Source organism: Mustela nivalis (assembly GCF_964662115.1).
Source record: "Mustela nivalis genome assembly, chromosome: 3".
Taxonomy (NCBI): Eukaryota; Metazoa; Chordata; class Mammalia; order Carnivora; family Mustelidae; genus Mustela; species Mustela nivalis.
In genome coordinates, this window is record NC_139022.1 from 30,812,645 (window position 1) to 30,882,191 (window position 69,547).

General features: G+C 47.1%; 4 protein-coding genes and 1 long non-coding RNA gene across 15 annotated transcripts; 2 read left to right on the forward strand and 3 right to left on the reverse strand.

Moving 5' to 3' along the window:
• Positions 1–662: 662 nt before the first annotated feature.
• Positions 663–5,480, reverse strand: RACK1 (receptor for activated C kinase 1). 2 transcript variants are annotated; one of them, XM_082723672.1, is made up of 8 exons: positions 4,932–5,480; positions 3,761–3,932; positions 3,102–3,249; positions 2,770–2,865; positions 2,254–2,364; positions 1,700–1,840; positions 1,190–1,300; positions 663–779 (listed from the first exon to the last, which is right to left on the reverse strand). In XM_082723672.1, exons 1-8 carry the CDS (start codon positions 5,038–5,040, stop codon positions 714–716), a joined length of 954 nt encoding a protein of 317 aa, XP_082579798.1. In that variant the 5' UTR covers positions 5,041–5,480; the 3' UTR covers positions 663–713. The 2 variants fall into 2 exon arrangements, with proteins under 2 accessions (XP_082579798.1, XP_082579799.1); XM_082723673.1 differs by having other exon boundaries at positions 3,757–3,932.
• LOC309861109 (uncharacterized protein) lies at positions 5,359–31,165 on the forward strand (the record flags this gene model as incomplete). Its single annotated transcript, XM_082723684.1, has 3 exons — positions 5,359–5,489; positions 21,960–22,005; positions 30,335–31,165. 3 exons carry the CDS (start codon positions 5,359–5,361, stop codon positions 30,764–30,766), a joined length of 609 nt encoding a protein of 202 aa, XP_082579810.1. The 3' UTR covers positions 30,767–31,165.
• Positions 17,911–19,425, reverse strand: TRIM52 (tripartite motif containing 52). Its single transcript, XM_082723675.1, has one exon. It carries the CDS (start codon positions 19,306–19,308, stop codon positions 18,484–18,486), a length of 825 nt encoding a protein of 274 aa, XP_082579801.1. The 5' UTR covers positions 19,309–19,425; the 3' UTR covers positions 17,911–18,483.
• A 4,128-nt stretch (positions 31,166–35,293) lies between the features above and the next one.
• LOC309861090 (H-2 class I histocompatibility antigen, Q10 alpha chain-like) lies at positions 35,294–51,433 on the reverse strand. Of its 8 annotated transcripts, XM_082723642.1 has the most exons (10): positions 51,055–51,357; positions 50,373–50,493; positions 47,992–48,099; positions 41,678–41,938; positions 40,432–40,707; positions 39,295–39,486; positions 38,270–38,545; positions 38,052–38,156; positions 37,671–37,703; positions 35,294–37,429 (listed from the first exon to the last, which is right to left on the reverse strand). In XM_082723642.1, exons 3-10 carry the CDS (start codon positions 48,044–48,046, stop codon positions 37,371–37,373), a joined length of 1,257 nt encoding a protein of 418 aa, XP_082579768.1. In that variant the 5' UTR covers positions 48,047–48,099; positions 50,373–50,493; positions 51,055–51,357; the 3' UTR covers positions 35,294–37,370. The 8 variants fall into 8 exon arrangements, with proteins under 8 accessions (XP_082579768.1, XP_082579766.1, XP_082579769.1 ...); XM_082723640.1 differs by lacking the exon at positions 50,373–50,493 and having other exon boundaries at positions 51,055–51,433; XM_082723643.1 differs by lacking the exon at positions 37,671–37,703 and having other exon boundaries at positions 51,055–51,358.
• Positions 39,850–47,983, forward strand: LOC309861120. 3 transcript variants are annotated; one of them, XR_014309765.1, is made up of 4 exons: positions 40,729–40,805; positions 40,899–40,980; positions 44,114–46,829; positions 46,872–47,983. It is a non-coding gene; the product is annotated as an uncharacterized lncRNA (long non-coding RNA). The 3 variants fall into 3 exon arrangements; XR_014309763.1 differs by having other exon boundaries at positions 39,850–40,980; positions 43,352–46,829; XR_014309764.1 differs by having other exon boundaries at positions 40,722–40,980.
• Positions 51,434–69,547: the final 18,114 nt, after the last annotated feature.

Below are 69,547 nucleotides of genomic sequence, written 5' to 3' on the forward strand. Positions count from 1 at the left end.
TTGAAACTCTTTTTAGAATGTACTTGAGATTGTTTCCTGCTTTATGTAGATCACTGCTTTGAGGCTTTAAGACTATGGTTTTTCCAAGAATCTTCACATTTTCATAATCTGTGTCATTTTATCTAGTTGAAATACCATAAAAGCGGGAGAGGTCTCATTACCATTATGAGTTGATAGAAAAGGAAATTGAAAATCTGTACAGGTTACATCAACATGTTCCATGTTACTCCTCCACCATTTGAGAAAAAAGCCTTCTGTGACTCTTATTTACAAATACCTGCAGACCACTCTACAATTTTTAATGTCCAACAATGGAAGGAGTAAAAAGTAATGATTAAGCAGCAGTTCTTCTCGTGAGTTGTTTCATCACAGATGAAGGATTCAAAAATCTCCAACAAAAAGACTCAACCTCACTGCCCACCCTAAAACCTGGGGCATTTCAGAATATCTTCTTTTATAATACTGCTTTGAGCAATGACAATACCTATTTGTTCAATTATTTCTTATGTGTTAGAAGCTAGAACTGAGGTTTTACTAATCCTGAAGAACATTTTCTCCAGACTTAATAAGGGAGGCCTAGAGGATATATAGCTAAGACACAGGATATTGTGATACAGCATAGCATTACAAAGTAGCTTTTTTTGCTTATCAGAGAAAGACAATTTCTACAAGTCAGAAAACCAATGTTTTATTCCTAAAGCTCTGCCATATTTCTAACGGGTACCGATGGTCACCTGCCACACACGCACCAGGTTGTCTGTGTAGCCAGCAAACAGAGTCTGCAAGGGAGAAAGGATAGCAACAGGTCATGTCAGATGTCAGAGCCACAGAACTCTACATTTCTAATAAGGATGGCCTTTCTTTTAAGATTCCTAGTCTTCTAACCACCAGGTTGTAGGTGGTATGTATTCCAGAGAAGACAATGGCTGGTATATTAAGGAGTCATACTTTTATAAAATGGTTAAGTCATCTAAGGTGTCAACTGAAGGCAGGTAATCACTGACTGCTATATCAATTTACCTTCTGATGTGGGAACATGTACTCTATTCACTGACACAGCTAATCTGGTCTTCCCAAATCACCCTGGCAAATTTCGTCATTTTTTTAACTTCATGTCAAAGATACACCAAGGACATAAAGGGGGAGAGAAAGGGTAGAAGCCAGGTCACTTAGGGAGAGACCTACTTACCTGGCCATCAGCAGACCAGGCCAGAGAGGTACACTGAGGTGGCTCTGCCTTGCTGCTCGTACTGATAACTTCTTGCTTTAGTTCATCTACAATGATCTTGCCTTCCAAGTCCTGAGGAAGAGGAAAATAATCCAGATAAGGATAGACCCTACTACAGGCATCTCTGGGTGCAGGGCAGGGGGAAAGAGGCTGAGGATGTTGCTGAGCAGCCTAAAAATGCACAGGACTGCCTCTCTTCCTCCCCTCCAGAATAACCTAGACCAACATGTCATTTATGCTGAGACTGAGTACGCTGTAATTTGCCATCCCCTTTAGCAGGTAAGTATCTGCCACCACTGTAAATTCCAATCATGGGAAGCTGTTAACTTGCTCTTCCTGGATCTCCACTGATAGCCCCACGGTTCAAGAAGCTTGAATCCCATCCATGACAAATCAGGAACTCACAACACTGCTAGCTAGGCTCAGAGAATACAGCCAGGTGCCTCAGCCTGAACTGTAGCCCACACTCACCCAGATCTTGATGCTGGGGCCTGTGGCAGCACAGAGCCAGTATCGGTTAGGACTGAAGCACAGAGCATTGATGATGTCCCCACCATCGAGTGTATAGAGGTGTTTGCCTTCGTTGAGATCCCACAGCATGGCCTGGCCATCCTGGGAAGAGAAGGGAGTGACCAAAGCAGTATGCAACCTATTCAGATGTTAATGTTTGCAAAATTCCGTCCCTCCCCCGCAACAAATATCCCCAAAGCTAATGATTCAAATACCAGTATTTACTTGAGTGCCTTTCCTTTAATCCAGGAAACCTCACCAACCCTGCAACATCCTGACAACTTCTAAGTAAATCGCTACAATTAGTTCTGAAAACTGAAACCTCCTAATCAATAGCTTCAAGAAATCAGCTTTACTGAAAACAATCTTTTTGTTTCAAAGAATATGCCTTATTTATGTCATTTCTAGAAAGCAATCTTAAGAAAGACTTATTCGTGGATAACTATCTCATTATTCTAAGTATTCTTTCTAAAACACTGTCCCCCACTGAGTAGGAACTCCCAGTTCCTGAATACCTTCCCTCCAGAAGCGCAGAGGGATCCATCTGGAGAGACAGTTACAGTGTTCAGGTAGCCCGTGTGGCCGATGTGATTGGTTTTCAGCTTGCAGTTTGCCAAGTTCCACACCTAGGTTTGGGACATTGGGGAGTAACAGGTGAAAATACTGGCTCTGAATCCACTGGCGTCAGGAGGGCTCAAGGCAGACAAAAAGGCACGGCACCTTATTTAAAAGCGCTCAAGGACAGGTGGCCATTTTTTATTCTATCAGTAACAAAAAGGTTCAAAGAATCTGGGACACCCAAGGACAATTAAGATTAAAAAGGATTAACAAATGTTCTGTGTTGCTTTATGAGGGACACTGGGCTTAATTAGCTACCTCAGAGCAAGTTCTCAAAAACTAATGACCTGTACTTAGAAGACAGCAATATGAAAGGCCAACTGAAGGACAAAGCTTTCAAAGTTAGAACCACCTGGGAGGCAGTGGGAGCACCCTGTGGCTGGTAAAGGCCCTACACCTGGTTCCACGCTCACCTTGACCAGCTTGTCCCAGCCACAGGAGACAATAATGGGATTGCTGCTATTGGGTGAGAATCGGACACAAGATACCCACTCCGAATGGCTTTCATCCTGCAAAGGACAGAAAAGCAATCAGGAGAAACTATCCTGTCCCTATGAAACCAGAACCCCACCACACCCCCTTCCCTCACTTACATGGAAAATATTCATACCCCCAGAACCCAAACCTTAATATTAACAAAACCCCTTTAGAGTCCAGGCCAGGCCTGAAATCACCACATACTGCAAAGGTTAAGAAGAGGAGAGAATCTTGAACATGTGCTCTCTGCATGTGCCTTCACAGTTACCTGGACAGTATATTTGCATACACCCAGAGTATTCCACAGCTTGATAGTTTTATCTCGGGAGCCAGAAACAATCTGCCGGTTGTCAGAGGAGAAGGCCACACTCAGCACGTCCTTGGTATGTCCTACAAATCTGCGTGTGGTGGTACCCCTGAGAAGGAAGACTTGGTCAGTCTCTAAATGCCACAAACCTCCTTCCACGTCACACTGTTTCCCTGGCCTTGCTCCTGTCTCACTGCAGCTGCCATTAATCACATGATCCTGGAAATGGGTCTGATCACAACAGGCATCCCTTCAGAATTGCAGGACATGTCCTCACTCCCACGTGGGGATTGGCTGACAATGTCGTTCTGTCATCACTGGGATCCTCCATTATGCCTGAGGATCCAAAGCCCGAGCTCCCAAGCTAACCAGCTTCAAACACTCGCCTACTCCCAACCACAGTGTGTGGCAAAACTGCTCAACCAGCCCACTCCTAACAATTCTGCTTAACTAATTAAAAGTAGCAAGGATGGAAATCTAACAACCCCAACCAGCTGCTCTACGTACTCAGTTCCCACAGTGAACCTCACTGTCCCTTGGAAACCGCGTCCCAACAGCATCTACCTCATTTCTGCTCAGCTTTTCCCCACTGCCCCGGAGTTAAATGAGCAGCTACTTGCGTTGTGAGATCCCAGAGACGAAGGGTTCCATCCCAGGAGCCGGAGAGGGCAAACTGGCCATCTGAGGAGATGACCACGTCACTGACAAAGTGGGAATGACCCCGAAGAGCACGCTGAGGGATGCCATAGTTAGTCTCATCCCTTGTCAGCTTCCACATGATGATGGTCTTATCTAGGGGAAGTTAAGAGAGAAACCCAGTGAGGAATCCCATAGCCACTTGCTGATAATCCAGGATCCCTCAAGGTCATTGCTGGATTCAAAAAAACAAATTAAAGACACTGAAGGGCAGAGGAGAACCACAGGCTGAGAGCTGTTATTAGTCAAGGGAAGCGATTGGCTATTTAGAAACGAGTCAAGTAGAACTAAGTAATGCCACAAAAACTCAGGGGTGCAGAATTTGATTAGACTACGTATGTCCTCTTCTAATATTCGGATCAACTCACCATCTCTTTTATGTCTACTCTGAGGTCTAAACCATGAACACTGCCGCTTGGGTATGGGAAGACGAGCTAGCTATGGGATTCCTACAACTGCTGCTGGAAAGCTGCCTTACACGCTATGGGACTGGTTGCTTTCACGGAAACGTGTTAGGCTCAGCAAGCTTTCCAATTAAGCGCCAAACATTATCCTGGCCCCAGACTATTTTTAATAGTGGGCGGCGGGAGACACGAGAAGCCTCCAAATGCTGCCAAATTTGGAGAATGAAAAAACCGAGAGCGCGGGGTGGGGGGGATGGAAGGCACGGGCCAGCAAGGAGATTGGAGTCACAACGTTCCCTTGGAGTCCATCCACTACCCACTACGAACAGGGCCGGGCGGAAGCTCAGAAACAGCCTCTGGATCTCAGCACAGGCACTCAGATGGCATGTTGGGGTCATCACAGCCCCGCCCGACCCCGTAGGCTCCTGGGCACGCTCAGCCACACCTGCGAGAAGATGGGCAAGAAATAAAACCCAACCCTGCAATCCTCCTGCCAGCCACGAGCTGACAGATCTCCATCTCCGCCAAGTGGGATGTCTCACGGGCTTGTCCTGGCTGAGGCCTAGGGCCGGGGCCGCATACCGCAACCCACACCCGGACCGAGTTTTCCAAGCAGCCAACTCGCGCTCCACTGACAACGCCAGGCGACCCCCCTATTCCTCAATCCTCTGCCCCGCACCTTAGCTCGTACCTCGAGAGGCGGACAGTATCATGTCCGGGAACTGGGGAGTCGTGGCGATCTGAGTCACCCAGCCGTTGTGGCCCTTGAGGGTGCCACGAAGTGTCATCTGCTCAGTCATGGTGGCGGCGAGTGCGGGTGTCACCGAGGCGACAAGGATGGAGCTGGATAGTTCAGAGAGACTACCAGCACAGCCGCACCCGCCACGGCCCCGCAGAGGAAAAGAGAGAAAAGGCCCCCGCCGGAACCGGAAATACCCGCCCGTTGGAACAAAAATGGCGGCCTCCGTCGTTCACTTCTGCTTAAGATGGCGGTGCCACGTAGGTTAAAGGGCGAGTTGAAATGACAAAACTTCATGGTCCTCTCTCCGACGCAACATAGTTTGGCTGAAACCAACTCCACCAAGTGTTTGAAAAGGCCCTAAAACGTCCACTGGGGTATGGTGTGTAAGAAGCGGAAGAGCAAAAGTGTACGGCACGTTTCCGGAAGGATCGCCCGGCGCCTTCACTGCCCCCATGTGGCGCAGCGCGAGCGCCGCCCTTTCCGCTTGCTGCTCGGCTTCGTTTCGAGGTGAGAACTGCGAGCAAGGATAAGCAATATGAAAAATGTGGTCCTTGGTTTTTAAAGTGTACTGCTCAGGTGAACTGTTAAACCCTGACGGGTTTCCATCGCAGAGGGCGGCTGCTCCCTCAGGAGGTTTTTGCTCCGAGGAAATTGGCTAAGCCACTCTCTGTACGGAAGGAGTTAGTGCAGGCGGAGGTTCAAGCATGAATGAGTTACGGAGCGGAAAACCGGGGAGGAACGAAAAACTGGCCTGTGGGCTCCTTGTCGGCCACCCAGCTCTCGCCGGGGCAGGAGTGCGGAGGGCCGTCGCAGAAACAAAAAGGAGAGGAAAGGCCTCCGGGCTCTGACTTCTGGGGACTCGGGTGGAAAGCCGGCTTTGAGCCTCACCACCTCACAGAAAGGTCGGCGGATCTGGGGGTCTAGGCGTATCCCCTCAGACTGGGAAGCAGTGGAACACGGCTCCCAGGCTGCTTAACGGCCTCCCGTATAACCGCATGGTACGTGAATATGTGATGCCTCCCACTACCGCACATCCTTGCTGTTAAGAGACGATGCTGGCAGACGGCGCCGTTGTCACAAATTTTCCTTAAGGGGAAGATGCATAACCAGAATGATAGCAGTCGCTGTCATCTATGCAAAATAAGGGGGGGGGGATTATACGTAAGTGTTTATTTTCTGTTTGTAACACGTGTTAAGTTTCACATTTGTGAAAGAGGTTGGAAATAATATTACCCACCAAAAATGGTGTTGAGAGTAAATGAGTTCAGATAGGTAAAGTGCCCAGAACAATGCCTGGCAGAATGAATGCAGGCAAACTTAAACTCCCTAACACCTTTTGGATACCAGGTTTTGTTTTAAGTCTTGTGGGATACAGCTGTGATAAAGATGGTGAAGAGCTGGTTTTCTTGGCGTTTACATTTGCTGGGGTGATGGGATAGGAGACTGAGAGAAAGGAGAAGTAGGAGACAGCCCTGTGGATATATGGGAAGATAAGATTTCATAGGAGAACTCGTATGGCGGGGGGGGGGGGAGAAGGATTCAGTGCCAAAAGTCCTGAGCTGGAGTGTGGGGGCTTCGGAAAACCAAACAGTGAGATGGAGGTGAGGAGCAGTTGACAGAGGGGGCCAGCAGGCTTGGCAAAGGGCCATGGCTTCTCAGGGTGGGGTCCTATGTTTCAGGGGTCCCTGTTACCTGTCTCCATAACACCCCCAGTTAGCTACCTTTTCTCTTTTCCAACACTGAACTCGAACTGGACCCCAACTCATACCCATGATTTGTTTGTCCTGTGGTCATGGGAGACCCACACCGATATCCAGCTTGCTGTTCATAGCTCAGGTCATGCCAAGTACTCTGGACGGTTGGGACAAATGGAGGGGTGAGAGATTTCATGCATCTTCCAGTGCAGATGCACAGTGCAAACACTCCCCTGGTTGTTGGCCTATATATGCAGAGGATTGGCTCTCCGTTCAAGAACACATACATGTTCATCTCCTACCCACACTCTAAAGAGATCATTGCTTAGTCATATCATCTCTCCCCCCCCCCCCCCCGGAGAAATCTTTTTGGCTCTCTGTTTTCTTGAATTTTGCGAGGGAGCCCCTGTGGAGTCAACGTCCCTGAGGTAGGGTCACTAGTACAGGTTTATTTTGCTTTTGTATGTCTGTCTGTCTACCTATCACAGAGAGAGCACAAGCAGGGGGAATGGCAGGCAGAGAGAGAAGCAGGCTCTGTGCTGAGAAAGAGCTCATGTGGGATCATGACCTGAGCCGAAGGCCAATGCTTAACCAACTGAGCCACCCAGGCATCCGCTGGAGTACAGGTTTAACATGAGCTTCCAGGTTTCTCAGGCTTGCTTAAAAACACCACATCTCGGCACTGGTCGGTTCCCAGGCTAGCCCTGCCCTCTCCAGGCCCCTTCTGTGGGTGTGAGGGGTCGGGGAGGCCCTTCCCCAAGTCCTCCCTCAGGCTACCAACACCAGACCAAGATTTCTGTAGCTGTCTTTGGCCTCCAGCAATTCCGCGGGCCCCTCCCTACACTGGCCCCTTACTCTTTGAGACAGTTCTGGCAGCTCCCCCTCCTGCTGGGCCAAGGGAGGAATTAGGGTTTTGCCTTGGAGCCCACCAGCACCGATCTGGCAATGCCAGCGGAGGAGAGGGAGAAATGGAATATAGTAGACTCCCTGAACAACCAGGCCACAGGATTGGGCTTTCTACCTCGAAGTTTCTCTCCAGTCACTGCCTGGCTTCTTTTCTCTTGGAGAGGATGTTGGCAAGCCTTAAAACCACTGAGGGGCACTCCTGAATGGAGGGAGGCCTGGCCCTGACTCTCAGGACACTTTGGTGTAGCTAGGTGTAGAGATGGGGTGCAGCGGCAGCCTTCCCCTCTCAGCCCAAGTTGGAGTTGAGCCCCACACATGCCTGCTTCCCTCTCAGCCCGCTGACTTCCTGCTAGGCATATGGGCCCACCTGGACTACTCTCTCCTCAAGCCTGGTCCCTTCCAGAGGGAGGACTAATCTCAGCTGCTGGATGCATCTTAGGAATAAGCTTCACACTTCCCACAACAGTCGGCTGCCTCTGTAGGCATCGGTGGGGGCCTCAGGGCCTTTTCTTTCCAGGTGTTTTTGATCTGGCCTCTCAAAGGTAGAAACCTGCTGGAGGGCCCCACCTGACCTTGGGAGAAATTGGGGAAAGTTACTCTGCCTAGTTGTTCTGCTTCTCAGGCCACCCCTCTGGTAAGTTCCCCAACCACTTCTGGTTCCGTCTCCTGAGCTGCCTGTTTTCTCCCATGCCCCGATTGGCACCACCTTCATTCGCCAGACAAGGTAAACAAAGGAGAAATTTGTAAGGATGTCTGTCTCACCATTTCTTTTCTGGTGGCAATCCCTAAGATCACACAGCTGGAAGAAGTCCTTCTGGTTTCCCTGCTAGAGGCCCATGACCTCTCTTCTAGGAACAGAAGCCTCTATTCCCTCCTGCCAGCGTTCAGGAGGTGAAACAGGTCTTCCCTTCAATGAGGTGGTGAGGACTATTGTGGGAGATAGTTGAGGGGCTTGGGAAAGGGGTGTGGCCAAGACCAGAGGGCTTCTGTCAGCTAAAGCAAGTGACTTCCCTTCATTTTGCTGTTCATGCACAGATTGTGTGGTTGGCATTGGCTTGCACCATATTCCTTTTGTGGGTACACTGGCCCTCCACTTCTGCATCTGTCAGTTCTCTCAGAACGCACACATTGTTCTGCCTGGAAGCCCACCATATCCCACCCTCACTTTTCTTCGTTAATCTAAGCTTCCTTGAAATCGCTGCCTTAAGGAAACCCTCTGTGACCTTCAAGTCTAAGTTAGGCTCCTTGTTTCCTGCCCTCATAGTGATGGTGTTTGGGGCCTTCCTAGCTCTTAGCTCAGTTTGCCCTTAATTGAATTCCTCAGGGCTTTTCCTCGGTGCCCTGAGGTCAGGGACTGATGGCCTGTTTGGGCTGTTACATCCTCTGGTAGACGGTTTGGTTGTAGAAGATTCTAATCTTGGTGACTAGCCTCATAGGCTATGTAGTTAAGGGTAGATAGTTAAAAGGTGTTCCAGGCAGAGGGATCACCATGGGGAAGAGGTGTTAGAGTGGTTTGCATGCAGAGGTTTGGGAGATGGTTTCAAATGGAAAGGTAGGAGAGAGTGAAACCCAAGGTGGTCGGGGAGCCCCTATCAGGAAGGAGTTGACTAGAAAGGAATTTTGTCCTGAAGCCTCTAATTGTCTCTTTAGGATTGTCTAATCCCTCTCCTGCCTAGACTTGATTTTGCTGCCAGTTATTTGTTGTCAGAATGGAGGGTAGGTTGGAAGAGTGAGACTAGAAACAAGAATTTAGAAGCTGGACAGGAGGGTCTGTAAGGAGGGTCATGAGAGTCCTATAAAAGGAGGTACTGAGGAGTTTCCATTGGCCATATGAGTGATCAAGTCAACATCTCTAATCCATCTCTCTCCTCCCTCTCCTACCTTTTTCACTCCAATATTTAGAATTGGGCTGTGATTATAGAAACTGTTTCATGATTGAGGCCTAAAGAATTAAGCTCAAAAAGGTTGGAAGGCAACATGGGAGGTTCTGTTCTTATTGTAGGTTCTATTCCATACCTGGTGAGAGGTAGGGATGTGACAATAAATCACTGCCAGGAACGGATATTACAAAAAATCACATATAATTTCTTTATGTGTCTTGATAAATATTTAGTGTCCACTTTAGGCAGGAATCTGAGGTCTAACAGTCCCCTAGAAAGCATCTAAGGCATTCTGTTGGTATTTTCCCTGGGAGATGGGACTGTGGCATTCCCCAGGCCCTAGGTGCTTCAGCAGATATGCAGAATTATAAACAAGCTAGGAGAAGGCAGGCCTCTGGCTTGTTAAAGGATTTAAAACACCATTAGGTGGTAGGGAGAAATAGAAGGTGACCCAAGGTGTCTTTTTTCAGATTTTTACCTGGAAGAGAATTTGGTAAGAAGTAGGGTTGGGAGAATATGTTGAAATGGAACTTTGAGGCTGGCTAGCTTACCACAAAAGGGCTAAAGAGAAAATAGTCCTTCATGCTCATACTTGGGTTAAAACGCCAGAGCTTGCTGAGAAATTCCATCCTTTGCGGGTGGGGTGGGTAGAGAGAAATCTTTGTGCTTAGGGAATGGCAGACAAAAAGGGGGTGTGACCTCCAGGGATCCTCTTGTAGGTGGCCTTGGTCTTTCATTTTTGTGGAGCCCTGCTTTGGTACCAAGTGGAATTGTCAATCAAGTCTCTGATGAACTCTGCATCTGAGTCCTTTAGGATGGGGTAAAATATTAGGAAGGTCTAAGCTATGGAAGAATAAGAAAAAGCCCCTCCCTGTTTTTTTAAGGCTGTTTTTAACTCAAATCTACTTAAGGCCATTTTCCTCCTTTTGGAGGGATAGAGGTGGGGAGAAGAGTAGTAACTTAGAGGGCCATTTCCTTCCTTCTTTGCTGGTCTGCTGTCACATCTTCAACTTCTCACGTGCCAAGATAAGCTATTTCCCCCTGCCCAGGATACTCACACTGCGCTAAGGACTCTGGTTTGTAGGCAAAGACTATGATTAAAAGTTAAATTTGTCACCACTTTTGGCTCTCACAGTCTCCTCCTTTTCAGCCCTGTTATTCCTAAAACCTCTCACTTCCTTTTTTCTCATTATCACTGCCAGTACACTACTTTTCCTTCTAGGACTCCTTGATCTCTTTACCACCCTCTGTCAGGATCTGGGTGTGAGAGGAGAAAGGGAAGAACCCACTTACCTCCTTTAATGCTAGGTTTTGCCCCACATCCCATTGTCAGAAAGTCAGGCACCAAATAAAACCTTATTTATTCTCATATTCCTCCTATTTTGAGGCCCCAGTCCTGGCTTTTTTTTGGGGAAGAGGGTAATGCAGTTTGTATTTTACCTACTTCCTATTAGAGTTCTCCCCTATCACATTTCTCACATGTGATCCACATGAATCACAAGTGGAACTGTTCAAGACTGTTTTAGTTAGGGGCACCTGGGTGGCTCAGTGGGTTAAGTGTCTGCTTTTGGCTCAGGTCATGATCCCAGGGGCCTGGGATCGAGACCCTCTTCAAGCTGTCTGCTCAGCTGGAAGCCTGTTTCTCCCTCCCTCTCTCCCTCTTTGCCTGCTTGTGATCTCTTTCTGTCAGAGATCTTACTTGACAGAGATTAAATAAAATCTTAAAAAAAAAAAAACTGTTTTAGTCAGATTTTTAGAAAATACAAGAAGGCCTTTTAAATATTTTCTTCCATGCCCCAAAATACCTTTGAGCCTACATCTCTTGATTGGGAAAAGAGTTGTCTCACTTCTTTTTCATCATCCCTTTGGACTTGCTTCTACTCCTGAGAGTCCTAAAAGGATCAGAATTCAACCTGCTTTCTTTCTGTGGAACTATACAATTCATTGTGATTTGACAGCTGCTAGCCATGTATGGCTATTTCAAATTAATTAAAACTAAATGGAATTAAAAATTCAGTTCCTTAGGGGGCGCCTGGGTGGCTCAGTGGGTTAAGCTGCTGCCTTCGGCTCAGGTCATGATCTCGGGGTCCTGGGATCGAGTCCCGCATCAGGCTCTCTGTTCGGCAGGGAGCCTGCTTCCTCCTCTCTCTCTCTGCCTGCCTCTCTGCCTACTTGTGATCTCTCTCTGTCAAATAAATAAATAAAATCTTAAAAAAAAAAAAATTCAGGGGCGCCTGGGTGGCTCAGTGGGTTAAGCCGCTGCCTTCGGCTCAGGTCATGATCTCGGGGTCCTGGGATCGAGTCCCGCATCGGGCTCTCTGCTCAGCAGGGAGCCTGCTTCCCTATCTCTCTCTCTCTGGCTGCCTCTCCATCTACTTGTGATTTCTCTCTGTCAAATTAATAAATTAAAAAAAAATCTTAAAAAAAAAATTCAGTTCCTTAGTTGGACTAGACACATTTCAAGAGCTTAAGCTCAAGGTAGCTGTCGATACCTACTAGGTCAAACAGCACAGATTCAGAACACTTCCACTGTTGCAAAGTCCTTTTAGACCTGATATAGTAGGTGGTCTCGTGTCCCCCTTTTTGTTACCCTGTTTTATCAGTTGATAAATATTTGTAATAACTTCATTGTTACAGGATAATTTTCTGGGTTGGGGGGTCAGGGATTGAGGTTGGGGAATAGCATAGAATCTTCAGGTCCTATAAAGATTTCTGGAGGCATGGCATAGGGGCCAGAGGTTGATGGCCCGTGGCAGAGAAGAGACTAGGTTTTAAGGAAGTGCTTTAGGAGCTGATGTTATATTGTATTACTCCAGGGCCACACACTGCCAATAGGAGCAGACAGGTTCTGGTTTTATAAGTTCTGCATAGTACTTAAAAACCAAAGCAAAAATGGGGCGCCTGGGTTGCTCAGTGGGTTAAGTCTCTGCCTTGTGCTCAGGTCATCTCAGAGTCCTGGGATACAGCAGTCAACAGCTAACCTAGTAGGGAAAACATTCAATAAACAGATGGGTATTTGGTAAATATGGATATACCCATTTTTCTCAACGTTTTTGTAACCCATAGCTCTACTTTTCATATACCTAAAAATCTCATACTCCCCCTCTTTCCGAGCTCCCCTCTACTCAGTGGGGAGCCTGCTTTCCCCTCTCTTTTTCTACCTGCCTCCCTGCCTACTTGTGATCTCTGTCAAATAAATTAAAAAAAAAAAAAAGGCAAAAAACCCCCAAACCAACAATCTGTCCTATGGCCATGCTGCAACTGATGTTTGCTGAAGTGACTGCCTTATTAATCATTTCTAGATCTTCATTTCATATACTGCTTTATCTGCCATAGCCCTTGTTCTCCCAAATGGCAGTGACAGAGGCAGCTCTGGTTTAAAAAAAGGTTTGCTGACTCTGCCATCTGCTTGCCAAGAGCTGGAAGAAGTAGGAGTCATATCAGTTAATCTGCTAAGACTATGTTTAGTAATGTTCTAGCTAGGTGGAGCTGTTCTTCCACTGAACACTTAAACACCTGGGTCAGTCACAGGCTATAGGGCATAAGTAAATCTGGTAATAGCACATCTGTGATTTGATCACTTTCCCTGAGTAGAGACTATTAGTTCTCAACCACGGATGATTCTGCTTCTCTCCCCTCTCCGTAAGACATTTGGAAATGTTGGGAGACATTTGTGGTTTTCACAACTGGTGGAGGGGTGCTACTTACATCTGGTGGATAGAGTCCAGGGATGCTGCCAGCCATCCTGCAGTGCCCAGGACAGCCTCTCTCCCCCCAAAATAATGATCTTACTCAAAATGTCAGTAGTGCTGAAGTTGAGAAACACTGGTCTAGACTATAGTGTGGATCAGTTCTTAAAGTCATGACTATTCATGAGGTCCAGACTCAGTGGGTAATAATTAAGGCTGGCAAGTGTCTATTAAATTGGGAAGGAAAAAAATAAGGAGTCAGTGGAACTGTGGTCTCCATGAAACTGAAGGGCAGGTATAACTGGAGTGTGTTTGACTGCACTAGAAGGCTAAGAGCTAAGGTCATAGTGCAACTGGAGATGAGGATTTCAGATGTGTAGCAAGTCTGTATAAAGATGAGGTCCCAGGTACAGCCACAGGAGTAGCGAGGAGCAAGTTTAAACAGTCTGACTTGTGATACAGCAGTCAACAGCTAACCTAGTAGGGAAAACATTCAATAAACAGATGGGTATTTGGTAAATATGGATATACCCATTTTTCTCAACGTTTTTGTAACCCATAGCTCTACTTTTCATATACCTAAAAATCTCATACTCCCCCTCTTTCCGTGTTGTTTAAAATTTCACAATTAAGTATCGTGACTAAAAATCAAAGCAACGGTAATTTTGGAAGCCAGGATTTATTCAGATGATGTGATAACATCATTGTTAAGCCTTAACTTTTCTTTCCTGGGTGGTGTAGAAGATGTAACAAAACACAGGCTGTTTTAACAGTACTCTGGTGCTGTTTTTTCTCCAGAGCTAGATATACCCCCTCCCCCCAGAAAGCTTTTAAGATGTAAAGAGAAAATGGAATAAATTCTTTTAATCTGTTTAGACATTTTACATCTCAGTTTCTCTAGAGTATTTATCTGGAAGTTTCTAGTCAAAGCAATCAGTCTTTGAGTTCCACATAATCCTCTTGCAGTGCTGTCAGTGAGGACCAAATATCAGTGAAAACATTCTTTCCAAAAGTCCAACAGGTAGGTTTTAAGAAAAACGTCAAGAACAATCACCCAAAATAGTTCTGGACATTTCATGCTTTTTTCTTGAAATAACATGAATCTAGTCCTTCAAATGGCCAAGCAAATTAGACATTTTTAGTACGAGTTTGCTATGTGTAGCTGAGTTTTTGGTAAGTTTTGCTTCAGGTATTTCAAAACAAGCAGGGATTGTTGGTGCTCGCCTTCGACATTTCACAGTCAGTGTATTTTAGGCTTCAGTGCATTAAATTCTGCTGAAAGTTTTAATTTTTGAAATTTTAAAAGTACAGATTCTCTTAAGGTGGTATTCCAAAATCAGAGGTGGTGTTTTGCATTGGTGTTCCAAAATCATTCTGTCCAAAAATTCAGCTGAATACAGTTCTTTGACAACCAAGGAACCTCAGTATGTAACAGAAAATACTCTTCAACAGGATTCTCAACAGATCTTCAAAAATCAAGGCAAACTGGGACCAAATCTACTATTTTTCACAAAGGTTACACTGACAGCAAGGTGAAGATTTCCAGTAGATTATGTGCCAGCTGATGGAAGTTGATGCTTGGTGGTGATTGCTATAATACATCTTAAACACGGTTTTCTTCAGTTTTGCCAAAAACCCAGATCTAAAACACTACTGTAATATATACCCTTATAATATTAAGATTTTCTTCCAACTCAGTTCATTTTGTACAGCTTCAAAAATACTGTCTTTAGTGGTCAAGTATTAGGCTTGTGAAACCAGCACACTCACAGTTTTTAAAGCCTATTTTAAACATAAGCAAAGCACATTTTTATCAGTAGATTCTTCTCAACTAAGCGAAGAAGGATGAGCTGAAGTTTTTAAAACTTGAAGTTTGATATATTCAGTCATCAATCCAGAGTTAAGCCTGCAGGAGGTAGATGAAGAAAGTCTGGAATTCCTCAATTTCCTTTTAAAGTTGCGGCAGCACTTGGAATGCAAGGCTTCAAAAGTTTCTCCATTTTTTTCTCCTTTGCAATTAAAAGGGCTATTTAATATTATGCTTTCATAGCCTTTGAAGATTGATGTTAATATTCCAATACTGTCCAATCTTAAAGCTGCAGAGAATTGTGCTTTGCAGAATACTCCAGTGTTTTTATAGCATAAATTTAACAGTGTTTGGCATGGTGTCACTGGCCAACATTTTCAGGTAACTCAACTGAAGAAGTTGACCCTATCTTCTGTGTCATAATGTGAATATATACTTCATAAAAGCCTCAAAAAAGGGGCGCCTGGGTGGCTCAGTGGGTTAAAGCCTCTGCCTTCAGCTCAGGTCATGATCCCAGGGTCTTGGGATCAAGCCCCGCATCGGGCTCTCTGCTTGGCAGGGGGCCTGCTTCTCTTCCTCTCTCTCTGCCTGCCTCTCTGCCTACTTGTGATCTCTCTGTCGAATAAATAAATAAAATATTAAAAAAAAAAGCCTCAAAAACATTTTTGGCTACCATCTTTAGCTACCTCAAAGGAGAAAACAGAAAAAGGAGTACTGATGATGAAAGCATCTGGTCCCTCTTGGAGAACCATGAGTGATTTTATTGGCGGCAGCTGGGTGGCAGAGCAATATAGGTAGGCATCCAGTTATGCCTGAACCCCAAAAAGTGAAATCTTTGTTCATTTCCTTTTTATACACCCATCTGCCACCTAAAACCTGCATTTAATGGTGCCCTTGGTCAAATCTAAATGATCTTACTTTTCATAATCCTCTGATTCTAGCTTGAAGAGTCAAGATGAACTCTAACTTAAGGGATGGACAAAATGGAAGATGTAAATAAGTAAGCTTTCAGAGCTAAAAAGCCTCTTTTTATACAAATTAAACTTTAAAAGAACACTGACCTCAAAACAATATAACTGTCTTTTTATGTTATAAAAATAGCAGTATACATAGCACCATCCCCACAGTGGACATATGTAGTTACCCAATCTGTCCAACTTCATTAATTATAGGCCTTACTCTGAACGCTTCTTGTTCTGTCTTTGTACTCCCACCAGCCAAGGAGTTCTTTCCAACTTTATTTCTTAAGAAATATTTTTTCTTTTTAACATTACAACACTAATATTATAAACTATACAATTTTATAAACTGCATCTGCAGTGCTAATAAAATTTGTGGAGGGAGAGAATGCCTTTCTCTCCTATTCCTAAAAGTCACGGACTAGTCCTTGAGTCTATGAGTGACAACACCCTACTCAGTTCCTAAAACTAAAAAGCTTGCTTACCTCCAAAGTAGATAAAAAATGTGTTGAATTAGTAGCTGTCAAGAATACACTCTAACCAGAACTGTGAGAAGGGTGATGCATAATATTAAATAAACCATATACAAAAAGAGTTTATTATGTTAAGTATTATTATGAGAGTTTATTCGGTAAAATTCTAAGTCATGCTCCTGTAATGTATATGTTGACCAATGAAAGGCAGTAACAAAACAATGTCATCAATTACTAAAAGTTTATACATACATAAAAAAATTTTTACCTCTTTGGTGTAATTCTATGTGTGGCAATACCACCTACCTAAATTCTGGTATGTGTTTGAAAATAAAAGTTAAATTTCCTTTTAAATACTCTGTATTTTTGAACGGGATTATCTCCAATTTGTTTTACTTGGTTTTGGTGTTTATATTTACTGGTATGCTTTATAAGTAACTCCTCAAGTTTCAAATGAGTATTCTCTGGCTTCCCAGGTTGAAAAGACCATCTCTCCTGTTTAACTTGGCTTTCAGTTAAAATTTTGGTTTCAGAATCCTTACAGAAAATTCTAACAGAGGACTGAAAGGTTACCTCCTTACATAAGTGGCAATGTGCTAAAACCCAGAAGTATAGGACATAGTTTCTCCTGGCGGCAACTTCTGTTACCCTGGGGAAATTATCCGTAAAGTCAAGTTCCTATGAGGAAATTAGCAGTGATTTGTAGTTAAGATTTCTGTCTTATGTGTCCATTTACCAGTAACTGTAAGTTGAAGGGTAATGATAATAGCAAATATATGATGTCTTAGGACAGTGTTCTGATTATGTTTTGACTGCAATCCAGAGTAAGCAATACGTTTTACTCTCAGACTAAGTATACACACGTGTACATATAAAAGTTTCAAAAGACCGTGTTTTCCTTAGTGTGTTCCATGCACTCTGATATTCTCTGTTTAATATTAAAGTAATGCTGGTCATGACCCATTTACTTTAAGACCCACTAATTGGTCAGTCCCCATATTTTGAAAACCACTACTCTAGGATAACATGAGGAGATATTTTATAAACTATAAAGCACACCAAGATGTGAGCAGCTGCTAATATTCAGGACAAAACTTTTATGGGCCTGAGACATCCTCTCCTTCCTTCGGTACTGCTACGAGTCACATTCACCTAGGCTTTTGGTAAGAAAGACAATATTCCAGCTGTCATTGAGACAACCCTGTAATACTCAGATCAGGAAAGCAATGTATTAATCAAATCAGAACCCGAAGAAAAGAAGACAAGCTAGAGGAAAATTTAAAAAAAAGCAGACATTTGTTCAGTGCTTTATGGTTTATAAAATACTTTCACATACATGCTCTCTTAATCTTAAGCCTAGGGAAAAATAAACTAAGAGGTAGAGACCTGCCCAAGATTAGACAGTAAGTGGCAGAGCCAGGTCATCTAATTCTAAATCCCTCACTGCTTTTACTGTGATAAAATACCAGGAAAGGAGAGTGATCAGGGCATGAAGCTTCTTCTGATCCATTAAAAAGATGTATCTGATCCATTAAAAAGATGTAAAAACATTTTTATATCCTCTGCCTTCCTCTGTAGGGAAACTGTTTTCCCTATATCCATTGTTACAGAGGATGAGGAAGCAACCTCAGACTTTGGGAAGGGGTATGGCCAGTTCCACTTAATTAGACCAGGACTCAAACCTGGCATTTCAGCCTACCAATACCAGTTATGTTTTTTCTGTATGTGTGTTTCTTCTCCAGTCATCTGTTTTGACATTGTGCTCTGAGGTCCCAAATGTCTATCTACAAGCTTTCTGTTCCTATTTGTTAAGGGTCCTGTAGTCTTAGTCAGGTACAGACTCAAGACTCAACAGAGGGAAATCAAGAACTAGGGATATGTGGCCTATACTGAGATTGAAAGGGAATAACAGTAGTAAGTTTCTGGTGACTGTTGTCTTTGCTCAGCTTCCTCAGGGGAAGCCAATCAGCCTCAACCAATTTGCCTACCTATGCCAATCTTCACTACTGTGCCCTCATCTCTCACAGAAAGGTTCAACTAGCAAGTACCCATCTCTCCCAGTTCCCCTTGTTTTCTCCACTCCCTTCAAGCCCTCACCCCTTTTCCCTCCTTGTGCCTCTCACCTTATACTCCTGCACCACCTCCTCCAGTGGCACCACGCTGTGCTGTTTGTGGCTCCTGGATTCTCCGCACACCACACAGATGGCCTCTTTGCCCACCTCACGAAAGAGCTTCAGGGCTTCCTGGTGTTTGGAGCAGATACCCTGATCATTCCCCCAGCTTCCTTGATAAGGAGTGGGGCACATCTGTTGAATTATCTGGACCATGTTGGCTAGCTGCAGGTTGGGACGAAAGTTGTGACGGGTAAAGCTCTTTCGGCACTGGGGGCAGGTGAACTGACGTGGAGAGGCCAGAGGATGCAGGTGGGTGTCAGGATGCAGCTCTTGGTCGTTCTTGTCGTATTCTTCCAGTATCTCCTCTTCTGGGTAGACATCAATTCTCAGGTCATGTCTCATGCCTCCCAGGTAATAGTTCTGGTCCTCCTCCTCTTCCTCCTGGTCCCACACATAGTCCATGTTGTCCCTGACGCCGACGTCACCAACCCAGAGTTCATCATCATCTTGGTCTTGGAACAACTCCTCATCGGCATTGCCCTGGTACAAAACCTGTTGAATGGAGGTCTCCCATCCACCGATGGCCCCCTCCACGTCGTCGTCCTCGTCCTCCTCCCATTCATCTACCTCCACTTCCCTGTCTTCCTCATCATCCTTGCCCCATAGCTGGGTCACACACCCGCGGCAGAAGTTGTGCCCGCAGCCTATGGATACAGGATCCTTGAAGTAATCCAGGCAGATGGCACACACCGCTTCCTCCTGAAGATCCTGCACGGGGTTAGGAGTAGTGGCATAGCCAGCCATTTTAGTGTGCAGCCTGTGGGTGTGGATGCCTCGGCTCGGAGCTGAGGAGCTGGCGGACTGCTTGCGGCCCTGCCCCCAAGCTATGCTTGTGACCCCAGGCTGTTACCAACTCTGCTTTTCCTCCTCAGGCCCGAAAAGATGCCTGGCTCCCCTCCCGCAGGCTTTTCCCAGCTCAAGGGACGGAAGCCCTCGGTCCAGGATGCAGCCTCCACTTCTCTGAGGCTCAGAATGTACACCCAAATCCTGACGTTTCTCGCTTCCCTCCGGGTTTGCCCGACCCAGGGGCGTCCTCCTCAAGTGTCGACACTCCTCACCCAGCCCGAGGCGACAGAGAATGACGTAGGCGCTCTACTCCCACTTGGAAAGGGGTAGACTGAGCCTACGGAGGACCACATTCTCTATGATGCCACAGGGGACGCCACAGCTGGGAGCGCTGCCGGCCATGTAGCCGGACCGAAGAAGAAAAGACTGGCGAGAATAGGCACAGGTGAGAAGAGAATCTATTTACGCCCCCGAGTCGCATTAGCGCCGCTACGATTGGTATGATTGGGAAGGCCTGACTGTCTCTCAGCGGAGCCCAGGAACCGACCGAAAGGAGAGTGCGGCGGCCAAGCTCGCGCTCTTGTGCACTTCCCGCCCTTCTAGCCAGAGATCTTGGTGGTAGTGAGAACGCCCTCCTCTCGGAGGTCGCGCTCGGGGGCGTGGCCTGTGGAATCGCCGCGGGGTGAGGCTTGCTGCCGCCTGCGGTTACTCTGAGGTCAGGTGGACTCGTGTGGGGGCTCGAGTGCCTCCCTTTTCTCAAAACTAGTTAACCCTTTTACTGCTGCCTGAGGAGCCTCGGCCTCCTAGCCGGTTTTCTCCCGCGACTTTTACTCTGACCACTCAGTTACCTCAGACTCCGCATGCCCTGCACTGACTCTGTAGACGGTTTCACCTTCATCAATAATGCTTCTCTTCCCCGTCCACTCGCCATCTACCCACGCTTGCGTGAATCCGTTCATCCATCCGCTCGGCTGCCCATTTATTTCATTTTTAAAAAAGATTCTATTTATTTATTTGACAGAGAGAGATCACAAGAAGGCAGAGAGGCAGGCAGAGGGAGAGGGGAAAGCAGGCTCCCTGCTGAGCAGGGAGTCTAATGTGGGGAATCAATCCCAGGACCCTGAGATCAAAACCGGAGAACAGGCTTAACCCACTGAGCCACCCAAGCGCCCCTGCCCATTCATTTTAATTCTGTTCATCATACACACGCATAACCCATCCATTTACCATATACTTTATAGGAACAAAAATGTGAGCAGGGCATGATCAATCCCTTCAAGGAGTTCAGGTATAAGCATGTGGTTATCTGTAACTCAAGGTTTCACAAGGGCTGTTTTTTCTGTTTTTACTTGACCCTCACTAAGAAATGCACTGCACACGTTAATCCAATACAGACTTGCACATGTATAACAGAAACAGAATTTCTGGATATTGTCCTTTCCCTTACGGCATTTAATGCACCCTGATATGTTCTATTTTGCTTAAGTAAAATGTTGTTCAAGACCACTGGTATGATTAGGACCCCTCATTAATTCATCACTGTTTGGTTTGAGGAGCACCACCTGCACTACTGGAATCCCTCCTCTCCCTCTGGGCCCAGACTTGAACAGTAGGTTCTAGAGAGCAAGAATGGTAAATGGGCTGTTAACATTGTACATGCAGCTCCTCGATCATTGTGCCAAACATACAGCAAGTACTTACATAGCTGCTGGGTAAATAATGAACCAATCCAACAAATTGCAACCATCAAGCCCTGCTGATTTTTATCTCCTCAAACCTAGGCAGCCTTCTCTCTCTCTCTGTTCCGGTCATCCTAGACCTGACCGCATCAGCTTCCGGCTGGATGGATGGAGTTTCTTAACATTTCAGTCCATCCTGCAGCCAGCAGAACCATCTGCCTGAAATGGAAATCCGACACACTCATCCCAGGCTGTTGCCTCTGTCTTTGGGCATATTCTCCCACCTAGAAGGCTTTTGTCTCACTGCTCCCCCCAGATATAGCTCCCTAATTATCCTTCAGGTCTCTGTCCAGGCACAATGTGAAGATTCTTCCACAAGGCTCCTTCCAGGCTGTGTTAGCACTCCACCTGTCACTTTGTGTGATCTTGGGTTTTCTTAATAACTGTGCTGCCATATCCCCATATGGAAAGTAAAGAGCGTTGTTGTGAAGTTGGTATTCCAATTATTATTGACATCTGTAATTAGATCAGCGCCCACTGGTGTTCTCTTTGTATCCCCATTACCTACAGTTATATTCCTTTCCTATAGTAGATGAGCCATAGAAGAAACTCACCCCATTTCCTGTCCTCTTCCTCTTTGAATAGGATCAAGAGATTGGGACCTTGTGATGAAAAGTAGCCCATCTCTCATTTAGTGGTTCTCAGAACTGTATGTTTGGAGAGGGAGGGATTTGAAACCTAGGCCTGACATGTCTCCAGTAGGGCATCTATTGGGAGTGTTTGTTATGAAACTAACAAATTCCCGTTGTGTAGTCTGGGAGACTTCCTAGAGGTCTTAAATGAGCCTGAGGAGCCATGAGGGAGAATCTTGAGCAACAAGAACTGGAACTGTGTTTCAGGGTTGGAATACTTACCCATCTCTGAATGCAGGTTTTACCTTACACATGAAATGGCAGAAACAGCTGGGGAGAACAAGGTAAGAGGGGGCTGCTCAAAAGCAAATTCTTGCCTGCCCTGGAGGGGGGTGGGGTGCACTGAACCCAGGCAGGAAGGAGGGCTGAAGGAAAAGAGCAAGGGGTAACATGTACAGGGAAAAGATGGTGGGAGGCTAGAGGGAGCATCTTGGAGGAACTGGTAAAACTCAAAAGGCATATAGCAGATACCCATTCTAAAGAATACCTAGATGTATAAGAATCTTTAATACCGGGGGAGGGGGCGTAGGGAGAGGGTGGTTGGCTTATGGACATTGGGGAAGGTATGTGTGTCAGTGCTGTGAAATGTAAACCTGGCGATTCACAGACCTGTACCCCTGGGGCTAATAATACATTATATGTTAGTAAAAAATTAAAAAAAAAATTGTATATGCCGTTGTCACCTGCCCTCCCCATCTTTAATACCTATTTCTTTTATCTTCTCTAAATTACCCTTCCTGAAGTTCAAGTGCCAGCTGGAAGGGGCTTCTTTCATTCATATTCCCTCAGATTGTTGTAAAGCTTATCTGATCTTTACCAGAAGAGAAGTGAGGCTTGGTTTTAAGCCCCTTTGCAACCCTGGCATCCCTGCAACAAAGCATACTTCTATCTGCAGGAGGACTGCTTGCCATCTCCTGAACCCAACCTGGAGCTGTGGGTTATCAGAGCAGGTGACCTGGCACACCCATGGCATCAGGCCATTTTCTCAGGGCATTGGCAAAATGGCAGCAGTGGGGGTACTCGGGGGCTGGAGCTTAGCAATGGTGGTAGCTGCCAGTGTGTTTTTCACAGGATGTTCAGAAAATGTATCATGGAAACTCACCTCAGCTTCTTTGGTTTTTTAAGATTTTATTTTATTTTTAAAAATTTTATTTATTTATTTGACAGAGAGAGAGAGATCACAAGCAGGCAGAGAGAGAGAGGGGGAAGCAGGCTCCCTGCTGAGCAGAGAGCCTGATGCAGGACTCGATCCCAGGACCCTGGCATCATGACCTGAACCGAAGGCAGCGGCTTAACCCACTGAGCCACCCAGGCACCCCTAAGATTTTATTTTTAAGCAATCTCTGTACTCAAGGTGGGGCTTGAATTCATAACCCCAAGATCAAGAGTTGCATGTTCTTCCCACCAAGCCAGCCAGGTGCCACTCACATCAGCTTTATTAGGCTGGAGAAGCCCACTTAAGAGTTCAGTGGCAGATAATTTTTTTTCACTTTTTAAAATTATATTCGGTTAGCCACTGTATAGTAGTACATCATTAGTTTTTGATGTAGTGTCCAATGATTCACCAGTTGCATGTAACACCCAGTGTTCATCACAAAATGTGCCCTCCTTAGTGCCTGTCACCCAGTGACCTTATCCCCGCACCCACCTCCCCTCTGAAACCTTCAGTTTGTTTCCCAGAGTCCATAGTCTCTCATGGTTTATCTCTCTCCCCAATTTCTCCTCCTTCAGTTTTCCATCCCTTCCCCTATGGTTCTTTGCACTATTCCTTCTAGTCCACATGAGTGAAACCATATAATTGTTTCTCTGCTTGACTTAGCATAATCCTCTCCAGTTCCAACCATGTTGATTTAAATGGTAGATATTCATTCTTTCTAATGGCTGAGTAATATTCCATTGTATGCATGAATCACATCTTTTTTAATCCATTCGTCTGTTGAAGGGCCTCTCAGTTCCTTCCGCAGTTTGGCTATTGTGGACACTGCTGCTATGAACACACTGCTATGAACACTGCATGTGCCCCTTCTCACTACACCTGTATCTTTGGGGTAAATACCTAGTGCTGCAATTGCTGGGTCATAAGGTAGCTCTCTTTTTAATGTCTTGAGGAACCTCCGTCCTGTTTTCCAGAGTGGCTGTACCAGCTTGCATTCCCACCAACAGTGTAAGAGGGCTCCCCTTTCTCCACATCCTTGCCAACACTTGTTTCCTGTCTTGTTAATTTTTGCTATTTTAATTGGTGTAAGGTGATATCTCATTGTGGTTTTGATTTGTATCCTGCCGGTCCAGCCAGAGAAAGACACCTGAAAGTAGGGCTGGGAGATTTAAGGAAAAGAGAGAGAGAGAGACAGCGGGCTCAGGAGGAATACTCCATCTCAGGCAAGTAGCAATTTATTTCTTCATGTAATCACTTTCATACAGCTTCAGCACAATGCTGGTATCAATACTCAATCATATATGTCAGTGAAAAATGAGTCAGGCAGGATGTTAACAGGCTATTAACCTCCAGACTTTTGTAATAATCTTAAGGTTCCAAGAATGTGTTTTTCTTAAGATAAGTCATAAGTGAATCACATAAAACTATGCAGATGTTATTTTCACCCTGAATAGCCTTTCAGAGTCAAGCCATGCGAGTGTCCCCGCTGGACTTGCTCCAGGTTCCCTTGGCACACAAGGGCGTCCCCAAGTGTGTCTAAGTTCACTTCTTATCCAGGCTTCCAGAGTCATAACAATGCAAACAGTTCCCAACAGTATCCTGCCACATTGTTGAAAGGATAGCCTCTGCAGTATCCCATAGGTTCTGGACTGATGTGTTTTCATTCTCATTAGTTTCCATGACTTGTTTAAGTTCTTCCTTAATTTCCTGGTTGACCAGTCATTCTTTAGTAGGATGTTCTTTAACTTCCACATTTCAATTCCTTCCAAATTTTTTCTTTGAGTTCCAGTTCCAAGGCACTGTGGTCGATAACATGCAGGGAATAATCTCAATCTTTAGGTATTGGTTGAAATCTGATTTGTGACCAATATGTTATCTATTCTGGAGGAAGTTCCATGTGCATTCAAGAATGAGTATTATGTTATTTTAGGGTAGAATGTTCTGTATGTATCTACACAGTCCATCTAGTGCACTGTGCCATTCAAAGCTCTTGTTTCTTTGTTAATCTCCTGCTTAGATGACCTGTTTATTGCTGAGAGGTCTACTACTATTAATATATTATTATCAGTATGATTCTTTATTTTGGTTAACAGTTGCCTGCTCTCATCTTGGGGACAGAGATACTTAAAATTGTTGGATTTTTCTGTGGGATAGACCCTGTAGGTATGATAATAGTGTTCCTTTATATCTCTTACTACAGTCTTTGGTTTAAAACTCCAATTTGTCTTGTATGAGAGTAGCTACCCAGCTTTCTTTTGAGGTCCATTTGCATGATAAATGGTTCTCCATCCCCTTACTTTCAATCTGGAGGTGTCTTTAGGTTCAGAATGAGTCTCTTGTAGGCAGCATATGGATGAGTCCCATCTTTTTATCCAATCTGAAACCCTGTGCCATTTCATTTTTCAGGCTGTTTGAGAGTAACTATTGAAAGATATGAATTTAGTACCATCATATGGCACTGAACTCCCTGTTCCTGTAGGTTATCTTTGTTACTTTCTGGTATGTATTACTCTTGGGGTCTTTTTTCTTTTATAGAACCCCCCCCCCCCGCCCCGGCTGCCTTGGTGGTCACACATCCTTTCACTTTCTGCCTGTCCTGGAAGCTCTTTGTCTCTCCATCCATTCTGAATGACAGCCTTGCTCGATGAAGTATTCTTGGTTGCATGTTCATCTCATTTAGTACCCTGATTATGTCTTGTCAGGTCTCTGTGGACAGGTCTAATGTTATTCTGATGTTCCTCCCTCTACAGGTAAGATATCTCTTCCCCCTAGCTGCCTTGGCTCTAAGATTAGCAAGTTTTACTAGTCTATAGCAGGGCATTGGTCTGTTTTTATTGATCATGGGAGGGGTCCTCTCTGCCTCTCGGACACAGATCCTTCTTTTCTTCCCCAGATTAGGTAAGTTTTCAGCTATGGTTTGCTCAAGTATACATGCTTGTCCTCTCTCTCTCTCTCTCTCCACCCCCTCAGGGATCCCAGTAATTCTGACTTTGGAATGTTTCATGGTGTCACTGGTCTCTCTACTTCTGATCTCATGAACTTGTAGTTATTTTTCTCTATCATTCTTGACTTCCTTCCTTTCTAACAGAGATCTTTTAGATCAGTAATTCAATCTTCTTTCTTCTTTACCCTGGCATTCAGAGCATCCAGTTGAGATGGCATCTCCTTCATAGCATTTTTAATGTCAGCAACAAGAGCTCTACATTCTGCCATTATAGATTCTAAACCGTTGCTAACAATTTTCTCAAGACTAAATAGCGACTTTATAAGTGTTACTCTGAAGTCTTTTTCTGACATCTGCCTTAGATCTGTATTTATTAAGTCTGTGGCAGAGGCCATTGCCTCTGGTTCTTTCCTTCATTGGGAGTTCCTCCTCCTAGTCCTTCTCTTGAGGGATGGTTGAGGGAATATAGAGGGTCCAAAATATCAACTACGACTCAGGCAAGATGAATCTGAGGAAAATCTGTAGTGTCAGAAGCTGCCACTGGAAAAAAAAAAAATTAAATAATTTTTATTAAAAGGGGGTGGTAAAGGAAGAACTCAAACAGTTCATGGAAACCAGTGAGAATGAAAACACCCTGGTCAAAAACCTATGGGATATGGCAAAGGCAGTCCTAAGGGGGAAATACACAGCCATCCAAGCCTCAGTCAAAAAAATAGAAAAACCACGAATTCACTAACTTCACCCCTTAAAGAACTGGGAAGAAAAAAAAAAAAAAACCCAACAAATGAAGCCTAAGCCATGTACAAGAAGAAAAATAAGATCAGAGCAGAGATCAATGAGTTAGAAACCAGAGATACAGTAGAGCAGGTCAATGAGATTAGAAACTGGTTCTTTGAAAGAAAAGATTAATAAACCACTTTTATGAATAAAAGTGGAGAGATCATTACTAACACCAAGAAAATAGACACAATTATCAGAAATTATATATGCCAATACATTATGCAACATGAAAGAAATGGATGCCTTCCTAGAAACTTATAAACTACCAAGACTGAAACAGGAAGAAACTGTCAACCTGAATAGACCAATAACCAGTATCAAAACTGAAGCAGTCAATCAAAACCTCCCAAAAAACAAGAGTCCAGGACCTGATGGATTCCTGGGGAATTCTACCAAACATTCAAAGAAGAAATAATACCTATCCTCCTGAAGATGTTTTTAAAAAAATAGAAACAGAAGGAAAACCTCCAGACTCATTCTGAGGCCAGCATTACCCAGATCCCCAAACTAGGCAAAGACCCCATCAAAAAGAATTTCAAACCAATATCCCTGATGAATATGGATGCCAAAATTTTCAACAACATCCTAGTTAATAGGACCCAACAGGACATTAAAAGGATTTTCATCATAACCAGATGGGATTTTACCCTTGGATACAAGGGTGGTTCAACATTCTCAATTCAATCAGTGTGATAAAACACATTAAAAGAGGGGAGAAGAACCACATGGTCCTCTCAATTGATGCAGAAAAAGCATTCAACGAAATATAGCATCCTTTCCTGATTAAAACTCTTCAGAATATAGGGATAGAGGGAACAGTCCTCAATTTCATAAAAACCATCTATGAAAAGCCCACAACGAATGTCATCCTCAATGGGGAAAAGTTGAGAGCATTTCCTTAAGATCAGGAACATGACAAGGATGCCCACTCTCGCCATTATTGGTCAACGTAGTATAGCAACATCAGACAACAAAAAGAAATAAAAGGTATTCAAATTGGCAAAGAAGAAGTCAAACTCACTCTCTTCGCAGATGACATGATGCTTTATGTGGAAAACCCAAAAGACTCCACCCTCAAACTACTGGAACTCACACAACAGTTCAGTAATGTGGCAGGATACAAAATCAATGCACAGAATTCAGTTGCTTTCCTATACACTAACAATGTAACTGTAGAAAGAGAAATTAGGGAATCAATTCCATTTTCAGTAGCACCAAAATCAGGCGATATCTTGGAATAAACCCACACAACAGGTGAAGGACTTATATTCTAGAAACTACAGAACACTTATGAAAGAAATTTAAGACCCAAAAAGATGGAAAAACATTCCATGCTCATGAATCAGAAAAATAAACATTGTTAAAATGTCTATACTGCCCAGAGCAGTCTATAGTTTCATGCCATCCCGATCCAAATTTCATGGGCATTTTTCAAAATGCTGGAACAAACAATCCTAAAATTTGTATGGAACCAGGAAAGACCCTGAATTGCCAAAGGAAATGTTGGAAAAGAAAAAGCTGGGGGCATCATGTTGCCGGACTTCGAGCTACATTACAAAGCTGTGATCACCAAGACAGCATGGTATCAGCACAAAAACAGACACACAAATCAATGGAACAGAACTGAAAACCCACATATGGGCCCTCAACTCTATGGTCAAATAATCTTTGACAAAGCAGGAAAAAAATATCAATGGAAAAAGGACAGTCTCTTCAATAAATAGCACTGGGATAATTGGACAGTTATATACAGAAGAATGAAACTCAACCGTTCGCTTACACCATACACAAAGATAAACTCAAAATGGATGAAAGACCTCAGTGTGATAGTATAGAATAGGAATCCACCAAAGTCCTAGAGGAGAACATAGGCAGTAACATGGGCCACAGCAGCTTCTTTCAAGACCAGTCTCCAAAGGGAAGGGAAACAAAAGTGAAAATGAACTTTTGGGACTTCATCAAGATAAAAATCTGCACAGCAAAGGAAAGAGTCAACAAAACAAAGAGGCAACCCATGGAATGAGAAAAGATACTTGCAAGTCACACTACATATAAAGGGCTGATATTCAAGATCTATAAAGAACTTCTCAAACTCAACACCCAAAAATAATCAAGTCAAAAACTGGGCAGAAGACATGAATAGACACTTCTCCAAAGAAGATGTACAAATGGCTAGAAGACACGAAAAAATGATCTATATCATTTGTCATCAGGGAAATTAAAATCAAAACCACACTGAGATACTACCTTACACCAGTTAGAATGGCAAATATTGACAAGGCAAGACACACGTGTTGGAGAGGATGTGGAGAAAGGGGAGCCCTTTTACATTGTTGGTGGGAATGCAAGCTGGTGCAGCCACTTTGGAAAACAGTGTGGAGATTCCTTAAGAAATTAAAAATAGAGCTACCCCATGACGTAGCAGTTGCACTACTGGGTATTTACCCCAAAGATACAGATGTAGTGAAAAGGGCCATATGCACCCCAATGTTAATAGCAGCAATGTCCACAATAGGCAAATTGTGGAAGGAGCTGAGAGGCCCTTCAACAGACGAATGAATAAAGAAGATGTGGTCCATATATACCATGGAGTATTACTCAGCCATCATGAAAGAGGAATACCCAACATTTGCATTGACATGGATGGAACTGGAGGCGATTATGCTAAGTGAAGTAAGTCAAGCACAGAAAGTCAACTATCATGTATTTCACTTATTTTTGGAATATAAGGAACAGCATGGAGGGCATTAGGACAAGGAATGGAAAAATGAAGGGGGAGAATCAGAAGGGTAGATGAAACATCAGAGACTCTGTACTCTGAGAGACAAACTGAGGGTTTTAGAGGGGATGGGAGAGCCCAGTGATGGGTATTAAGGAGGGCACGGACTGCAAGGAGCACTGGGTAATATTCACAATAAATCATGAAAGACTACAGCAAAAACTAATGATGTCCTGTATGGTGGCTAACATAATAAAAAGTTTTTAAAAAAATTTTAAATTTAAAATAAAAAAAAGGGGGAGATGAAGGGGAGGGGGCTATAATCTCTCAGTGTGGGCAAAGTGTAGGGTGTTTCGGTTCTTCCTGGGGGTATTTTGTTGTGTTTGTTAGAGGATACTACTTCCCAGAAATACCGGTAAAGTAAAACTGGTGTATATGCAAAGGTAATACTGAATGGGTAAAGAAGGACTACGCTAAAGCATGTATTTGCAAAAAAAAAAAAAAAAAAAAAAAAAATAGTATGCAAAAAAAAAGCTACTATGAAATATAAGTTGATATACTGAACATCTAGTTGAAATGAGAAAAAGGTTAAAAAAAAAAAAAGAGAGAGAGAGAGAGGAAGCATAAGAGAAAGAAAAGAGAACCGTATCTGAAAAAGACACAAGCCGTTGAGTCAACTCCTGGAGTTCAATACAGTATTTAGCCCCTGTGTGGGGGTGTTACAGTTTTATGGGGACCCTAGGGTTGCCCCCTCTGGTTCTTCCAGCCCGTCTTGGGGGGCAGGGGCCTGCATCGCCCCTGCTCAGGCCACCCTGCTGAGGTGGGGGGATGGTCTCCTTCGAAACCCGCGTTTGGAGTTTTGGCGCTTTTGTTCTCCGGCGGCTCTCAGGGCGCCTTCCCGCCTGTACGGAGGGGCCAAGCAAACATGGCAACCCCCAAACCCCCGTCCCAGAGCGGAGAGACCACAGTCCGCTGCTCTCTGAACCCTCCAGAACACAGTCTCCGTTTCCGCAGGCGCCGCTGAACACCGCCACCGCCCCGCGCGCGCGCCCCCGGCGACCTCCACCCTGGTCGGTCCAGTGGCTCCGGGTCTGTCCCTGCCCTCGCGCCTCAGAAGGGGCAGGGGCCCCGGGTCTGCGCGCCCCCGCGCTCCCTCCCCGCCGCAGCTCTCGGACCCCGGTGGGGCCCCCGGCCCTGCAGTGCTTCCCGCGGCTACGGTGCTGGGTGCTTCTACGCCGTCCCCGCAGGACGCTTCCGCGCCCCAGAATCTTCCACCTACCTTTCCCGGGGCGCGCGTACCGCGGCTCCCCCGCGTCAGCTTACCTTCAGACTCTGCCCGCAGACCCGCGACGCCGCCCCTCCTACCGCACCCGCGTGGTTTCTCCTGCATGTAGAGATCTAGACACCTATCCCTACATCTCACGCGGACTTCGGGGGTGTTCCTGACGGCCTCGAGAGCTCCAGCTCAACTCGCCGTCCCGTGGCGGCCGCGAGGGTCCCTGCCCCGCCGCCATCTTACGTCTCTACTCCCGGTCGCCGGTATCTCCGCTCCAGTTCTCGGTGAGGAGGCGAGCCCTCCTCACAAAACACCCCCTGGGGACCGTCTGTGGGAGACGCTCCAGAGAGCCTTGGGCATCTGTGGGAGGCGCTAGAGAGGGGCTCGGGCATCTGGGGGAGGCGCTCCAGAGGAGCTCGCGCTTTGGCCGGGTTGCACGGAGCTTGACAAACTGGCCCCCGGTTTCTTTTTTTGAGTCTCAATTTTAAATGTTAAAGGAGTTGTATGCATGTATAAGCCAATCAATCAATCACTCTATGTATGTAAATAAATAAAATAATAAGACTATGTATGTGGTTGGAGACTGGCCAGAAAAATCTAAAATATTTACTATATAATACTTCAGAGAGAAAGCTGATGCCTGGGCTAGGATGCATACAAGAGGGGACCTCCAGAGTGCCTTTTGATGTCGGAATTCTGGCGTTTCTCTCTCCTGGGTTCAAGAGTCAGGCCCTTGCCCACTCCTAGCACTTCAGAGTCAGATTCCAGAAGTCCTTGCCGGACAGGGCGAGTGTAGCCAGCCAGTCTGCCTTGAGGCTGGTTGTGGGTTTGTGGGTGGTTTCACCATTATCGACTCCAGAAATGCTGTTGGTTCTCTCTCGGCCCCACTTGAAATGTGACCACCATACAGAAATGCACAAATCATAAAGGCATAGCTCCAAAAGAAATTTCAAACTGTACACCCAGGACAAGAAATGGAGCACCCCCAGAAATCGCAGATCCACTTTCGTGCAGGCAAGTGCTGTCCTCACTCCGTTAGCCATGGATTAGTTTTGTCTTTTTGTGAACGCCACAGAAAAGGAACAATATGGCGTGAGCTTTTATGCTCGGCTTCTTTCATTTTACTCAACGTCCAGGAGATTCATCCATGCTATTGTTTGTAGTAATACATTATTCATTCCAGTTTGGTATAAACATTCCAGTGTGTGAGTAGGGCAGATGTGTTTATCTGTTCTTCTCTTGATGGGCATTTGGGTTGTTTCCGCTGTGGGTCTATTAATGAACAGTGCTTTGAACACCTGAATCTGTCCATCACTGGGTGAACGAAAGTATGCATTTTCTTCTCTGGGCACAAGATTTCGGAGTGCAGTTGCTGAACCAGAGAGATACATATCTTTACTTTTTGGTACATCACTTAGCTATTCTTTAAACCTTGGAATTAAGAGCCCCCTGTACATTGGTCATTTCATGCGGGTGGGTTGGGCTAGACCAGAGCGGGACACTGATGCTGATTGAGAGGCTGTAACCAGGCCCCTGGAGGGCTACCCCAGGCCTGTCCTTGCTGGGCATCTCCCCAGAGTAGGCCGGGCCAGCTGGCATGAGATACCAGTCCTCAGGTAGCACATGAATTTAGGGATTTCAAGAACAGCATGTTCTCATCATCAGAGATTTTAGGGGAGACCTTAAGCTCAGCCTGTCCCCAAGCTCATTTCTCTCAAGGGGACTTCTCCTTCCCTTCTGTCCAGCTAGCCTTTAGAACTGAAGGTGGTGAGTGCTGGGCCCCTCATCTCCTGGTGGGTACAGAGGCTGGATGCCGGACAGGGGACCCACGACGGTTCCCCCGTGTCTTCTCACCTGGTGCTCAGGCAGGGAAGAGCAGGGGGGCTGTGTGCTTCAGAATCCACTAGAGAGCTCCTGAGAAGGACCTGCCGCTCCCGCCAGCCATGCCCATCTGATTCCTGGTCAGGCAAGGGCCTAACCTGGGTGAAAGACCCACCCTGGAACTGGCAGGGTTCTTCTCCCTCCCAACCTTCCCAGACCCACCCCAGCTCCCTCCCACTGGCTGCTGTGTTACTTCCAGGCAAATGCCTGGAAGGAGGTGGTTGCAAAGACCTACCCTGCCTTCCCTCTGAGTTGATGCCCTGAGTGGGAAGTGGATTACTGTACAGCCTTCCTTTTCTTAACTCAGGCGCAACTTCTCTCCATCCTTGCTGCAATGCTTTGGCTCTCTGTGTCTCTCCCTGTCCTGGACTTGCTCTAGCAGGTGGTTCCATCAGCACAGCCAGCAAGCAGGCCTGGAGAAGCCTGGGCTGAGGGTCAGCCCCTTGATGTGGGGAGCTGGCAGGCTGACTCCCTTCTCTCCTGCTGTTTGCCTTGAGGTGTTGCTGTGTGACTCCATACTGGAACTTACTCTTCAGTTATGTGGCAGCGGTATAGGGATGAGGCTAAAAAGACACCAATGAGACAGCCTGTGTCTTCAGTCCTCTCCTGTGTCTATTGGTCTGTGAGCTTCTTCAGGAAGTTAGAGGGGGAAAAAACAAAAACAAAACCAAAAAACTAGTCAGGGCCTGGGCCTTCCTGCTGGGCTCTGTTGCCAGCCAAACCCTGACTGCCTGGACATGCCCTGGGGATAGCCCAGATACATGTGCTGTGGGCATCGTGGAACCTCAAAGCAGGGGTGGTTAGGAGGGCTTCCAGGAGGTGGCTTGAGCATGTCTCAGAGAACTCCTGGAGGCTGTGGGGAGCACAGGTGTGGCATTCTAGGATTGGAGCAGTGCAGTTACTTGGGGGGACTGAGACTACATTGGAGATGGCTTGTAAGGAAGCCTTGTATTTGGGGATACCTGGGTAGCACAGTTCTGACTCTTGGTTTTAGCAGAGGTTGTGTTGGGCTCCATGCTCAGTGTGGTCTGCTTTGAATACTTTCTTCCTCTGGCCCTCCTGCTCATTCTCTCAATAAAATAATCTTTGGGGAAAAAAAAGCCTTGTATTTGGGGGGCATAGAATCTAATATTCTTCACTGAATGTTAATTACTTATTAATCAATGCTTTCCTTCATTTGATACATCATCATAGCTAAGCTCTTGCCAGGCCACACTGAACTCTACCCTAGATCTGGTGACCTAAAAAAGGTTGTGGTCTGGGACCAGACTCCGAGGGTTAGCAGGTAAGGTTTGTGTAGAGTGTAGGGGTACATTGGGGTGGCCTGAGGACTAGAAGGCTAGTAGCATTCCTCCCACAGGGGAGATGTCCTGGTCTCTGTGAGCAAGGGCATGGTCTGTAGCTGGAGTTCCCATGTCATGAGCCAACAGCATAGTGTGGGCTGAGAGAGGGAAGCAGTTCCCAGGAGCAGCAAGTGGAGGTAATGTTCTGATGGATGGAAAGGCTGTTTTTCCTGCAGATCTGCATTTATGTATGTATGTATGTATTGATTGGTTGGTTGGTTGATTGCAAAGCTGCTGTCCTGCCCCTGCCAGGTTTATAGGCCCCTTTAGTGCTTCCAAGGGCACTCAGAGCCCTCCTACCTTGCTCTTCTGCCTCTGTCCACTGCTAAGACTGTGGTCACTATTGAGGGGCACCTAGGGAGACACTTAAGGCTAAGATGAAGTTCCTCTGTGCCTGCCTTCTGCCCTCTCACAAGCTTCTCTCCTTGGAGTGTTGAGGAAAGAACCAGGGAGGCAGGCAGGCACCTGGGCTGATCCAGCCGGGTCCAGGGCCCCCGTCTTTGGTTGAGATCACTGACCAGCCATTGCTAAGCACAGAAGCAAAAATGGGGGTGGGAGCGAGGCCTGGGTTATGGCAGACTGCCATACTTTCTGGGCCTGTTCATCCCTCTTTGAAATTAGACTCAGGATGCCCAGGTTTACCTCCTACCTGGCCAGAGGGTGCTGGCTGAATTGTGTTCCTTTGCCTCAATTTTTGCAGGTGCACCAAACTGAAACCAGTATATATGCTTGGGGTATGGGTAGAAAGTAGGAGAGAGAGGGGGAGAGAGATGTGCGCTAGAGAGAGCAGACATCCTGGACCAGAGGAACTCTAACATGAGAGGCCGAGGGAGGGGGCATGATGGTGTGCGGCATGTGGGAGGGAGAGTGTCAAATTATCAGGGGCTTGTAGAGATGTGTAAGGGTCCCTTTAGGTCTAGAATGTATTTTTTTTTTTAAGATTTTTATTTATTTATTTGACAGAGAGAGAGAGAGAGAGATCACAAGTAGGCAGAGAAGCAGAGCAGAGAGCCCAACGAGGGGCTTGATCCCAGAACCCTGGGATCATGACCTGAGCCGAAGGCAGAGGCTTTAACCCACTGAGCCACCCAGGCACCCCTCTAGAATATATTTTATGGTTCCATGGGCAAAACACTGAACTAGGCTGTAAGGGAATTAGGGAACAAAGTAAAGCCAAAGCGAAGCTCAGTTTCCAAGATCTCATAATCTAGTTTCAGAGCAGTTACTGCCTGAAGGTCAGGATAGCGGTGCCCTTGGCAGCAGGAAGACCAGATTCTATCCGGGATGTGAACTACTCTAGCAGAGGAAGGGTTAGTTGGACTCAGGAAAAGGGGGGGAACAGCCTCTCCACCATCTGCTTCTCCACTAATACCCTGGGCCCTTATCCTGCTTCAGGAAAGACCATGTGTGCCCTTCCACAGGTGGGGGCCACTTTGTACCCCCATTTTTTTTTTCCATACAGTCAGACACCTGTAAAAATAAAACCTTTATTATCACAAAACCTTATTAATACAGATCCACAAGCCCTTATCTGAAACCCCTCGGGCCAGATATATTTAAGAATTCAGAATTCCTTGGGTTTTAGAAAGTGCCAAGGCACAGATGCTGAGCCTCACATAACATCTCCAGAGGTTGTCTGGCGTGACACGCAGTAATCAGACATCAGTACATCCGTAGAAAACTATGAAAAGGCCACACTGGCCCACAGATTGCCTCATTTCACTGCATGTTGGGGTCTGGATGCCGAGGAAGAAACTTCTTTGGGTTTTGGATTTCAGAACTGCAGATAAGGGATTGCAGAGCTGGACTTAAACATGCCCATTTCGGAATGGCACTGTGGTGGTGCCATGGTGAGGTGCCCAGACTTGCCAGAGTTCCTAGGCTTCCCTCCTGGCTCTGGCACGAACCAGCCATAGGACCCTGAGCTTCCCTTTCCTCTCCTGTAGCATGGATTTATTAATTCTCCCTCACAGGCGTGCCATGAGGATTGCACAGCTTAGCACTTGTGAAGTGCTCAGAACCCTGCTTTGTACACATGGATGGCATCACGGAGACAGGCAGGCAGACAGACATGTAAGACAACAATTTTACATTCGGGTGGTTCAGAGTTCCCTGCTGAGGCCCTTCAGGCCACCAGGGCAGATGGATCTTTTCTGAGTATCACAGATCTTCAATATCCTTGGGCCTGGGGCCTCCCAGGGCAGCAGACATGAAGGTTTCAGAAGTCCCAGAGGAGTTTCTGTCATACCTTGGGGTCCTCCAGAGAGGTGGAGGGGGCCCAACCTTGTGTCCTTTATGACAGTGCAGTGGTCCCAGTGCTGTGGCTCTAGAATCCCCTCCCCCTGCACATCAGGTGGCCCAGACCAGAACTGCTTCCCGAATAGAATAAACAAGAATGTGTGCTCCCCAGGAGATTCTTGTTCACAAAGAAGACATGGGGTTTCTGCTCCACCGAACATTAGAGGTGGAGCTGGACCTTCCCCAGCCACACCCTTAACAAGAATCTCAACAAGCATTTCCATGGGACAAGGTGGAGCTCCTCTGTCCCTTATTGTAAAACTTCAAACCATTCAAAAGGACAGGATGGAAAATACTAACCATATTGTTTCTGATCCTCCACCTGCCCTCGGCTAACAGGCCCCTGGGCTGTCTGTCCCTCTGCACTTGTCCTCAGCTACACAAAGACCCCCCGCAACACACCCTCACCCCTACACACCTGCACGTACATCATGAACCCCCTCCCCCTCACGCTCCCAGAACCACACATCCTTACAGACCCTAACACGTTAATCACCTTTACAAAAGAAAATACACATTCACGCAAGAACACACTTCACAGAGAGGCAGGCATTTGGCCATTGCATCCAGATGCCTGCAGGTGGGGTCAAGATGCTGCTCCCTTAACTCCTGGACCAGTGTTCTGCTTCTTCCCTAACCGCCCAGAGCCTCAGTTTTCATGCTGGGGAGTGGCGGTGAGAATCACATTGCCCAACTCAGAGAGAGCCAGAGAGACTCAAGCGGGATTTACACTTAACAGGAAAGCATTCTAGGGCACCTGGGTGGCTCAGTGGGTTGAGCCTCTGCCTTGGGCTCGGGTCGTGATCTCGGGGTCCTGAGATCAAGCCCCGCATCAGGCTCTCTGCTCCGCGGGGAGCCTGCTTCCCCATCTCCCTGCCTGCCTCTCTGCCTACTTGTGATGTCTGTCTGTCTAATAAATAAATAAAATCTTTAAAAACAAAACAATACAAAAAAAAAAAAAAAAAAAAAAAGGAAAGCATTCTGCTTGCTAACCATCCAGTGAGAGCCCATCCAAGGAATTACTCCTGCCCTCCTCGGACAGGAGACAGACTTGGAAAAGGACTTCAGGAAGATGAAGAAAGTGATCTTAGTGGCACAAACTGCTTGGAGTGAGGCTGACGGAGCCATGGAGGGCTCCATTTTGGGGTGGGGTGGGCCCTTCACAGTGGGGTCACTGCGGCCAGCCAGCTAGTGCCCTAGAGGCCCCCACACACCCCACAAAACACCTCCTTGACCTGACGGTAAACATGTGTCAACAGAGTAGCTGAGCAGCCTCCATTCTCACTGGGCTCACTGGAGGGTCCTCTCCACCTGCAGGGGAGGAAGTGGGGAGGTGACCTGGCTTGCTCCCCAGCCCTCCCCCAAAGCCAGCGGTGGTTCCCTGTCCCCTCCACCTGGCTCCTGGACAGCGGGAGGGAGCAAGGGATGAGGCCGTGCTGGAGACAGAAAGCTCTCACCCACCACCCTTCCTCCATCTTTGGTTCTCAGGCATTGTAGCCATGCTTGGGAGCACCTGGGACTTCCTCTCTCCCCCTCCCCATCCCACAATCACCTGGGGCTCGTTTGCAAGATTCCTGATTCCTGGCTGTGGGGAGAAAAAGAACACAAAACCAGTGATCAGGTGTGTGGTAGGCAGAGGCGGTCCTCATTCCCTGCCTTCCATTCCTTCTCCCCCTCTAAGGCCCTTCCAAGGTCAGGCCTAGTGGTTTTCCCTGGCTGCAGGATCCGCAGGGTCCTCAAGGATGATGGATGGCAATGGGGTGGGAGTACTTGGGCTTTTCCACAGACGGGGGACAACAGCTCAATTGTAGTTGCTGCTCCCCAAGAGGGAATCGTTCTGCTGGAAGGATGGGTGAAGAGCCTTTCTCCCTACAGGGCTTGGCCAGCTGTGAGGGTACCTTTTTTTCTTCCACCCTTTTTTCTTCCTACCTACCTTGAGAGTACTGCTTGATGAAGATCAGCACTCCAGCCGTCAGCAAGAGAAGGATCAACATGGGGATAACCACAGCACTGGTTATCCACTGATGAGGGGGTGCTTCTGAGGAAGGCAGAGAAGAGGGGTCAACAGCCTCAGACCATGGGGCTATCTCTGGGGACCCTGGCACCCTTCCCTGCTCCTCCACATCCCCTCCACCAGGTCCAGCTCCTCACCCCAGGTCATAGTGAATGTGTGGTTCAGGCCAGAGTGTTGCACATGGCAAGTGTACCGGTCCTCCATCCTGGCTGGCACCTGCACAGCTGCCCACGTCTGGTAGGTGCCATCTCCACTGGGGCGTGTCTCCACATACTCAGTTTCTAGCACCAGCTCCTCCTCACCCAGCCACCAGCTCAATGAGATGTCCCGTGGGTAGAAGCCCCGGGCCCAGCATTTCAGCGTGATGCCGCCATCCTGAGCTGTGTGTCTTGTCACCTGCACCGTGGGCGGCTCTGCAGAGAGAGGTTGAGAGAGAAAGGCTGATGAGAGGCTGCTCTCTGCCCACTCCTCATGTTTGATCCTGGGCTCCTCTGGCATCATCCAGGGTGGAGGACAGGAAGGAGTTGGAGACCAGGTCTCTCCCCAGGGGAGGCATTCAACCAGTATTGGAGGAAGGGATGACCTACTGCCAGCCATCCCAAAGGGGCACAATTCTGGGAATTCCTTAGTGAGGACGTGACTTCCTGCCCCCAACCTCCGGGAAGGTTCTGGGTGGGGCTGTTGGGTCCTATGTTGATAACCCCCTTCTTCTCACAGAAACCCTATGGTTTTCTCAGAGACTACATGCATCCCCATTACTCCTTCACATGGTAGGTGCCTAACAAGAGGCTGAATGAAGGCAAGGATGGTCCTTCCCTCACTTTGGAAGGAAGTGGTTGTGAGTGTAGCTCCAGAGTCAGCCCAGAATTAAAGCCCAGCCTGACTCCTGTCCACACTCCCCCATGCTCTCAGGGCCTGAAGGGGATTCCTGAATTTTTGTTTTTTTCTCTCAGCGTTGTTCCAAACGACACTGTGCAGGTGTGATAGTTCATTTTATGTGTCAAATTTACTGGGCCACACAGTGCCTCAGCATTTGGTCAATCCTTATTCTGGGTGAGATGCCCATTTGAATTGGTAGATGCAGTAAAGCAGACTGTTCTCCCCAGTTTGAGTGAGGCCCCTTCCAATCACATGAGGATCCAAACAGGACAGAAAGTCTAACCTCCTGCCTGATCTCCTGAAGCTGGGACATCAGTCTTTTCCTGTCTATAGACTGAAACTGAAACACTGGCTCTCCTGGGTCTCTGGCTTGCCAGCTGCAGATCTCGGAACTCCCGGTCCTCCATGGTCACGTGAGCCGATTCCTTAACTCTCTCTCTCCACATCCTGTTTGGTTCTGTGTCTGTGGAGATTTCTGCCTGGTCCAACAGGTGACAGGTAGATGATATCCCCTGAGCGCTGGAAGAGCGCTCAACAGTCATGTAAGACACCAGTATGGTGCTTCCGGGAGACAAAGCTATTGTCACCATCCCTGTAATACTGACAAGGACACTGAGGCACAGAAAGGGCAAGTGACTCGCCCAGGGTCACAATGTGGCTCTGGATGCTAGGGTCCAATGCCTGAGCTGGGACCCACCACACTCTGCTCTCATAATCACATCTTCTCTTGATGTTATTTGCCCTGCCTTCCCTTCAAGGATCATCCTTCCTGTTGCCTCAGCTGATTCACATGGTGCTGTTCAGTCACCAGACATCCATGGTGTGCTGGATGCTTTGACCAGCCCCACCCACCAGCAGCCAATGAGGCCTCTGCCATAGCACCCCCAAGCACCCACCTTCCCTAGTGTTCATCCCAGTCCGTCCCGCCAGCCCTGATGGATGGGGTCAGGAGAAGTACAGAACACACCTAGGATCTGAGGAGCATGTTTAGCATGAAGGGTGTGTGGGGGCAGAGGGGCAAAGGGCCTCAGCTTCCCTGGCAGTCCCCAGTAGTCCAGGGACTGGCCTAGTGAGGAATGCTATCCCCTGGGACCTGAGGTCCATTTCTGAAGGAGAACCACAGGACGTTAAGCCCCTGGAGGGCTTTATGAATTGCCTAATTTAACATACTCACTCTATGGATGATTAACATGAGGCCTAGAGTGAAGGCCTCACTTACCAAGACCACAGTGTGGTTCACCTCGTCTGAGGGCCCGAGATCGAGTTCTGCTCTACATGAGGAAGCCCTCGGCTAGTCAGCCTTCTTTCTGGGGCTCAGTGGGCTTAGCTGAGACAGGGGAACACAATCTGCCTCCTCACCTCCACCCCCAGACTCTCAAGCACAGGAGTGTGGGCCCTGCAGCGACAGGCTGCACCTTACCTTTCCGGGTGAGGCTCTGGCCACCCAGCTCCAGGTACCTGCGCAGGGAAACAAGGCAGAGGCCTTCCAGGTAGGCCTTGTCGTACTCAGCGTAGCAGCGCTCTGTCTCCCACCAGCTCTTGGTCCGCATGGCTGCAGGTTTGGCCGACACCCAGTTCAGAGTCTCCAGGTCCAGTGACAGGTGGTCCTGCCCATCGAAGCCGAACTGCCAGAAGCTGTGGGTGTGGCCGTCCTCCCGGATCTCACAGCCGAACATCCGCTGGGTACTGTGCATGCCTGCATATGTAGGTGAGAAGGCTGCCATTTGCTTGTGATATGGGTTTGGATCCGTGAGAGCCAGAGAGAAGCCCAGCGCCTGAGGGTGCCTCTGAAGGGTGAGGGGCAGGGTGGCGGTGTTTAAAAAAGAAGGCTCCCCTGGGATCTGTCATGAGCAGCCAGGGCTGAGCGGCCTCTTGGGCCTCTTACAGGAGAATCCTTGGGTTCATAGCTAGAGCCATCAGAAGAACTCAGCTCTTTATGGTTGGAAGAGGTCCTCAAGAAATACTCATGGTAAGACTGGGTCACACCCCAAATTCAGATACGTGAAAGACATGTTCAGATGTGAGGCTAGCTGCTAGCAAAGTGGCTGGGGTGCTTATCCTCGGGCCCCTGGGCTACTGTGTAGCTCTTCCCAGTCTCTGGTTTTTATACCTAAGACTGGGTTTCCAGGCATGGGAGGAGGGCAGCACTGGCAGCAGCCAGCAGGGGATGGGAGCTTGTCCCTGCTGAGAGGAGGGGGTGGCCCGAGGGAACCGCTCCTAAATTCCTCCCATGCACTGGGTAGAGCAGGGTCCTCAGCTAGGTTCTCTATCCCACCCTGAGCTGTCTGCCTGCTTTAAGTTCATGTGGCTTCCCACCCTGCATGGCAGAGGTGGTGTCTGAGAGCCTGGCAGTGGGTGTGAGGGAGGGAAACCTCTGTCAGTCTGCAGGAGTCTGGAACCCCAGGTAGCTGAAGGGGAGGCATTGTGGGGCACAAGCTTGCTGTGCTGACCACATGGGCTGGCTGCTGGAGCCACAACAGATTCTGAAGCCCCGGGAGGCCCCGCTTCGCTGTGGGGATAGAGTTATGCATCAGGGCCATGCCCTGAATCCTCTTATGGGCTCAGGGGGATGGCCTCTATCCACTAATGGAAAGGCATAGCTGCCTAGAGGGTCAGCTTGAAGAGTGTGCAGGAAAGTGGTGGGGCAGCAGGAGCCTCTGACGCACCAGTGCTCTGGTTGTGGTAGCCCATCACGGTCCATGTCTCCACCTGCTGCACCTTTGCCCAGGCCCTCTGCTTCTGAGTCTCTGTCTCCCAGTACTGGGCATCCACAGTTGCCATCCACGGGGCCTGGGGCTTGGCCCTGTCCATACGACTGTCATAATGGATGAAGGGCTGGTCGTCCACGTAGCCTACAGCCAGAAACTGGGGAAGGTCCGGGCCTGGCTCTGACAAGGCCAGGTAGTGGTAGTGGAGAGAGTGTGTCCCTGTGAAGACATAAGACAGTCAGACTCATGTGCCCTGCCATGAGTGTGCCACACTGCAGGCCTGTGTGACTGGTGGGGGTGGCCATGCAAACCTAACCAGGGTATTAGCCATCAGTAAGAGCAAGAACTGGGGATTTCGGTTAAAAAGTAAGGGTAGCCAAATAGTTTAAATAAAGAATCAATCATTCAGTCAAACATCGAGGCCAGCGTTCATGTGGTAAGTCTTGCGGACTTTAGGCTTGTGGAAGTTTTCTGCCCCTCCGCCTTCACTCAGGGTTTACTTACTCTTTACTTACTTACTGACTTCACACTCTTCTCTGTAAGTGTGATTATCTGGTTTCCCATCTCACAGTTTCAAAGGTATGATAAAAAAAAACTTGGTTGTCTGGCAGCTTAATTTCTGTGGATTTATTCATTCTCCAGAGCTATCTGATAAAGTGAGACCACTATTCCTAGCTTGAACCACTGCTGCCAAGTTGGTGGCATCTTGACTGCATTCCCCACTCCCTCCTGTTCCTACAGGAGACACTGCCAGTCATCTCTTTAAGTCCAAATGCAACCTCAAGGTTTGTTCTCCACCATCTCTAGAAGCACCAGCTTATCCATTCATCTTAGTGCTGGAGATGAGATTTAGCAGCTCACCCTGACTCAAGCTATAAAAACAAGTGCTGTATCTTTAAAAAGCTTACCCCACCTTTCTCAGGGGCTCACTCCCAGAGACTCACCCATAGCTCACATCTTCTTTTTCTTTTTTTTTAAACTGTGCACCGCAATATTGAGTTTGAACTCATGACCCTGAGATCAAGACCTGGACTGAGATCAAGAGTCTGATGCTTACCAACTGAGCCACCCAGGGGCCCCTCCCTTACTTCACTTTTTTTTTTTTTTTAAGACTTTATTTATTTACTTATTTGACAGGGAGATAGCACAGGTAGAGCAGCAGGCAGAGAAGAGGGAGAAGCAGGTCCTCTGCTGAGCAGGGAGCTTGCCATGAGGCTCGATCCCAGGATCATGACCCAAGCCAAAGGCAGATGCTTAACCAACTGAGCCACCCAGGTGCCCCTCCCTTACTTCATTAAGGAAGGTTTTGCTCAGGACCCTTTGGTGGCTCAGTTGGTTAACTGTATTAGCTTCATTGCAGGTACTGATTCCAGAGTCCAGGAATCTTGGGATTGAGCCCCATGTCCGGTTTCCTGCTCATCGGGGAGTGTGCTTCTGCCCCTCACTCTGCTTGTGCTCACTCACTTTCAAATAAATAAATAAAATAAAAAGGTTTTGCTCAAATGCTACTCTTCTCAGTGAAGCCTTCCTTGCCCACTCCACTTTCTGTGGAGCATTACCACCACATAGAGGATGTACACTTGACTTGGTTTTTCCCTCTCTTTTTGCCGATTTTATTTATTTATTTGCCAGAGAGAGAAACAGAGCACAAGCAGGGGGAGCGGCAGGCAGAGGGAGAAGCAGACTCCTCACTGAGCATGGAGCCCGATACAGGATTCAATCCCAGGACTCTGGGATCACGACCTGAGCCAAAGACAGACGCTGAACCACCCCAGCATCCCTACCTGTTTCTCTTGTTAATAGTCTCTTCCCTGTAATGTCAGTTGCCCAGGGGCAGAGATTCCTCTAAGGAACCTTCTTTCCCAGCCTAGAACAGCTTCTGGCACATAAAAGATGCTCAATATTTGAACATTCAAATGTGAAAGGAGGAGCCAAGCACATCTCCTCCCTCATAGCTCTCTTTAAGCTCCATTGAAGCCACAGCAAACTCGGCCCTGGCCCTTTGTACCTGCTGTTCCTTCTGTCCCAGCCATGCTCCTTCTCTTCTCTTGGCCAATGCCTCTCATCCCTCAGCTTGCAGTTCAGGTGCCCCTTCCTCCAGGAAGCCCTCCTGCTTCCACCTGCCAACCCTCAGTGCAGCCTCTGCATTCCCTGTGAAACTGTGGGTTCCAAGGGGGCAGGCAATACATCTAACTGTGTCACCACTATTTCCATGGGTCTTGGGGAGAACATCATGCTTGGCACACAGTGGATACTGCCTGCCTTTATTGAGAGGGAAAAAAACCCAAGAGCATGAAAGGCAAGGATGATGATGATCACAGCTGTCACTTTTGGAGAGTGACTGCTCTATGTCCTGCACCAGTCTGACTGCTTTTCTTTCATTCACTATCGCAGTTGATCCTTATTATGAACCTAAGACGTTGGTGTGATTGGCCCCATTTCACAGAGGAAGGAACTGAGACCCAGGGGAGGGTGAGTACAGTACCAAAGCCATGCACTAGATAAGAGAAGCCTGGATTCTCTCCCCAGAGCCCATTTTTTCCTAAGCTTAGGAAGAGGATGAGGAGCTCTCTTCTTGCACTGGTGAAACTTTTCATGTGAGGCAAGAGGGATCAACGTTGAAAGGGAGTGAAGGGCTGACATTAGGCCTGGGCTGGTGTAGGCCTCCTGGGAAATGACGGACTCTCAGGGTGCTGTTTCTTTACAAACCACCGAGTTAAGATTAGTGGGGTGGTTCCTGGGCTGGGAGCTATGAGCAGGGACACAGGCTTTGCTAGGAACAGAGACTGTGGCTTCTCTATGCTAAGGTGACCCACCTGGTCCTTGGCTCCAATCTGCAGTAGCTGCCTATCCTGAGTGTGGGGCAAAGAGACTGTGTCTTTGGGTAGTTGCCTTCTGGGTGATGGGGAAGCATGCACATTGTACTTTCTGTCCTCTCTCCTCCTTAGCTAAGGCCACACGGTATGGTAGGCTGAATTCTGGACCCCTAAGACATCCCTGGAACCTATGAATGTTACCTTACAGGGTAACAGGGATTCTGTAGATGTGATTAAATTAAGGATCCTAAGATGCAGAGATTATCCTGGATTGTCTAAGCTGGCCCTGAATGTTTCCTTATGAAAGGGGACAGAAGGACACTCTGTGACTACCACAGAAGGGGATGTGAGAACGGAACAGAGAAAGGCAGGAAGGTGTGGTGAGCCAAGGAATGCAGCTCTAGAAGCTGGAACAGGCAAAGAAATGGGTTCTTTCCTAGAGCCTCTGTAGGGAGCTGTCCCATGGCACCTTAGTCTCAGCCCAGAGAAGCCCATTTTGGACTTTTGATTTCCATAACTCTATGAAAATAAATGTGTGTTGTCCTTAAGCTACAAAGTTGTGGTACCCTTGTTATAGCAGCTATAGAAAACAAATACACATAATATGAGACCAATGTCTGATGTGTCTTTTGAGTTTGGTGGACAGTTCAAACCTAGGCACCCTGGAAGTCCTGCTACCCTGGAACAGAGAGAAGGATGCACAATCTGGGAAGAAGGACGTCCTCTGAGAGCTGTGCCAGTTTTCAAGCTGCCTCCAAGATGGGGACCTGGTGGATGCTGAGAGAGGGTGCAGGGACCCTGGGTCCCCACTACTGAAGCAAAGAGGCCACAGAGGTGCTGATATGCTCTTCCCTCAGTGTGAGGAGGTGGGAAAGGACAAGTGAGCCAAGTTCAGGCCTGCAGGGAAGGGAGCAACATACATCTGGTTGTTCTTCTGGGACAGATACACAATTTTCTTGCTAGATCATGTGACTATTTATGACTGTTAACTTGCTTTAACAGCCAGTGACTTCTGGTTAAAAATGAGAGGATGTCTACCCATGTATTATTTTGTAAAGTTACAAAATAGTTCTAAAGCACGTAGGTACTGGTCCCTGTCCCAAGCACTTTACAAAATTTTGGCTCCATTAACCCTCATAACGATTTTATCGGGCAGGTACTGCTGTGCCAATCTATGACTAATGGGGAAACTGAGCCCCAAAGATGCAAAGTCGCCTGCCAAGTAGCAAAAAGCAGGGCCAGACGGCATACCCAGGTTCTCACAATGCCCCCTGGGCTGCATCTGCCCTTTAGTGAACCCACGAAGGGCTGACACTGTGTAGGGGCACACACAAGCAGCCCTCTCCCCACGACATCTCCCCACTCTTTGCCCTCCACAGACACCTCCCTGGACATGGTTTCAATGGGCTCAGCTCTGCCCAGCCTTGCCCATATGGCCAGGCAGGGCCCTCCCTTTTGCCCCACTCAGCAAGTACCTTCTGAGCACCTGCTGTTTATCTGGCCCTCTCAGAAGCCCTGGGGATGCTGGGAAAGCACAATGGCCCCAAGTGCATGCTCTTAGGAAGCTCCCATGAAAGCAGGATAAGCAAGATAAATGAATAAAATGTATGACAGACTGGCCAGCAGTAAGCTCTGAGGAGACCAAAAAGAAAAAAAATAAATAAATAAAGCAGAGACATATAGCGTGTTAGGGGTGGGTTTAAAATTTTAGATAGAATGGACAGAGAAGCCCCCCTCCACCCCCAAGGAGACTCCTGAATAAAGACCTGAAGGAGCCATGTAAAGGTCTAGAAGAGAGCTTTCTGGGTCTGCAGAAGGGAAAGCTAGTGGAAAGGTCCTGGGGGCAGCAGTATTCTTCTGATATTCCGAGGCTTTTGCAGTAACATGGGAGAAAAATAAAATGGTGGTGTGACTCAGGAGCTATAGATGTTAGCAGCAGCAGGGAAAGAATGGGTTGACTCCCAAATCCTTCCTAGGCTTGTCCAGATTGTTCCTGGAATGGCCTGGATACAGCCTCTGGCCTACCTCTCCCTGCCAGGGAGGTTCTGGTTTCTGGCATCTGCTCTGCCTTGGACTACTTCACCCATGGTCCACACCCTGGCATCTGGGGCCCATACCAGGAGTCAGGGGACAATTCAAGGACAAGTTCATGATTGTGGCCCCTCATTCAGGTGGCTTGCAGCTATTGCCTTCCACAGACCCTATCGGGGGCTACCCATTCCTTCTTCCCTGAAAATCCCACTGCTGTCTACTCTGCCTACTAGATGGTCCTGGGAGCCTGGGACCCATAGATGGTCCTATGGGCAGCCTGGGAGCACCTCCCACCCAGAGAGCAGGTGGGAGGTGCTCCCAGGCTGCCCATACCTATCTTTTTGCTCCGGGAGGACAGTATGAGCTGGAATTAGGTTCCTCCTAGCTAACTGGATCCAAGACAGACCCTCATGCCTGGTGCTCCAGCCCTGAGTGCGGCAAAAGCAGTTGAGGAATCATTAGGCTACCTCTGTAGTTTTCGGGGGGAGCACCCCTACTAGCCTGGGGTTAGTGCCAGCCACAGTAAGACCACAGCAGGAGGAAGTGGGGGCCACATGGCAGGTGTCCAGAGGAATCTGCTTATGCTGTGACATGCTGTGACATGCCCGTCGCTGCCTCAGGCCCTATGTCATCAGCCCTCCCCCACTTCTTCCGTCACTGCTGAGTCCTGGTCACTGAGACAGTTCGCCAGACCCACAAGAAAGGGGCAGTGCTGCCCTCTTTCACACAGCTTCCCTCTTTCTCTGACTGGTGGGGGAGGGAGGTGCCCCACCCCTTTCCTACAACCCACGTGGCATTGCCACTCTCTAGCTGTGTGGTTCTGTTCCACAGCTCCAGGCTTTGATTTCCTCATCTGTAGGTGAGGGCAATTACTTGACCTGTTCCACAGTGCTGGAGTGTTCAGTGAGCTAATAAATATAAAGAAGTATAGGCAGGGGGACGCCTGGGTGGCTCAGTTGGTTGAGCAGCTGCCTTCGGCTCAGGTCATGATCCTGGCATCCTGGGATTGAGTTCCACATCGGGCTCCTTGCTTGGCAGGGAGCCTGCTTCTCCCTCTGCCTCTGCCTGCCCTGCTATTCTGTCTGCCTGTGCTCGCTCTCTCTCCCTCTCTCTCTCTCTGACAAATAAATAAAAATCTTAAAAAAAAAAAAAAGAAGAAGTACAGGCAGGGAGAAAGGGCTCTGCAGACATCATGTGCTTAGCCTTCATCCTTTCCTATCTGGAAAGGAGAGGTGGGGGTGGGAAAAAGAGAGCTGGAGTGAAGAAGCCCCCTGGGGCACCCTCCAGAGGGTCTGGCCTCTCTGTCCCCCACCAGGGCAAAGACAGCCTACCAGATTCCCAGATGTGGAGGTGCCCTCCTGCATCGCTGGGGGCCCCTGGCCTCTGCCATCTTGCCCCCTTGTCAGCAGGTGGGCAGTCCCTTACCTCCAGGCCATGGTTTGTTTTCTAACTTCAGGTTGGCTAGTTCTGCCATCACCATCTTCGCTAAGGAAGCTGGGCCATCAGCCACCACAGGCAACCCCCAGGGGCTCTCTGCAAGGGGGAAATGGAAAAGGGAAGTATGATTCTCAAGGCATAAATATGTTACACATCCTTGTCTCTGCTTAGAGAGATGGTATGAAATGATGAAGAGAGGCACGCTGGAAGGGAAGAGGGACAGGGAAGCCTTGTCTCAGGATTGACTAGGAGCTTCTTCAGCATGGAGGTGTAAAACCAACAGGGCTGAATTCTGGGTCTTGGTGCCAGAGCTTTAGAAATATTGATTTGTGGCATTTTTTACTGTATTCCTGTGAGGTAGGCCCTGATGGCGTCTACCTGGAAGGCAGGGCTGAGTTGCCCCTACCCCTGCCAGAGGTTCCCCACCCAGCTATTCCTGCCCCCCACCCCGGACGTTCTGCTTGGTCCTGCCCAGCTCTGTCCACTTGCTCAGCTGTGTCCTAACATTACCCATGTGGCGAACAGCTGGTGAGCACCTATTACAAGCCAGGCACTGAGCTAGGTGGAGGGTGGATGTGAGGACAGAGATAAACCAAGACCATCATGGGCCTGAAAAAGCTCAGGTCTGACAGGGAGGACACAACAAACAAGTAGGTCCAATAAGCTGAGCAGAGCTGATAAGTGCCATGGCACAGGAAGTCCCAGGCACCAGAATACCTTGGGGTGGGAAGGTGCTGGGGTCAGGGGCCTTCTAAGCTGAAACCTAGAGGGGACCTCAACAGCTGTGGGGCTGGGTAAGGAGGGAAGAACATTCTAGGCTAATCAATCTAGTGTGGTTACAGGACCACCTGCCTCAGTGCCACGTGGGAACTTGCTAGAAATGCAAATTTGCAGGACCCAACCTAGCCCTACTGAATCCGAAACTCTGGCTGGGGGTAAGGGGGGGTCCAGCTTTCTGTAGTTCAATAAGCCCTCTGGGTGATTCTAAAGGTTGAGCCACTTCAAACTTCCCTGCTGCAGCACTCATGATACCTGCTCCATGAAAGCCACTTCCTCATCACTAGCTTTGGAAGTGAAAGCCGGGCACCCAGGAATGTTGTGAGGGGGCCTTCTTCTGGCTACCTCCCCTCCATGTGCCATCTCTCTCCTAAGGTTTAGTACACCCTGGGGTTATCTCTTCCCTCCTTCTCTCCTCCTCCTCGGCTTGGGGTCCCGACTCCTTAGGTCAGCCCTGGTCAATCCCTCCATAAGATGACAGGGCCTATGTGCAAACACCCCTGACCATCTCTGCCACACAATATTGGAATCACCTATATGCCCCTATATTACACCCAGGGAGAGTTGGGGGGACTGTGTGAACCTGAAAATCAACACAGTCTTGGCCCAGAGACACAGTGGCCCATGCCCCTGGGGTCCTGTTCCAAGGACTGAACTCTCCCTCAATCTTTCCAGACATCCAAGGTGATTCTCTTTCAAATGTTTTCCATGGGTCACTGAGGGCTGAATCCTCCTGTGTGTCCGTCCTGTTGACTTCAGGAGCCTCAGCTTGGAAGGAATAAAGAACCTCTTGACTTTCACTAACTTCTGGCTGAAACTTAGCCTTTCTCCTATGGTGAAGGCAACAAAGCTGTGCAGGATTAGCAGGACCCGTGCTTTGGATTTGGACAGAAGCCACAGGTGCTTCTGAATCAGACAGTTGTTGCAGACACCTGGACATATGCTCTGCTCTCACTGGTTCCCAGTTCTGGGAATTGTTGCTATTTGGGGCTATAACTTAAGGTGTTAACTTAGTAGCACACATACTACACCTCACACATTTCTATTTCTAGTTAAATTCTATTAACTACTATATTAAAAATTTTTAATAGCTTTATAGAAACATAATTAGATTCCTTTGTAAGCCTATATATTTCTATTTACTTATTCATGTTTGTTTATTTAGACGGCACGCTAGCAGGGAAGGGGCAGAGAGAGTCGGAGAGTGAGAGTCTGAAGCAGGCTGCACCTTACACTCCTGAGTCTTATGGGGGCTCCATCTCAGGACCCTGAGATCATGACCTGAGCGGAAATCAAGAATGGACATCAAGATTCCCAAGCTTAAACGACTTAACAACTCAGGCACCCCCCCACCACCATGTATTTCATTTTATGCATTAAAAACATTCTGAGACCGGGTCCAAGCCATAAAAAAGGCTCAGAACTCCGACTTTAGATCCTGCCAGAAGCGTCCTCCCTGGGCCCTAGTTTAAACTTGTAAATATTAAATTAAGGACTGCTTTGTGAGTTGAAATGGCTTCTTGTATGTGAAGCACTTCAAAGAGTTGGGCCTGAGGGTGACCCCCTCTTGGTATTACTGTGATAGTGGACACTTCCCCATCTGTGCTGATAAGCGTTCCAACATCTGTGTGGCAGGAGGGCGAGGCCCCAGGGCAGCGGTGGGGAAATCCAGGATGAGGTCAGGCTCGGGTAGCAATGTCAGAAGAATTAAAACTGGGAAAGAATGGAAATTCCGGGCCAGGTCAGAGAAACCCTCGTTGCGCCTGTTCCCGCGCCCCCCCACTTCCCACCTCAGGGGACGCCCTGGTAACCCGAGACCGCCTCGTCAAGCCTCCAGGGACACCCACCGTGAAGGGCGGGGAGGGGGTGGCCTGCCCGAGCTAGCTGGCAAGGGGACGTCCCTGCTTCTCTGATTCCTGCCCCCATCCCCAGGGCCTCCCGGGAGGGCCCAGCCCCAGGAACCGAGCGGCGTCCAACGGGGGTTCCCACGGGGACCCCCAAGAAGCTACGACACCGGCCGAGTCCTGGCCGGCGTCACCGCCAGCCCTCCGCGTCCCGCCGGCTTCCCGCAGGGCTCTAAGCCAGACGCGGGTGCCACAGTGGGAAGCCCCAAACGGGGGCTCTAACCCAGGGCTCCACGCCACCTGCGGGCCTGGGTCGGTTCTCACCCGCCCCGCTCTCCAAACCGGGAATGGCCTCCGATCGCCCCAACCACGCGCTGCCGGGCGTCCCCTGGGGTTCTGCCACAGGGCCCCCGCCTCTCCGCCCCATCACCTGCCGCGCTCTCCCGCATTAGACGCCACAGCTGCAGGAACAGCAGCATCGTCCGCGGCGGCGTCCAGGCGCGCGCGCCCCCGAGGACCCGCGAGCCCGGGTCAGCCAGCCTGGCGAGCAGCCCCCGGGCGTCGATTTCCCCGGAGTCGGTCCTCAGCTGTGCTGGGTGGGGTGTGCTGGCGCTAAACCCGGAGAGCTAGCGCACGGGTCCGTAATGGGGCGCGGGTCCGTAATGGGGCGCTGGCGCGACCTCAGCCTACCCGCTGGGTCCTCGCTCCGCTCTGCCCCGCCCCGCTCTGCTCGGCCCAGGCTCAGCTCCGACAGCGATTGGGCTGCTCCGCCCCGCCCCTCTCAGCTCCGCCGGGCTCCGGTTCCGCTCTGCCCCGCCCCGCTTGGCTTGGCTCAGGCTCCGCTCAGCTCTGGCCTGCTCTGTCACGAAGGCGTCTGCAACAAGCATCATGAGATTCGGAAACACCTGTGGTTTCCACTGGGGAGGGAAGCGCAGGTCTTGCTAATACTGCTGAGCTTTGCTACCCCCGTTCACGGTGGGAAGAACGGCTCAATCTCTGCTAAAGGTTGGAGAAAATAAAGGTTATTTTTCCATCCAGGATTACAGACCCCTGAATTCTCACCAGGAACCCTCATGTTTTGGATAATAGTTTTCACCTGGGGGGTTTCTGTTACCGAAAGGGTCCGTAGACAAAAGGACGAGACTGATACAAAGCGAAGGTCAAGCAAAGCTTTATTTCATGCCAATACCAGTCGACTTGGGTGAATTCTTCTGAGGCTCTGCACCTACCAAGGAGTGTCATTCTTTACTCACCTGGTGAGGCTGCTGGGAACTGTGTAAGCAAGGTATCAGGCCAACAGTTACAAAGAGCTTTACAGCTCCAGGTTTCATAAAGTCAACCTTAGTTCCTTTAAACTGTCTGGTCATATCTGAGTCTTTTCAAATATGACATCCCAGTCAAAGCCTTGGTAAAATAACCCATGTTTCCAATGGTGTCCTGTTGCAAAAAGAACAGATTCTTATTGAACTTATGCAAATGACTGATTGCCATGGAAGAAAGAATACTTACTGAGCTCTTTTGGTTTCAGAGGGTTTAGATAGAGAGAAAAGTTGAATGCCTTGATTCGTTTGCAAATAAATATTTTTCCATTTCTGTAAGTCACAGATATCTTAAGGAAAAAAGTTTTCTTGGTCTGGAAGAACAAACATTAGAGAACCAGCAATGTTTAAAATAACCAATACAACACTATAATCTTTTAGTTCATTTAGTCCCATATTACTTTCCATGTTGCTAATTCTGGTTTAGTCCGAATGCAGCTTTTACTTCCGGAAATTCTTATCTGTTTCCATTCCAGGATTTTAATATATCAAAGACCTGTATTTGTCCTGAAAGTCTCCCATATGAATTTCCTTTAAGGCAGAATTCATCTTACAAGAGAATTAAAACAATTACAAATGACAACAACTCAGAATAGATATGGCTAAATTACCAGGTGATGACCTTATCAAAACATTAAAACTTCAGGAAATGCATAGAATCTCTAGAATAGTTACAGCATTTACCCAAATGTAACCCAAGGTTTATTATTGGTTTAAATCTTGTCAACAATTGCTAAAACCTTAGAAAGTTTTTAAAACATATGCCTAAATATAATTAGGGATGTTAAACACCTGATAAAACAAAACATAGAAACTGGGTTTTCTGGGCAGGCAAAGAGAAAACCCTTTACATTTCAATTAACCGAAGAAAACTTTGTCCTTTTAAACAGAGAGAAAACCAGCTTTTCTATACCAGTGTCTTTTCCTTTTTTATTTTTAAGCATGCAGTCTTAAAATATGAGTTTTCTAGGTTTCCCTCCCATCGTGAATGATGTCGCAGACAAAGGAAGGAGGATCTTTCCGATGCTGTCCTGCTCACGTCCCTTGCAGGAACTTAGGAGCGTCTTAGCTAAGGTCTGTCCATATAAACCCCAGACCAGGCTACTCCCTGGAGTAGATGACCGTTATGCCATATGACACCCCGCGAGACTCAGGGTGCAGCCCACTCAGACTCCGTAGCCGAAGCGGTGGAGTCATATAGACACATTCACACAGTCAGGCACTCTTCAGATTCAAACAGGTTGGACACCCTCCCTTTTTGGGTATCCCTGGCTAATGGTAGGTGATCAGTCTCCCCTTTCACTCTTTACAGATTAGAGTGAGTTTCTATGGTTACAGGCAATGGAGGATGGTAACAGGGTGTTTTCGCAGGCCCTCAAGGTTGGGCTGCTTCCTTAATCTCTCAAGGCCAAATGGCCCTTATACTAGGAAGTATAATCTGTGTGGAGGCAGGTCAGGATAGTGCTAAATCTCCTTGGAGGCTATTTTTCTTTCTTTCTTATTTAAACAGTATCAGGCATCTTTTTTTTTTTTTTAAGATTTTATTTATTTATTTGACGGAGAGAGATCACAAGCAGGCAGAGAGGCAGGCAGAGAGAGAGGAGGAAGCAGGCTCCCTGCTGAGCAGAGAGCCTGATGTGGGCCTCGATCCCAGGACCCTAAGATCATGACCTGAACCGAAGGCAGCGGCTTAACCCACTGAGCCACCCAGGTGCCCAAGCATCTGGTCTTTTTCTCCCTTTTTTCTTAGTCTGTCCTGACCATACCTAAAATTCCTTTTCTGAAGATTTCCCTTCACAAATCTTTTACAACTTTCCTTTGCATTCAGGTTTTATCCCAAGCCATTTCCTTCCAAACAACCATCTCATTTAGGAAAAAATTACCTTCTTTTATCTTCAATAAAATGCATTTCCATTCCTTAAATATTTCTTACATATCCTCTACTTTTTCACAAAGTTGTTTCCCTTATTTCCATCAGTCTTAGTTACACTAAGCATTTTGTACTCTTAGAAACACCTTAAAAATGGGCAGAAGATATGAACAGACACTTCTCCAATGAAGACATACAAATGGCTTTCAGACACATGAAAAAATGTTCATCATCACTAGCCCTCAGGGAGAGTCAAATTAAAACCACATTGAGATATCACCTTACATCAGTTAGAATGGCCAAAATTAGCAAGACAGGAAACAACATGTGTTAGATGGGATGTGGAGAAAGGGGAACCCTCTTACACTGTTGGTGGGAATGTAAGTTGGTGCAGCCACTTTGGAGAACAGTGTGGAGATTCCTCAAGAAATTAAAAATAGAGTTCCCTATGACCCTGAAATTGCACTACTGGGTATTTACCCCAAAGATACAGATGTAGTGAAAAGAAGGGCCATCTGTATCCCAATGTTTATAGCAGCAATGGCCATGGTCGCCAAACTGTGGAAGGAACCAAGATGTCCTTCAACAGACGAATGGATAAGGAAGATGTGGTCCATATACACTATGGAGTATTATGACTCCATCAGAAAGGATGAATACCCAACTTTTGTAGCAACATGGACGGGACTGGAAGAGATTATGCTGAGTGAAATAAGTCAAGCAGAGAGAGTCAATTACCATATGGTTTCACTTATTTGTGGAGCATAACAAATAGCATGGAGGACATGGGGAGTTAGAGAGGAGAAGACAGTTGGGGTAAATTGGAAGGGAGTGAATCATGAGAGACTATGGACTCTGAAAAACAATCTGAGGGGTTTGAAGTGGCGGGGGGGGGGTGGGAGGTTGGGGTACCAGAGGGCATGGATTGCATCGAGCACTGGGTGTAGTGAAAAAATAATGAATACTGTTATGCTGAAAATAAATACATTTAATTAAAAAAAAAAGAAACATCTTAACCTCTAGTCAGTTATTAACCAATTGTGAACTGTTACAACAGAATTCTTCAGATGGTAAATTTATGAATCAGTTAAGTGCAAAACATGTTTACCAACAGATTTCAAAAGCACAAACCTACATCCAGTAATTAATGACTTAGCATTTTATCCTGTTTGGTTAAGACCTAGATGTCTTAAAACATTAAGATAACTTAAAACCATTTGTCATACAACCAAAACTTTAAAGTTTCAGGTTACCAACAACTTTGAAAGCTACTTTAGCAATTACCCACTAAACTTTGAGACCATTAACCATCAGTTTAGTCATTTCTTTGCTAATAGATTTCAACTGATTTTAACAGAAATAATGAGCTTATTTGATCTTAAGTAAACTCTGAAGTTTTACGTTTACTGCTGATAACTTAAAAGACATGTATATCTTAGTTAAACCAACAAACTTAACTTAGTTCAAATACTGATTTACGTTCCACCTGGGCCCACTCCACTTTGAATATTTACCCGAGACATGGGTGGGAGGATTTGGAGCGGGGGGGTGTTAGGTCCAGGGGCTGCTCTTCTTGCTCCTTGACAGTGAAGAGAGAAGGAGCCGTGGTGCATGATCTAGAGGCTAGTCAGGCAGGCTGGACGCATGTTGGTGCAGAAACAGGAGAAGGGGGAAACAGAGGAAACAAAGTGCTGCCAGGAGGCAAAGAAAAGATTCCCAGTTTTAGAGCTCATCAACTCCAACAGAGGAGCAGACATCATGCTTTCCCGCCAGCAAGGGGGAGGGGGCTAGGCAGTCCACATCGGGCCAGAGAGGGCAAGGAACTTCCCCGAAACAAAGGAAGTTTCAGCAGCTGCTTGGGAATATTCCTTAAAGTCTCTGTCTCGAGTTAGACCAACCCCAGTTGGCTCCAGTTATAGCCAGCCATTAACACAAGAAATGAGTAAGGGAGAAGCCCCACACCTATTAGGAGGAATGGAGAGATGAAAGAGTTCCCTCACTCTCTGCTTGCCCCATTTCTTTAAACACAACAAGCAACACAACAAATAACACAACAAGCAACAAGAAGACAAGACAAAGACAGGCGCAGCAGCCCTTCTTCGACCAGATGTTAAACCCAAAGATGTGCAAGATGTAATCCCAGCTTAAAAACGTAACCCACCGCTGTAGGGAATTTTCTTGGTTCCCTATGAGCATCCATTGACTCAGCGGGGAATTTTCTCAGTTCCCTATGTGCATCCATAAACCCAACGGTTGTGGTCCCCTTGACACACTCGTTGGTGGGGATTTTCTTGGTCCCCTAGATGCACTCTCTGGTGGGGATTTACCTGGTCCCCTAGATGCACCCAATGTTGAGGATTTTCTTGGTTCCTGGATTGCCTGGGAGGGTCCGTACCCACCTGGCAACCCCCCCTGAGGGATGAGGCATCCCAGCACCCACTCCAGCCCTGGGAGCTATGCTGCGTCCAGCTTCTCCCCGGTGGGCTTTACTACCCTGGAGCTCCGCAGACAGACAGACAGACAAGACAGACAGACAGATAGGATCTCAAGGGGTCTTGAGATCTTACCTCCAGAGGCTCTCTGATGCTGGCTCAGTCCTCGCCGTTTCATCCCGGACAAGCCCCCACTGAAAGGGTCTGTAGACAAAAGGACGAGACTGATACAAAGCGAAGGTCAAGTAAAGCTTTATTTCACGCCAAGCATCGAGAATCAAACTGACTGGCCAGGGCCATCTCTTGCAAAGAGGTGACCACTCCCAGTCTCACAGACTAACTTTTATAGAGTAAAGGCCATGTGGTTGAGCCTGGCCACACACAGGTGGCCAATTGAATTACATTCTACCCCATGATAGTCATCTAATTCAGCCTATGACCTTGGCTAGAATTGGCGCCTTTGTCTGGTGCCCAAAAGGCGGGGCTCACACTCTTTGGCTGGTAATACGTGTGCTTTCCCTTGATTGGACGTTTCCACCTGGCCAGACAGGTCCTTGTATGTGGGCTCCATTATCAGGGGCTGGTCAGTCATATTTCACCAGTTCTGTTTCTAAGCACTTTTCTCTTGGGGGAAGGGGCAGGTTCAATCTAAGTTTACTGCATAAACAACAAAATGGCTTGCTCTGGCTAAGTAGGCCATTACAATACTTGAAAATTCATGGGGAGGACTTGGGCGGCCCTTAGTGAGGTGGGTTGGGGAGCCCCTCGCCTGTCAGAGGGCACGGCTGAGAATGCCACGAGTCTAGCGCTCCTGGGTCCTGGGGCCAAGCTGCCCATGGAGTCTTGTCAGGCCTTCGCCATGGAAGAAGCAAGACTGTGTGATCCGGGTCTAGAGCCCACGTCTCGCGTTTTAATGTCAAAGATCAGAGTTGCAGGGAAGGTGGGCATCAAAAAGTCTGGTTAATCAAATAAAAATATTTAAAGGAAAAAACCTGTAAAATTAGTGTGATATGATTGTTATAGTCACAAAGGTTGTAACATATCTGCAGATAAGTATTGCAAACATCAAGGAGAAAGTTATTTTTCTAGGCAATCCAGGTTTATTTTGGGGGGCCAAACCAAACAGAACAATCCAGTTAGCGAGGTATAAAGCAGGATGACCTACTTGTTCCGGTTTTTGCACCGAATATGGCATTTGTAGTTGTATTTCTAGACGTTTTGCATATTCAGGTGTCTGATTAATCATTATGTTTTCTATATAGTCAAGCCGAACATTTACATATTGAGACATATGTTATTGTAAGGACCTATTTAGCCAGAGCGCGTCCATCCGGTTAAACAATAACTTTGTTGTTTAAAACTTAAACTGTTCCTGCCCCCCTTCCCCCAGGGGACTTAAAAACATATCCCGGAAACCAGTCCCAGGTAACAAAACCCAAATACAAGGGTGGGTCAGGCCAGGTGGAGACATCAGATCAGAGCGGGGGCATATACTGTCTCCCTGGTTACCACGGAGTATGGACCCCACCCTTTGGGCACCTTTTGGGGCGCCAATTCTGACCAAGGTGATAGGCTGGTTCAAATGTCTACTAGGGTAAATTGTAATTCAATTGGTCACTTACACGTGACCTAACATGACTGTGCAGTTTTCTCTGTGTGTTACAACTTCATTGGCCACCTGTGCGTGGCCAGGCCCCACCACATGGCCTTTGCCCTTAAAAGCTAGTCTGTGAGGCAGAGAGGGGTCACCCTCTCTGTAAGAGGCGCGGCTCCAAACGTTCAGTTTGATTCTTGATGCTTAGTGCGAAATAAAGCTTTGCTTGCCCTTCGCTTTGTTATCAGTCTTGCTCCTTTAATCACCGACCCATTATTGGGGGACCTTACATTATGATTATATTATAATGCAATTGTGAATATTTTTTGTTACAATGAGGGCATTACGTTGATTTTAATTTTTAATTCTATGGATGTGTAGGTTAAATTATCTTTGGATTCCCCCCCCTTTATTAAAGGTTTTATTTATTTGACAGAGAGAGACACAGCAGGAGAAGGAACACAAGCAGGGGGAGTGGGAGAGGGAGAAGCAGACTTCCTGCTGAGCAGGGAGCCCAATGCAGGGCTCAATCCGAGGACACTGGGATCATGACCTGAGCTGAAGCCACCCAGGCACCCTTAAGGACAGAAAGGTTGTTACAAAACGTTTGTGATAAGGAGAGCTTTTCTGGTGGGGCTTGGACACACACCCACACCACAGGTAAAACTTGAACCCTGAGCAGGGGGAGGGGACAGGTAGTGGAAAGTCTCTCAGAGGTAACAGTTGACCCCAGTCTTGACAGAAAGGGTAAAGAAGATGAAGGTAGGATGAAAAGAAGTTTTGTGGGGGCACCTGGGTGGCTCAGTTGGTTATGCTACCAGCTACCAGCTCTTGACTTCAGCTCAGGTCATGACATCAGGGTGCTGGGATCGAGCCCTGCATTGGGCTCTGTGCTCAGCGCAGAGTCTGCTTGAGGATTACTCTCTCCCTTTCCCTCCTGCTTCTCCCTCCTAACCCCCACCCACCCACTCATGTATTCTTTCTCTAAAATAAATGAATCTTAGAAAAGAAAAGTGGGGTGTATGCATGGCTCAGTCTGCCTTCAGCTCAGGTCATGGTCTCAGGGTCCTGGGATGGAGTCCCGCATCAGGCTCCCTGCTCAGCGAAGAGTTTGCTCCTCCCTCTGCCCCTGCCCCTTGCTCAGGCTTGCTTTCTCTCAAATAAATAAATAAAATCTTAAAAGAGAGAGAGAGAGAAGACAAGAAAAGTGGCTTGTGGGAGGGAGGTAAATACAGGTATACCAAGGCCGGTGGAGAGGTGTGAGTGGTGGGCTGGGGTAGCTGCTGGGGAAAGAGAAGGTCATGCATCTGGGCAGGTTGTCAAAGCCCACCCACAGAAGGCCTTATGTGTCTGGCTAAGGAATCTGGATGTCAGCTTCAGGGCTCTGTAGGGTCCCTGAACACTTAAGTTGCCAGGCCTACCCATCCATTCAGCTGGCAGGGTCTATGCTCTGCACCAGACACCCCACCAGTCACTTGGGACAGGTGGAAATCAGGTGGGGTCCCTGACAGTGCAAAGTCCACAGTCTGGACAGAGGTAGATTGGCATAAATTACCCTAATCTCAACAGCCAGCACCAACACAGAGATAACCAAGGATGGGCTGCACAGGCCCTGTTCTCAAAACCCTTTCCTTACAGCTGTTGTTTAGTCTGTTCCATAACTCCCTGTGACAGGACCGTCATTAGCTCCATTTTACAGATGGGGAAACTGAGGCAGACTGCTGGTAAGAAGATGGGCTGGTATTTGAACCCAGGCCATCTGGCTCCCCACAACATGCTCTGAACCATTCCATTTGTGGACTGGGAAAGGATATATAGCACCCTGGGTGCTATGATGGAGGTTTAGAGGGGACACAGGGAGGGAGTGCCCAGCATCTAATGGGGGCTTACTGTGGGGAGCCATGCAGCAGAAACAAGGAGTCACGTACTAAGCGAGGCCTGAGGAGTGAGGGATGTAACCGATTGACCCTAGGAATGCAAGGAGTCCGGTACCAAGCGGAGCCTAGGAGTAAAGACTATAGATTAACTTAAGGAATGTGAGTGCTTTCACGGGTGACGTTTGATGGATACCAGGAGTCCTGGGAGAGGCACATGATCTGGGGAGCCATGGAAACCTATGGAGTCACATAGGTGCTCACGAGCGCGCCGCATGCACACAGATAATGTCATAGGTAGCCCTTCTGATTGGTAGTTATGTTAGCCGTGGTGTACTCTTATTGGATATAGTTTGTACTCGGTGGGTATATACTGGGGGTCTTAGACTGACCCAGGGTCCCGGTGGTAATTATCAATAAAGAAGCTTGCCACTCACCTCGTCTGCGGGTCGTTCTTGCGGGCCAAGAGCGACAGCTTACAAGGGGTGTCTTGGTTGCTCTTTTTCTTTCAGGGGATGATGGGAGACCAGCTTTCTGAGAGGGGAGGAGAAACACCCTAGGAGGCCAGCTTCACGCAGCATCTTCATGGATAGGGCTTTCTGAGCTCTGGGGACTCAGCCAGGCATCCTGGAAGCACTCACTGCTTCCTCTGGGGTAGACAGTGTCTCTGGGCTCCTCCTGCTTGCCTGTTTATGGCCTTGGCCAAGAGACACCATGGACCATTCTCCTGGGACATCGTCCCAGGGACATCGTCCAAACTCTCCCCTATCTCTGCCTCCCCTCTCTCCACTGACCTCTTGCCCAAAGCTTCAGGGTGATTCTCCTTCTAGTTTTTCCCACAAGCAGCTGAGGGCTGAGTCCTCCTGTAGCTGTGCCTGAGACTCTCAGATCCCAGATCCCTCCCTGTGGCATAGCTCACCTTTCAGAACCAAGAGCCCAGGCCCTGGAGCAGCATCCTAGGCCCACTCCTAGCAGGGTAGGGAGGCTCGTCATAAAAGTCAAGTTGTTAACATCTTACCTTACAGCTCAAATAGTTAGCTAGAAACAAGTCAGTTAATAAGATAACCAGCAATTCTAAAGTTAGCAGTAAAGGCAGGGACAACATTATGTTTACAAGTGCACTGGGGCAGGACTTCCATGGGCAGGGACTTTCCAGGCTTCTGCAACATCTGCCAGGCTCTGCTGAGAGACACGGATTGAGACCTCTTTTGATTGCCCAAATCCCTTGTTGAAGGAGGACAGCACTGCTCAGAGGCTGAGATGGAAAGCTGAACCCATTTTGTGCTTAAGTCCTGGGGAGCTTGTAAGACACAGTCTCCTTGAGCAAAACAGAAGTGACCAGAAAACAGAAGTTGTAAGTTTTTGAGAAACACAATGTCAGGGAATGGGGGGTCTTCAGAGTCGAGCATGTTTATATTCCGTTTGAGAGTGGTGGCTGATTGTGTGTCAGTTTCTGGTGAGCTGATTTTCAGAAGTGTGGTCATTGGGACAAGTCGTCACTGATGGATGATCACACAGCTTGAAAACAGGTTCTGGGGTCACACATTCTCATCCTTCACAATCTTTATCTGAGGTGTTATTGGTAGATGTACCAATAACAGACTCCTTGAATGATGTCTTTACTTCTCTGGCCTGAGACCCTCGAGAGGAGGTAGAAACATGGAAGACTGCAAACAGGACACATTTCTCTTCCCTGGCTTAGGGATGGAGGTGTCCTCTAGTGGGGGACTGCTGTCTATGTTTGCCCAAGAGCAGGAGGAAACCACAAAGTGCTTTGACCTCTCTCATGCTTCCTTCACCTCAGGGTCTGCTTAGATCACCTCTGGAAAGGATGAGGCAAGAGAAGAAATACTAAAGGTTGGCCAGGTCCACAGTCAGGAGGGATGCTGGAGGATGGGTGGGGTGGAAGGAAAGAAAGGAATGGAAACAGTTGAAGGCTTATGGTGGGTGAGAATGGAAAGCTAAAGTGACCATGTGCTTTAGGTCAGGAAGCCATTCCAGGATAGCAAGGGAACATGACTGGGGCCTTGCAACCCTGATGGGACACACAGCCTTATAAAGCTCACACACCTCTTGGAAGGGCCAGTTCCACACTGAAGGGCAAGTCCGAGTTAGCCCTCCTGTCCTCAGGATGGCCTGTCTGGAGAGGGGCCACCCTTTCCCCATCTCTACTACAGGGCTGCCCCTCAACACCTCTGTTTGGAGGAGGGCATTTCTCTCTGACCCTTAAGAGAGGATGGGGTTTGGGATGAAAGGAGGGACAGGAGGACTCAGAAACTATGGGAAGCCCTGCCTAAATCATCCTGTGATCCTATGGTCCCAAACAGGGACTTTACCTGGCTGCTCCACGATGTAGCCTACGCTGGTTTCCCACAATGTTGGGAGAGGATGGGGCAGTTGAGAGGGAGATGAGAATAAAGAGATAGGAGTGTTTCTAGCTCATATGGGGAGGCTCACAGGGCACTGAGCAAAAGGACTGTGGTCATTGACCATCTGTGGTAGGAGGTCACTCCTCGGCAAGAAGGACCCTGACCCTCCTCTTCTTTGGTAGAGCCCTCCTTCTCATACATTTCAGAGAACCCCAGCATAACAGGTAGAAAAGGAGGACAAATAGGACAGAAGGATAGGAGGACAGGGAGGATTAAGGGAACAGGAAGGCAGGAGGGTGAAGTGGATAGAATGACAGGAGGACAGAAAGACAGGTGGATGAGATGGACAGGAGGACAAGAATGACAGGTGGACAAAGAAAACAGAAGAATGAAGAGGATGGGAAGATGAGGAGGATGAGGTGGACAGAATGACGGGAGGACAGAAGGACAAACGGCTGAGGACAGGAGGATGAGAAAGGAGAACTAAGAGGGCAAGAGGACAGAAGGACAGGTGGATGATGAGGACAGGCAGATGAGGAGGATGAGGATAGGAGGACAGGTGATGAAGGAGGGCAGGAGGAAGGGAAGTTAGAGGATGAGGAGGAAAGGAGAATGAGTGACCTGTTGCTGACCAGCAGCTAAAAGGAAGTGGTCCCACAGAGACTCATATAAGGGTGGGAGGGCAGGGAGATTTCTTCTTCAGAACCTAGTCCTACCACAGAAGGTATTATCAGGCAGATGATTGGCCATGTGGTCAGGCTCTGGGACAACCTAGAGTTCTTCTGAAGGGAAGGAGACCCGGCCTCATGGAGATCCGTCCATCCAGTCCAGGAAGGGTGCTTTCTGACCACCCCAGGGCCCCCCAAGAAGCCACTGCATGTGAGAAAGCAGACAGGACCAGAGGTCCTGGGGAGTGCATTGTTCTCGGATTTGGCTGTTTTTCTGGGGGACCATTAAATTTGCTTTTCCACCTCTTGTCTTTCCTTCATGTGAAAATTAGCTCTGGAGTTCACTTTGCTTTCGGTTTTCTAATAATTATTGTCACTGAAGGAGACTGCTTTTTGTTGTTGTTGTCGTTATTTTACTCAGATGCTATTTGTAACATTCTTGTCCCTGGAAGAGCTGAGTGAGGCCAGAACCTGGGATGTTTCCCAAGAGAAAGAGAAAATTGATTCTAACCAGATCTCCTGGGTTCTGTGGCTCCAGGGGATTTAGGAACCCCCTGAAATTGTCAAATGTCCCATGTGTGTTTTTTGGAAGCGGGCAGGGGGAAGTTGTTGGTTAAAGATTTAACAATATTCTCAAAATGTATTTGACCAAAAAAAGATGACAAGTGGCTCAGAAAGATGCTTCCCCAAATCCTCTCAAATGAAGTAATTCTGGGATCCCACGGATTAAAGAGAGAAAACAGAGAGTGGAAGTGAAGGAGGCAGGGAGAGACAGGGAGACAAAGACTGGGAGGAGAGAGACAGTTATAAGGAACTGTGAGTCAGCAGCATCCCTCAGCCCAGGCCGAGGTAAAACCCTGATTTTAATCTCAGGCTCCTTGGACCCTGCCCGCCTCTTAGGTCCAAACCCCGCCTCCCGGAGGGACGGCGGTGAGTAAAAAAAAACCAAAACAACAAAGAGAACAGCCCTGGGACCAAGGATTGGCCCAGTGAGAACCGCATTGTCCAATGAAAGTCAAAAGCCAAACTGATGTGCATCATCAGTTACCAGGCAGATTAATCCTAGTAACTACATTCGGGAACTGTAAACACATCACCAGTTCTCAGGTTGGATTGGCCCAAGGAGTTTAGAAAAAAAAAAAAAAAAGGGAATGTAATTCAAGTTTGTTAATTTACTCATTTGTGCGAATATTTATTTGGTCAGCTGCACTTAGTCTACCAAGTATGTGAGCAATAAGTGAACTTCTGCTTTTTCTGCTTATACAGTCATCTGAAAACGCCACTGTCCTAGAACTCCACTTCTTCCCCCCAACATCCGCTTGGGGCTGCAGTATTTGTTTTTGTCCCTTCTGTGAGAAAACAGTATCTGTAGATGCTAGAAAGGGAATGGCAATGCAGAAACGGGGTTTTAGGGGCACCATCGAAGCATTAATGAGGACCATTGGTTTCTGGGAAGAGGCCAAAAAAAGGGCTAGATTGTCCCAAGAGGGAGCTTTCAGAGTGGCAGGTGTGTGTGTGTGTGTGTGTGTGTGTGTGTGCGCACCTGTAGGAAATTCGGAGATGGATCAACTTCCTTCAGGTGGAGGAGTAGTCTCACAAGGGGCCTCAGTGTATTTTAAAGGGGAAAATTAGGCTCAGGTCAATGAGAATCATGCGGTTTCAAGGCATTTTAAAGGTCAGGGGAAGTTTGCCACTCCTGCTACACCCTGTGGCCATGCTAACCTGAAAGTGGAACTGGGAGTACAGCACCCCCAGCGTCAGGAGCCTGTGTCTCCATGCGCGCGCAGAGAAGGACAGCTCTGATCGCTTCCAGCGGGAGGACGGCGGTACAGCACCAGGAACCGCCTGGACGGGAGGGGGCACTGGCGGTTCAGGATGGGGGTGGGGGTGGGAGTGGCAGGAGCCTCGCAACGTCATCCAAGCATAATATTTTGAGGGAAAGAGCCAAGAGCTCAGGCTTTAAAATGATTTCTTCTGCATCTTGGTGAGTGTGTGCACGTGTGTGTGGTCACCAGGGCCGAGGGGGTTAAGGTGCACACAAACTGGAGGGGCTATACCCTGGAGCTCTACCCCTACTCTCAAAAGCTGGAAAATAGCGAGCTCGATGAAGAGAAACCTCTTCCAGAACCAGACTATTTTCTAGTCCCTGGCCCCTATTCAAGCCGAGGCTCACGCTCCAGATTAAAGGAGGAGTGGGGAGTCAGAACAGGCCGCTGGAATAACCAACATCATTCATTGTAGCTCCAGTATAGTGGGAAACAAACCCAAAGTACACCTGCGGGGGCTACCTGCATATGTGATGATACATTATGGATATAGGTAGAATATTATTTGTCATGAAAAAAAATGAGAGTGCTCTGTGTGTAGGAACATGGAAAGATCTCCATCTATTGGAAGAATGGGTGTCTGTTATGCTACTTCTTCTGGGGAAAAATAAGAATTCATATTTTTTTTCTAGTATATACATTAAGGACAATATAGAAAACATGGGGACCACCAATTAAAGCCATCCTATAAAGAAGACTTACACCATATTCACAGGTCAGAAGCTTCACTGTTGCAGCTGTCAGTTCTCCTCAATTATTCTTTAAAAAACCTTTAAATTTTATTTTTCACTCTTTTAATTTTTTATTTATTAAATTTTTAAATTAAATTAAATTAAAATTTTTTTTCAGTGTTCCAAGATTCATTGTGCACCACACCCAGTGCTCCATGTAATACATGCCCTCCTTAATACCACCACCAGGCTCACTCATCCCCCCACTCCCCTGCCCTCTGAAACTCTCAGTTGGTTTCTCAGAGTCCACAGTCTCTCATGGCTTGTCTCCCAGTCTGATTTCCCCCAACTCACTTCTCCTCTCCATCTCCCCATGTCCTCCGTGTTATTCCTTATGCTCCACAAGTAATTTTCACTGTTTTTAATTTGAGTGTAGTAGACAACGCTTTTTGGTTTTAGGTGTACAACTTAGTGATTTGATAAGTTTGTATATTATGCTGTTTCCCACAAGCTACCATCTGTTCCTACACATTGCTATTATGATATTACTGAGTATCTTCCTTATGCTGCGTCTTTTATTCCTGTGACTTTGTCATTTCATAACTAGAAGCCTCTATCTCTTACTCCCCTTCACCTATTTTGTTCGACCTGCTACTCCCTTCCCCTCTGGTACCATCGGTTTGTTTTATGTATTTATCGGTTTGATTCTGCTTTTTATTTGTTTATTTTTTTTTTTTTTAAGATTCCAGTTATGAGTAAAATCCTACCCTATGTGTCTTTCTCAGTCTGACTATTTCACTGAGCAAAATACCATCTAGGACCATCCATGTTGTCTCAAATAGTTAATTCCCCTCCATTACACTATGGATTCAATTCAATGCCAGTGGAAACCCCAGCACGATTAATTAATTAATTGTGTTTATTTAATTTTAATTTCAAGTCTTTATTTAAATCCCAGTTAATTAACATACAGTGTAGTATGTAGTATCAGTTTCAGGAGTAGAATTTAGTGATTCATCACTTACATACAACACTTAGTGCTCATCATAACAAGTGCTCTCCTTAATGCCCATCAAACTATGTCCCCTTGCAACCCTCAGTCTGTTCTTTTTAGTAAGAACCCATTTAATGGTTTGCCTCTCTCTCTTTTTTGCTCCTTCTGATCATCAGTTTCATTTCTTAAGTTCCATATATGAGGGGCACCTGGCGGCTCAGTGGTTAAGTATCTGCCTTTGGCTTGGGTCATGATCCCAGGGTCCCTGCATTGGGCTCCCTGCTCAGCAGGAAGACTGCTTCTCCCTCTCCCACTCCTCCTGCTTGTGTTCCCTCTCTGTGTTTCTCTTTGTCAAGTAAATAAAATCTTTAAAATAAAATAAAATAAAATAAAATAAAATAAAATAAAATAAAATAAAATAAAAATAAAATCCCAGGGTGCCTGGGTGGCTCAGTTGGTTAAGTGACTGCCTTCGACTAAGGTCATGATCCTGGAGTCCCTGGATCAAGTCCCACATTGGGCTCTCCGCTCAGTGGGGGGGGGAGTCTGCTTCTCCTGCTTACCTCTCTGCTCTCTTTCACTCATTCTCTCTGTCAAATAAATAAAATCTTTAAAAAAATTCCATATATGAGTGAGATCATTTGGTATTTATTTATTATTATAAAATTGAGGTGAAAGTCACATAGCACAAAATTTACCTTTTTAAAATGACCAGTTTGGTGGCATTTAGTACATTCGCAACCTCTATCAGTTCCAAACATTTTCACTGAAAGCCGACGTTTAGAAAATGTTCTAAAATTATTTCAATCTCCTGAAAAGGAAGCCCTGCAGCCATTAAGCAGTTGTTCCTTGGATTGCGAAAGCCTCACCCTGCCTCACCCTGCCTTCATGTGGCTGCCTTCCTCTGTGTCTCTTCTCTTTTTATAAGGACATCAGTTACGGAATTAAGGCCCAACAGAATTCAGTGCATCAGCAAAGACCCAATCTCCAAATAAGGTTATATTCATGGACACTGGGGGTTAATTAAGACTTCAGCATGTCTTTTTGGGGACACTGTTAACCCTTTCTGCCACCAATATGCATTCTGTCTCTGGATTTCCCTATTCTGGGTATGAGATTTTGCATAATAAATACTAATTATAAAGTTACCACTCATTCTAGAATGAAAGCTACTGTACTTTGAACTCCTAGTTTGCTCCAATGGACTTTTCTTTTATAACAGGTCCTCCCAACTTCCCCCTTTTCTCTATAAAACAGCATTCTTCTCCTTTGCTCTCCAGACTTGCCTACAGTTTTGCCATAGCTTGCTTGTCCTGGATTGTAATTCCTTGCTATTCCCCAAAATAGCAAAACCCCATTTTTGCTGATAAAATAACTGACAGTTTTATTTTTAACATTAACAGTTCTTTAGTAAGTCAAGTCTTAATTCTCTTCCATCCTTTCATTCTACTCCTCTCTCGCCTAATGACATTTGTCCTGCTTTGACATGTATCATTAAATTCATTTGCATCTTTGAGAAGTCTGTGTTGTAGTTTGTGTTTTTATCTTTAATTTATGACTAGTACAATTCTCTGGAACAGGTTCTTTTTTATTTTTTCTCACAGAATTGTGATCTATGTCCATTTTGCCGTGGGGACAGTGGAAACAGAGTTAGAAAATAGAGTTATAATTGCTAGGTGTTCCCAAAATGGAGCCAGGAGGCCATTAGGAAAACAGTTTATGCACTTCCACACCCAGATGGAAACAACTCTCACACCTGAGCCTTAACCACATAACCACATCCTGCAACATTTTCATGTATTAGATAGTCAAACTTAAACTTTCTCAGCATCAGTCACAACTTTTTCAACAACAGTTATATAACCTTGCAGTTTTGGTCTTTATAACCCCTAATTTCTCCCCCAAATTGGGACACTCACTCAAGACTCCTCTTGAGTCTTTTGTCTCCTGAATTGCAACTCCTAAGACCCCAAATAAATGCGTTGTTGGTTTATACAGCCTCAGTCTGAAATTTGTTAACTATATTTCCATGGTGTATGTGTGGTATACATGATGTATGTGTGGTATACATAGCATATACATGGCATATACATGTATACATGGTATACTGTGGTTCTTTCTGCAACATCTCCCCCACACATGGCCTCACCTTCCTCGTCTTTGATACTCACAGAGGAGTGCCCCATGTTTGTTTTAATTTCCATTTTTCCTTAGGACATTTGACCTTGAACAATCTTTCTTGTATGTATTGGTCTTTAAGGTTTCTCCTTGCGTGGATTGTCTTTTCATAATTTTTTTTTTCCATAATGCTGCCTGTTCATTTCTTCTCAAGTTGTAGAATATATTCTGGCCATTGACAGATGTTTTAAATATCTTTTTCTGGGAAGTGATAAAAGAAGGAGATTTGGAACACAAAGAAGGAAGAAAGAACAACAGAAAAAGTGAACTATGGCGAGATATAAAAACTATCTTCCTCTTGAGCTTTCTAAAATGTGTTAGATGCTTGAAGCAAAATTATTGTCTAATGTGGTTCTCAGTGCTTGTAGAGAAAATATTTAAGACCATTATAGTCTAAAGTGGGGAAGGATAAAAGGGCCTAAATGGAAATAAAGCCTCTACACTTAAACATTTTTTATTATCTTTTTCTTATCTGGCTTCTACTGTTGTGTATATGGTGACTGTCATTGAAGAGAAACCTTCAGTTTTGATGTCATCAAAGCCAACAATTTTCTTTTTAGGTTTTTGCTTTAGGGATTAAAAAATATCATCTACATTATTTTTTTAAATGAAAGTTTGAGATAACTGTAGGTTCACATATAGTTTTTTTTTTTTAAGAATTTATTTATTTATTTGACAGACAGAGATCACAAGTAGGCAGAGAGGCAGACAGAAAGAGAGAGGGGGGAAGCAGGCTCACCACTGAGCAGAGAGCCCGATGCAGGGCTCGATCCCAGAACCCTGGGATCATGACCTGAACCGAAGGCAGAGGCTTTAACCCACTGAGCCACCCAGGTGCCCCTCACATATAGTTTTAAAAAATGTTTAATTCAAGTATAATTAGCAATGCTGTGTTATATTAGTTTCAGGTGTAAGATCTAATGACTCAGCTATTCTATACACTTCTCAGTGCTCATTAAAGTAAGTGTACTCTTAATCCCCTTCATCTATTTTATCCCTCCCCCCATTCAGCTCCTCTCTCGCAATCACCACTGTGTTCTCTATATTTAAGAGTCTGTTTTCGCCGGGCGCGGTGGCTCGCGCCTGTAGTCCCAGCTACTCGGGAGGCTGAGGCAGGAGGATCGCTTC

What these genes read in the sequence shown, in the direction of transcription:
- RACK1 (XM_082723672.1), bottom strand. Translation starts at nt 5,040, where the DNA reads ATGACTGAGCAGATGACACTTCGTGGCACCCTCAAGGGCCACAACGGC. An exon ending in GATACTGTCCGCCTCTCGAG is followed by an intron (nt 3,933 to 4,931) that starts GTACGAGCTAAG and finishes AACTTCCCCTAG; the next exon opens with ATAAGACCATCATCATGTGG. An exon ending in GCTGGGACAAGCTGGTCAAG is followed by an intron (nt 2,365 to 2,769) that starts GTGAGCGTGGAA and finishes TCCCAAACCTAG; the next exon opens with GTGTGGAACTTGGCAAACTG.
- TRIM52 (XM_082723675.1), bottom strand. Translation starts at nt 19,308, where the DNA reads ATGGCTGGCTATGCCACTACTCCTAACCCCGTGCAGGATCTTCAGGAG.
- LOC309861090 (XM_082723640.1), bottom strand. Translation starts at nt 51,103, where the DNA reads ATGCTGCTGTTCCTGCAGCTGTGGCGTCTAATGCGGGAGAGCGCGGCA. An exon ending in AATGCGGGAGAGCGCGGCAG is followed by an intron (nt 48,100 to 51,054) that starts GTGATGGGGCGG and finishes TCCCCCTTGCAG; the next exon opens with AGAGCCCCTGGGGGTTGCCT. An exon ending in CACATTCACTATGACCTGGG is followed by an intron (nt 38,157 to 38,269) that starts GTGAGGAGCTGG and finishes TGCCTTCCTCAG; the next exon opens with AAGCACCCCCTCATCAGTGG.